The 71,349-nt window shown below is 46.7% G+C and overlaps 1 protein-coding gene and 1 long non-coding RNA gene across 3 annotated transcripts; one reads left to right on the top strand and one right to left on the bottom strand.

Moving 5' to 3' along the window:
- Positions 1–43,669: 43,669 nt before the first annotated feature.
- On the bottom strand, positions 43,670–65,978 carry SPP2 (secreted phosphoprotein 2). 2 transcript variants are annotated; one of them, XM_014564710.2, is made up of 8 exons: positions 65,629–65,978; positions 65,409–65,533; positions 58,969–59,091; positions 57,754–57,861; positions 52,177–52,231; positions 51,382–51,432; positions 48,878–48,973; positions 43,670–43,760 (listed from the first exon to the last, which is right to left on the bottom strand). In XM_014564710.2, the coding sequence occupies exons 1-7, from the start codon at positions 65,693–65,695 to the stop codon at positions 48,888–48,890; spliced, it is 615 nt and encodes a 204-aa protein (XP_014420196.1). In that variant the 5' UTR covers positions 65,696–65,978; the 3' UTR covers positions 43,670–43,760; positions 48,878–48,887. The 2 variants fall into 2 exon arrangements, with proteins under 2 accessions (XP_014420196.1, XP_006191187.1); XM_006191125.3 differs by having other exon boundaries at positions 43,670–43,763; positions 65,629–65,977.
- A 285-nt stretch (positions 65,979–66,263) lies between these two features.
- On the top strand, positions 66,264–70,942 carry LOC116663806. Its single transcript, XR_004320162.1, has 2 exons — positions 66,264–66,703; positions 67,619–70,942. It is a non-coding gene; the product is annotated as an uncharacterized LOC116663806 (long non-coding RNA).
- The last annotated feature ends 407 nt before the right edge of the window (positions 70,943–71,349 follow it).

Raw genomic sequence — 71,349 nt, 5'->3', positions numbered from 1 at the left:
TACCATCAGTTGAATCCCCAGAATTTTCTGTTTTTTTGTTAACCTGTTTGATTTTACCCAGCTCTGTTTTGTGTTATAACTGATGTCAGTTCCTCCAAGATCATGGCCTTAAGACGCCTGCAATGAGTTTTAGTATTTTGCTGTTTTATGGCTGCATTAGTGAGCAGTTAGAGAAGGGACTGCATGATTTCAGACTGGAAATCTGATGAAACTCCTGAGTGATTCTTTGAGCTGTTTTAGATTTAGAATAAGGAAGGCATCAAGGGTTGCATCGAAAGACATTACACAGCATTAACATAGATACGGTAGAGTTTTGCTCACACCAGAATGAAATGGTTCTGAATAAGCAGAGAGCAAGCCCAAAATTTTCAGGTAACCTATTTTATCTTAGGAACAATTTCGAGAGGTAATGAGAAACATATGCATCACCATTTTAATGAGATGAAATTTGCTGCATCTATAAATCAAGTTGAACCACGTGAGACTGTCATTTTTGTAGGTCAAAAAATAGTCACAAATTGGCAACTTCAGAAGGTTCATTCCAGATGCTGGGTTTTTCACCAAACATTATTAGAGCACCTACTATGTGCAGAACTCAAGCTCAAGGACACAACAAAGTGTGCTGAGGGTGAGAGCTACTGTCCACCACAGGGAAGAGCCACAATCACTTTGGGGACAAGCTGCTGGTGGCTGCTGTACTGCATCACTGGATACGGGCTGCTGGTCAGGCAGCCATTGATGTGGCTCTCAGGAGAATTCACCTTCAACTGATGGCGGATTGGGTCTAAAACCCACACCAGGAGCTGGCTCTCATAATAGGCTATGATATCAAGGGACACTGTGAATAGCCTCCATCATTAGCCATTGCCAAAGGAAACCACAGAGCAAATTCATCTGGAGAGATGGGGCCTCCCCCCACCATCCTGTTATAGGAAAACGGGGCACCAGAGGATGGCCATGTCCCAGGTCCCAGGTGAGCCTCTGGGACATGGCCCATCAGGTGAGGGTCCTTGGCTTCACGCAGGAACGAATTCAAGAGTGAGCCGTAGCAGAGGGAAGGTAGATTTATTCAGAGAGATACACGCTCCATAGACTGAGTGCGAGCCATCTCAGAGGGCCAGAGGGGATGACCGAGGGACTTAGGAGATCTACATTCCAGAGACAGAATGCAGGCCACTCAGAGAGCAGGCGGCGAGAGGCGGCAGCCTCAGAGCATGGGGCTGTCTAGGAAAACGAAAGCAGCCACGAGGTGTGGGCGTTGTTAGCTTTACTGGGCTCGGTAACTTCATAGCTAACAAGTGGGAGGATTATTCCATCTGCTTTGGGGAGGGGGCAGGGATTCCCAGGAACTGGGCCATCGCCCACTTTTTGACCTTTTATGGTCCGCCTTCAAGCTGCCCTGGCGCCGCGGGGGTGCCATTCAGCAGCTATTACCTGTCAATGAGCGCATATTGAAGCTCAAGGCCTGCTGGGAGCTGAATCTCCGGCCACCTTGGTGCTAATGACTGCGTCATTCTTTTAGTGGCTGTGCCCTGCCCCCTTCCCTCCTGTCTCAATCCCACTGGAACCTGCTAGAACATGGCCTCCAGGGGAAGCAAGAAAATGTTGTTCTTTCATGATAATTCTCATTCTAAAAAAAAAAATTAACAATTTGCCAAGGAAACCCATTGAGTTTGAAAACCCAAAATTTTACCGTCAAGGCTCAAATCAACTACTGAGGTTTGAACTGTAACCAGCCTTCCGGGTCCTGTGGCCAGAGCACAGGATATAAAGTAAACGGTCTCCCACTGCATCTGATGTAAACCTTCTCAGAGACAAGACAGGCATTTGGACATTCCTGCGTTTTCTCAGTGAGTCTGTGCATTTTAATTTGCCCTGAATTGTGCTATGTGTGGCAAAGGGAAAGCCTCAAGGAGAGTCGACAAACATCAAAAACCTTAAAATGGTATACATATCAAAGTGAGGAGGAATACCCTGTTGTGGTACAATTAGGCATAAAACAGATTAATTAAATACAATTAAGGAAAATATATATGGTAATTTAAGCTAACTAAAAGCCCCATAACCTTGGGGCGACTGAAAACATGAAATGTCTAAGTCTTTCAAGTTAGAGAACCAGTCTCGAAACTGTGGAGACCCCACTGGGGTCAAATCCCGGAAAAGTCAGCCTCGTCAACACTCTTCAAAAAGAGGAAGAGGAGGGGCTGCAGACTGCAGCTCAGGGCAGGCTCCTGACCACGAATGGAGGAGAATCCACACGTCTTCTGTCCACAGCGACTGCACATAATGAAAAGCAGCGTCCCTGCCACCCCTGGCTGGCTCTGGGCAGAGTCTGGCCCCACTCAGAAAGCTGGGTGATGTCCAGATTACCTTCAAGAGCCCTTCAGTAGCCCAGGAAGTACGGTAGACTCAGGTTGGTTCTTTTGTTTGTTTTGTTGTGTTTGTATACAACTCTGTGCACTAAATTGTACACGGCAACTGCACACAGTGCAAAGCAGCGTCCCTGCCACCCCTGGCTGGCTCTGGGCAGAGTCTGGCCATGGGTTATTGAAGAGCCTTTCAATAGCCCATGAAGTATGGTAGACTCAGGTTGGTTCTTTCAGTTTGTTTTGTTGTGTTTGTATACAACTCTGTGCACTAAATTGTCGAGGTATGGAAATCTGAGCTAAACATAGGGAGGAAAAAAATGGGGCTTGTATGTGCAAATGTCCAGCTATTAGAGCAATTTGGCCTTAAGGAACTACCAAACCCCTAACTGGAGCAGGGACAGAGGGACATGAACACCTGCTAATAGCTGTGTTTGTTGTTTCAAGGACCAGGTGGCCAATGGCCAACCCCAGGCATGATGATGCCATGACACAGAAGACTTTGAAAACTTATGCTCAGTGAAGGAAGCCAGGCATAAAAGACAAACATGTGTAAACATTTATATGAAATGTCCAGAGTATGGAAATCTGCTGTGAAGAAAGCAGCCCAGTGGTTTATGGTGAGAAAGAGTGCAGCCTGACCCACGTACCTGGACTTACCACCCAGCCAGGTCAGCATTTCCTGTTGCGGTCGCAGGGGCCACCTCTTCTGCCCCCAGGCCCCGGTCACCACTCCCACAAATCTGGAGATGAGTATCGCATCACATGAGGGTGAGGTTCTGAGTCCCTGCAGGGACACAGCTGCAGTGCAGCTGTGGGCTTCTTTGCCAGTCTCCTCACTCTCGGGGATTCTGCCCCACAGCCCTAGATGAGAGGGGGAATGTCTGGCCTAATTCTTGAATTTTCTCTGAATTTTCTTCTCTCCTAGATTTGATCCTGCTGGCCCCATTAATGTGTTCCTAAGTCATGTGTTGGCTCATGGACAATGTTCATCTGTCTTCACCCATGATACACGGTTCCTTCCTTTATTAAAACTAATATTCTCATTGCAGAGGGGCCCTGTTTGGAAGCCCATCCAACCACCCCAAGGTTCCACCTGCATTCTTAATTTGGCAGGACTTCTGTCTGACCACGAGAAACTCTCGGTGCCTCAGGGAAGCAGAGCAGGCCTAACTGAGGCAGCGACAAAGGATACTGCTCTAGAAAAGCCCTCGGAAGCCCCTGCACAGGAGTGGCTCCGGCTCCCCTGAAGCAGGGAGGTACGCATTTTGCTCAATACGAGTGAACTTATGACCAGAGTGTTCTGCTAGACTCCCGCTGGCTGATCTGTGACCTATAAATTCTGGAAATCAGTCTCCAGCTGAGAGGAGACGTCGCCCGAACGAGGCCGGCAAGTTCAAGTTCACTTCCCACCCATTCTTGCAAAACAGCACGGCACCCTCTAGTGAGCAGATGGACAGACAGAGGAAGGCCTGCCCAGGCTCGTGTCCATTCCGGGGCTCGGGATGGGCAGGGAACATGTTTTCCCTTCATGTCCCTGTATTTTAGGTGGCCTTATTCTCTCAGGAAGTCACTCTGGGCCCCCGGGATGTCACAAGACATGGGACAGCAGAGAAGGGACAGTCGAGCTGTGGGGAGAACTGGGTGAGATGGGGCTGTGCTGGGAGTTTGGAGAAAGGGTCAAACTAATTCTCTTGACTGGAGGAAAGAAGATACGCAGAAGGTACGAGAAAGCAGTGGCCGAGTCCTCATGAGTTGGAGTGGACTCACCTCTCCTCCGAGCCGGCCTCCCCAGCCCCTAGGCTGGGGGGGACCCGGGGGACCGGGCCAGTACGGGGGAGACCATGAGGCTACCTCTCAATACGTCCCGCTTCCTGTTTGCGCACCCAGATCAGACCACGGTGTCGAATGAACCTGAAAATCGCTGAATCGTTTGTCTGGCAGCGGAGCTGTGCTTTTGCTTCCAGAGAGCATAACCAGCCTTATTCTGAACCCTGGCACATGGCCCATGGCCCATCACACAGGCTCTGCTGGGCAGCGCAGAGCTGCCCTCCTGCTGGCCGCTCTGTAATTCAGGTTTCCCACCTCTCAGAGCAGGAGCACTCTGGAAAGTAGTTTTGAAGAATTTTAGACTCTATTCTAACTCGATCTGGGCAGTTACGACTTCCCGTCCATTTGATCTCATTATCTGAGTCTATGATCTAAAGATGCTGACGGACGTTCACGCTTAGTGGTTAGCTGCCCTGGAAATGCTTGGCTGAGCATCTCCATGGACCCATGTTAATGATTTGCTCGTCTTAGTAGGTTCCCCTTTACCAGTTTACTTGTTAGAGGCCACTGCCGAGGCGTCGCCCCAGGGTCTGGGTTGTCACCTGGTCCCACAGAGCTCAGATGGGAAAAAGAGCTCATGAAAGCCTTGTCCGTCATCCCCAAAGGCCTCTGGCCTCATCATCCAGCTTGTCTGCTCACTGACTAGCATGATGTGTAACAAGTACAACCCTGGATGTTTTGTAAGAGTTTCTCTCCCAAGATTCCTTCCTCCTCCCAACAATTCTGTGAGAGAATCAGTTCAGCCCCTGGAGGCCGAGTGAGGAAGCCTCCTGCCCGTGCTCCCTGGTACAGTGACAATAAACACTCCCGCCATGCCCCGGCAAGCCCTGGGGACCCGCTGTGGCTCCTTCCCTGGGCATCGTGGCTGCCTCTTCCTTTAACATTGACCTTCTGGATGACCTTGGCCGACCTCGGGGCCGGCACACGCGCCTCCACACTGGGAAGTCTCCTTCCGTGTTCATGGGTGTGATTACCGTCGGCAGAACTCTGAACGCACACGACCTCCACTTAACGAGAAGCAGAGACGGGAGGAGGGACGGGGTCGCCCCCGTCCTGACTTAGTCAAGCGCGGGGCCTGGTGCCTCATTCTGAGCCACTCGGCCGCTTCCTGCTGCTTTCTCGTCAGCACGGGGTCTGGAAAACACATCGATGCTTTTCTTCCCAAGTCCAGCTGCCAGCTCCGCACAGCTTGGTGGGAAAGAATTCGGTGCTCGTTGAATGAATCCAGTGTATCAAGTTTCTCTTTTTCTAGGTGTCCGGCGAGTAAGCAGCTCTCTCGGGGAGAGAGTTAAATAAGCAGTGTTGTAACACGCTTTGTCAATTCTGGGTTTTTTCGTTTTGCTTTGTTTTGTTTTGTTTTGTTTTGTTTAGCTTCAGCCAACAAAGTAGCTAATGAGATGCTGTTAGTAAAAGCGTTAAAATCCTTGCTGTAGGTCAGCGTGATCATTCTCGAATTTCTCCACCCTGCCTGGTTCCCGTCCCACCCTCCTCCTTGCAGAAATCAAATTAACCTGCTATCACGAGGACCACAGCCCAGCTTCTACGGGCCTTTTGCCCTTGGAGGTCTCTCCCATCCTAACAGAATTTTTGCAGACCCGGCTGTGGGCTGAACTGTACCTCCCTGCTCCCCAACTCCCTGAAATTCACCTGTGGAAGTCCTGACCCCCAGCGCCTCAGAATGTGACTGAAGTTGGAGACAGGGCCTTTAAACGGATAATAAGTTAAAAGAAGGCCGTGAGGATGTCCCTATTCCCAGCTGACTGGTGTCTCTATAAGGAGAGATTGGGACACACAGAGACACACAGGGGCGGGGCCGCTCACAGAGGGAAGGCCAACAGGGCAGCGGGAAGGCGGCCGCCTGCAGGCCGAGGAGCGAGGCCCCAGGGGAGCCAACCCTGCCGACGCCCCGCTCACGGACTTCCAGCCTTGAGAACTGTGAGAAGACACACACCTGTGGGGTGACACCCAGACGGTGGCATTTTGTCATGACGTCCCCAGCAAACCCATACAGGCCCTAAAATTCTTTTATTTATTTCTGATGTGAGAAAAGAACTCAAAACATCTTTGACCCTAAAAGTTTGTTTTTGTTTGTTTGTTTGTTTTAAGAAATTGAAACATGTCTGTGGGCCCCTCGAGGTACAGCGGGCTTTGAGCACAGCCCCCCTGGCACCTGACAGGGAAGTCGGCCTGACCATCACTGAGCACGTCCAGACCACTGTGCACCTCCCCGTGCGCCTTGCACAGCAGCTCACATTTTGTTACAGCCTAAAGGCAGACTGCTGAATGAACAGGCATCTCTGAGGGGTGAGGCGATTTAGAAATGCTCTGATCCTTGCCGATTTAATCATCAGCAACTAGGCCTCAGGCAACGATTCACAGTCAGAACAATGTCGCCTCCAGGTGTCTGCACCCCAGCGGTGGGCAAGCTCTCAAGCCCCGTGGTTGAACTCATTGATGCGTTTGAAATCAAATAGGATTCCAGAGGTGGAAATGACTCGTCAGGGTCACAGAGAGTGTTTCATTTGGCACGAGGCAATTATAGAAATTTTCTATGTGACTTTGATGAGACAGAGGGTTTATTCATTATATCCAGAAGCCGCTTGAGTTCTCTTCGTTGCCTTGGCATCGGTCCCCCATTGGGCAGGGCTTGCGCAGGGGTGGGGCCCAAAGCAAGAGGATTCTGTGGTCGAGTGTGGGCCCATCCCCTGCAGAAGGGCTGGGGCATGTCGGCAGGGGGAGGCATCTCCAAGGACACAGAGGTTCAGCACAGGCTGGCGTCCCCAAGGCAGGCAGGTGGATGGCAATGAGTAGAGGTACAAGAGGAGGAGACGGGACTCGGAGGTAGAGGGGCTGGAATGGTCCTGGGGGGCTGTTAAGGGGTCTGAACTTCACCAAGCCCATTCTTAGGAGACCCTGATGTTTCCTAAATGGAAGATGTGAACCTCTGTGTAGTGGGCTGAATAGTAACCCTCCAAAAGATGTCTGTGACCTGATCCCCCAAATCTGTAAATATGTTACCTTAAATGGCAAAAAAGAGTTTGCAAGTGTGATTAAATCAAGGATTTGGGAATAAAGGAATTAACCTGGATTATTGGGTGGGATGAGTGTAATCACAAGAGTCCTTATGAGAGGGAGGCAGGAGTGGCAAAGTCACAGCAGAAGATGCGAAAACCAGAGTCAGGGAGAGAGAGAGCACGAGCGAAGTGATGATTCTATGCTGCTGGCAGGTGGAGGAAGGGTCATGAACCAAGAAATGCCAGGGGCCTCCAGAAACTAGAAAGGCAAGAAAGCAGACCGTCTTCTAGAGCCTCCAGAAGGAACACGGTCCTGCCGACCGACTTTAGGACGGGCTCCAGAACTGTAATATAATACATCTGTGTTGTTTTAAGCCACTCAGTTTGTGGTTATTTGTTACATCAGCCACAGGAAACTAATACGTGTATAAGGAATGGCATCTCACCCCACCCTGAGCCGTCCCTCTTGGAGGTCTGATCATTCTGCCCAGGGGCCCCCAGCTGTACCCATAGTTTCCTCATCTTCAACAGGAATTTTAGTAGTAAGTTGGGAAAGGCTGTCTCTGGGGTTGCTAGCCCAGGACAGTTTTAAACCTGAAGTCCATTACTACAGTTTGATAGATTTCTAATGATATTCCGAACGAGACTAGTTGCTATGGCAAAATACCATAAACATCACTTAAGCAGCTCAGAGACGCTCTTGCTTAAATAATTAATTGCGGTGTTGGCTGTTTTTGCTGCCCTGTAGGTAAACACTGGCTGCATGTGATATTTTATAAAAGAGTTGAAGCTACATAAATGGACCCTCATTATGTTTACTTTTGGTCCTTTTAAATACACTATCCAGTGCTTCTAAGAGCATGCTTTTCGTCTTACGTGATTTCTGTATTCTTCTCTTAAATAATTCATGTCGCCCCCGGAGTCATGGGTGAGAGGTTAAAAGATGACGGTCTTCAGCTCTGTTCATACGAGGCCTTTCTGTGAGTTAGACCTGGAGAGTGGAAGCCATAGAGGGGGCCACTGTATAAATTACAGGATGCGTGAGATACTGATGAGATCTGTTCTTGCCTTTAGATGTTACTGAAGGATGCAGCTTTGGCCGTGACGATGACACACTCCTGTGAATGGCTTCACTCTCCACGGCTACCATCAGAGATGAGCTGATGCTCAGCTTGGAACTCTCTGTTGCCCCCATGGAAAGAGAGGCACCTGCTGTTGGGAGCAGGACTCAGCGAGTCAAGGTTGATTGCCTTTTGTGCAGAAGACACTGAGTTTAAAAAACCAAAACCACACTTTCCTCCTCATCTCTCCATGAGACCTTCCCTTAATCTTCCTTTTTTCCTTAAGAGCCAGGATGTCATCACTAAGTCAGAGAAGGGTGAACATCACAATTTCTACACTACAAATTCAGAAAAGAAAAGGGCTGATTGTTCTTGGCCATAGTAACCACCAGAGTCAGCTTTTAAACCATCTGCATCAATGGACATCTTCTTCCATGCAGTGGGTGTGCTCTGAGAGCCAGCCCATCAGTAACAGCTGAATCCCAGACAGTAACCATCATACCGCTGCTGAAGGACAGTTCCTCCTGCTTCAGAAAGCCCTCCAACCCCTGAACCCAGGCTTCTCAAATTCTGTATAAGATCAGCAGGTTGCTTTTTTAGAGACTCCTGTGTCCAACAACCCTCTGTCTCTCTTTCCTAGAGAGTAACACACTCAGACTTTGCTTTCAGATGTCAAGTGATGGCCTCTTTCTTCCACAGTAGATGAACCACTAACCCCCCCAGAGAAAGTGGGTAGTATGCTGGAAAATTTTAACAACCAGCTCTCCAGATAGGAAAAAAAAGATTCTGATGTGTGGCTTTTGCCAATTCCCGTGGTGTTAATACTCCCACCAAGGCTACGTCAAGATGTCAAGGCAGCATCAGTCTGCTCACAAAATCCCTGGAAGCTCCATAGTCAGCTTGGCTGGGCTGGTTCTAGTCATGTCCACCACACCACTGACAGAGAGAGAGAGAGAGCGCGCCGGGGCAGAACAGCTCCGTCATTGCCCGGTGGTCGAGTGGGCATCACGGGAGGAGGCTGGGCCTGAGCCGCAGCGTCTGCAGTGTCCAAGAAGTCTACCTACACGGCAGGAGGGCCCAGGAGCAGGTCACGAAATGGATCTCAGTGGTGGGAGCCAAGGAGAAGTGTCCCCAAGTGGCCTTATGCGTGTCTGCCATTCTTGGAGAGAAATGGGAGGGCAGGACACTCCGTCCACGAGAGCCAGGGGCCTTTGGGCTGAGGGACCAGACTGAGCCCAGAATGTTCCCACTGGGTGGCCAGTACCTGCGGGTGGTGTAACTTGGTCGCTGAGCTGGCCCAGCAGGGCTACGGAGACATGTTCCACACGTCACTTGCTAAAGTCTTACCAGAATTAAAGGGCTTTAAATGGTTTGCCCTGATGGGACTGGGCTGTGGGATTCCAGTCTCAGTGAGAGGATTAAATACGTTGATATATGGAAAATACCCCAAATGCTGCTTGGCTGGTGGTAAAATCTTGGGTGGCGTTACTGTGAAAGCATCCTTAAAAACTGCCCGAGCGGATGGAGGGCAGTCTTGGGCAGCAGGCTTGGAGCACCGGGCCTAACGGGGCTTCAGAAGCCCTCCGTCTCCCAGGCTAGTGGGACAGGCTCTGAGGCTCCAGAGCCCTGCTGCCCTGTCCCTGGCCGCACACAGCATCCCTGCCCCGCCTGCTTCCCGGCCCTGCCTGCCAGCTGTGCCCGGAAGCATCAGCCGCAGCCCCAGGAAAGCCAGGACCCTGACTGCTGTCAGGGATGTGGAGTTAGAACGGTGTGATCCTCAGGCAAAGCCTGGGCCCCGCCAAGCCGCTCTGGCCTCCTGCCCACAGTCAGGATGACAGTGCCCACTCCCCGGGTCGCCCTGGGGGTGGGACCCGGCAGACCCAGCCTGCCCGGCCCAGACCTTGGTGACCAGCCCTTGTTGATGCCTGCCTGCCATCTAGTGCCTGACAGGAGTAACTGAGCCTCTCCCATCACAGCAGCTGGTGACTCCAGGAACACAGGACCGAAGATTCCAAGGAAGATGTTTAATCCCTAGGGCCACCCCTCTCAGGACTCCCTTCTAAAGAAGCCCAGCCTGGCCTCTGGGGTCTCCCTGTGCATTTCTGAGCAGCTCTAGATGCTGGGGCCCTGTTCCGCAGTTGTCCCTTCCTTGTACGTCTGAACTCGCTTCTCTATTCCAAAGTTTCCAAAAATGAGTAGCAGTAGAAGGTGGAAAGGGTAGGGCTGGGCTGGGCCTGCCTCTTGGGATCTAGGTCGCTGTTCCCAAGCTTCCATGTTATTTTCATTCCTTTTCCCTGGTTATCAAGCACCTCCACTGTGCACGGTTCTGATGTCTGGGGAGAGAAAGCAACAAAAACCACACAGGCCCTGCCGTTGTGGGGGTGAGACGAGGCTGGCTAGGAGCAAACAGCAGGCACCGGGCAGACGGGAGTGAGGAGGGCTCTGCTCCGGGGCCCTCACCCCCTGCACATCACCATCGCCTGGGAAGCCCGTGGCCACCGCCTCCGAGGTGCTCAGATTCGATTCTCCCAGGCCAGGCCTAGTGCTTCCATGGTCACCATTGCATGGCTGCCCCACGGACAGCGGGCTCAGCCCCCGTCCAACATTGTTAGGACAATAAGACTGGGCCATGAGGGGTGGGGGGCATGAAAAAGTTTATTGCTCACATGGCAGGACTTTGGGGAGATCAGGTTGGCCTCAAGCCAGTCCAGGGACTGAAGTGGGTGGGGTGGGGGGCCTTTGGTTGGGGGAGTCGGAAGGTTAGGGTTCCTGCCCATGGACCAGATTTGAACGTCCCACTGAGCCAAGGGAGGGGCCCTCAGCCTTCTTACTGCCTGGCCTAGATGTGGGCAGAGCGGGAGGGAGTGGATGGAGCCTGAAGGCTATCAGTGGCCAAACATCACAGATGGGGTCTCCCTTTGGTCCAGTCCCCCAGGCCGCCAAGGCTGAGAGCCTCTGACTGATGCCACCAGTGTCTCCCCACCCCACAAAGAGAAGTGTCATCAGGGGAGCTTGTTAAAACTCTGATCCTGGGCCCCCAGGCCCCAGCTCCACTGAATGAGAACCTCCAGCAAAGGGGCTGGTAGTCGTGCCTCCCTCCGTCCAGGGGCTGCTCATCCTCTGGGAGGCGTGAGAAAGCCGGGCTAGGCGCTGACGGCAGGAACGTGGTGGCCACTTCCACTGTGAGTCCCTTCACAGTTTACAAAGGGTTTTACTCCAGCTGTATCACTTGACCTCCGCATCAGCTATGACGTGGGCAGGGGACAGGTAATTAGGTTTGTTTGTTTGTTTGTTTTATTTAATGGAGGTTCTGGGGATTGAACCAAGGACCTCACGCATGCTAGGCACGTGCTCTCCCACTGAGCTAGGCCTGCCTCTAGGACAGTTTCTGGCTCACAGCCCCTGATCGTCCCACTCACATCACTTGTTCATGTTCATTTTCAGACAAGGAGCCAGGAGCTCGGGGGCATCAAAGGATTCAGGAATCTACAATGCTTGCTTCAGGCTCCGCCTCCAACCACCCAGACTCCCATGGGTACCCGCAGCCCTATCCCAGGGTGGGGGGACTCAGGAGAGAATCCCTCTGGCCTTCTGGGCTTGAATCTCCCCCTGGGTGGGCCATGTCCTGTGTGTTTTAGATCTCCCTTCTTTTTTTAGCTGATAGACATGACTGCAGAAGATTTGCAGAGTCTCGTAGGGTGGTGAGCAAAGGAGGTGGGCCTCCCAGCCGCAGTGAGCCTCCCAGCGACTCCATCCCCCTGTGGTGACCAGCCTGGTGGTGCGAGAGATCAACTGGATGGGAAGAGCTTATGCTTGGAATTCACCGCTCCTCAGACAGAGTGTGTCCGGCGCTAAATCAGTGACTTCACGCACGTGCTCTTGTGGCAAAAACCCTCTGCCAGGACTGCATTTGCTCCTCCCAGGACGCAAGCTGCCTACTTGTTGATCTGGTCGGCTGACAGGTCTGTGAGCTCCTGTTGACTCACCACGTGGTCCTGGGCACCGGGCGGAGGGAGGAGCTGATGGTAGAACAACCACGGCACGTGTCGCGTTTGGAGGGAAGTAACACCTAGCTGGGTTAGCACAGCCACTTTTGAAAACAGTTTGGCAGTTTCTTAAAAAGTTAAGCATCTACTTATCATATAACCCAGAAACTCCACTCCTATTCATCCTTCAGAGAAATGAAAACACATTTGCACACAAAGACTTGGACGTGAATGTTCATAGCGGCATCATTCATAGTAGCCCAAAAGTAGAAACAGCACAAATTTCCACCAAATGGTGAATAGAGAAGAAAAATGGGCCCCGTCGCTACGGTGGGGAAGGACTTGGCAACGAAAAGGAACAAAGCGCTGACACACGCAGCAGCGGGGAGGAACCGCCCAGACACGGCGGGAAGCCTGCACAGAAGACTCACGCAGTAGGATTTCATTTCTGCGAAATTTCCAGAAAAGGCAGAGAACTACGGCAGCAGAGGGCGGACCCGTGGTTGCCTGGGTGGGGAGGGGAGCAGCGGCTGACTGCAGTTTGGGGCAGGTGATGGAAGTGTTTCCAAACTCAGTGTCGATGATGGTTACCCATCTGTGTAAATTTACCAAAAGTCATCGGACTGTCCACTTTTTAAATAATGCCTCAATAAAGATGTTTTAAAAATCCAGCCGAGTGGAGTAAAACAGAATTTAGGAAGCCCCCAGTGACGACACAGAGGGCCTCGTGTTTCACGGCATTGCTCGATTTTGCATCCATCTTTCTGTTCCCCAAGGCCCATTACCCCTGGCACACTGTCTGTGCCAAGGAGAAGCTCAAACAAGATTGCAGAATGAGGAAGAAATGTGCTGAGGGCTTGGGTGCCTCCTCAGTGCCGTGCACTGCTCTAAGTGTCCCGTGCTTTATCTCATTTAACACCCAAGGTGATCCTAGGAGGGCACCGTGGCATCACTATTACCCCTGGCTTACCGCTGGGGATGGAGAGGTTGCACAGCCTGCCCGGGTCCCAGGCTGGGAAGCAGTTGGCTGGAGCCAGCACCCCGAACAGCATTCTAAGTTGGCCCTGTACCTTGTGCCACGGCCTGTTTTCTCAGTGGCCCCTGGCCTTGGCCTGTGGGGAGACATCATGGCACATGGGGCTCGTGGTGGACGGGGCCATGCCCAGCATCTTCTCTGGGGCCCTGGTGGGCTCCTGACTCCCAAGTTGGTCCCTCCAGCCACTCCTCGAAGTTCAAGGGCATTCCCAGCCTTGTGGGAACACCCTGCTGGCATCTTACACGTGTGGGGTCCAAAATCAATCTGACTGCCTCCTTTTCTGCAGCTCCTGCAGGGTTTGTGTGTGTTGGCTCACTAGGGCTGCCGCGCCAAAGTATGACTGGGTGACCTAAACCACAGGGATTCATTTTCTCATCGTCCTGGAGGCTGGAAGTCTGGAATCGGGCCGTTAGCAGAGTTGGTTTTTTCTGAGGCCTCTGGCCATCTTCTTCCGTCCTCATAGGTCTTCCTTCAGCTGTGTGTTGTCCGAGTCCTGATATCCTCTTCTTAAAAGGATACCAACCCTGTTGGATTAGAGGCCACTCTGTGACCTCATTTGATCTTAATTACCTCTTTAAAGACTCTGTCTCCAAACACAGGCGCTCTGCAGTAATGAGGGTTAGTACTTCAGCACGTGAATTCTGAGGGCACACAGCTTGGCTCATCACTACCCATCTCATCTGACAGCATCCTCATCCTCCGTCTGCAGGGTAGAAGCCTAGGGCACCGCCTTCTCTCTCCTTCTATGTGCCCTGGCTCACCCCACCTCTACATTCTGACCGCAGCATCCTGGTCCAGACTCACATCACCTCTTCCCTAGATGGTGGTGACCCCCATCCCGACCCACTGGACCTTCTGTTCCGAGTGACCTCCTGCAACACAGCTCGAGTCATGTCACCCTTCAGTCCCTGTGCCCAAGTCCCCATGGGAGTCTTACCCCGCCCTCACCCGCTGCTGCCCCCGCCCCTCCCACAGGCTTCAATCTTGTTCTGCACCCACGTTCTTGGCTCCATTCCAGCTGAAAGGCCCGCTGGTCATCTCATCCTACCATATTCATGCTCGTATTTTCTGTGCTTTCTCTCCCCGGACTCAACTTTTCACCCTTCCACTGACCCCCCGCCACCAAAACTCCATATCCTCTGGGGAGAGAGGGCCGGTTTCATGGTTAATACACCAACCAAATAATGAAGTACTTCACCAAATGTTCTTTCTCCATTCTTGCCTTAATGGAAGCCTGATCACACCCTGGTGATGGTCAGACTTTAATTTTTAATTTAATGAATTTAATAGTGGGTCAGCACTAGAAGTGCTCCCCAGGAGTCTTCTAGTGAAGAGCAATGGTCTTCCTACACCCCCACACTCTCCGACCTCACTGCTACGTCAGGGCTATTACTCCTCCCTCTTTATAGCCAACTGCCTACCAGACATCTCCCCTTGAATGTCCTATCTCAACTCAAAGTGGCCGAACTTAACTCATATTCTCGCTCCCAAACTGAGATGCTCCCCATCTCAGTGAATGATTCACCATCAGTCCAGTTGACAAATGTAGAACCCACAGTCCATCCTTGATCCGCCCTTGCCTTTACATGTGTCAATCCCTGAATCCCACCGGGTCTGCTCTCCAGACCTCTAGACTGTTCTCCTGTTCTCTCCACCCACCCTCCAATCACTGCGCTCACTCATGGCCCCCTCACCTTTCTCCTAGATAACTGTACCTGCTCGGTAATTGCTCTCCCAGCCTCCCCTCTTCCCCCAAGATCCACTCTCTACACAGCCAAAGAGTTCTGAAATGCAAATCTGATCGTGTTATTTCTCTGCTTAAAACATTCTAATGACTCCCATTGCCTAGAGTAAAACTCAAAGTCTTTACCATGGCTTATAAGGTCATTCATAATGGAACAGGGATAAAATAAAATCCACTAGGTAAGTATTGACATTTCTTCTCCCCTGTGAGCCCGCCCGCTAGCCCTCCACACACAGGCACACTTCCTAATGAAGGAGACTGCCGTGATCTGAGCTCGAATTCACTGCTCGGGGTGCTGAGTGAGCCACAGAACTGGCAGAAACCCAGCACGCCTGGATTGATTTGCTTCAAAGACGAGCAAGAACCAGCTGGTAAAGAATTCAAAGACCTGCTCCTGGTACCCGGGAAGCGGGCTGTGGACCTCTGGAACTACAGCTTGTCTTGCTGTAGGTGCTTTGGTCCAGGGGCAATGCCGGAAAGAGGCAACGTTCCAATGGGAACCCATTACCATAAGCATCAAAAACAAGTCCAAGCCGCAAGCCGCTGCCCGGAGAGCTTGCCTAATTATTTCAGATGTGAAGGAAAGCACATGTGTGGGGCTTACATTTTTAATAAACGTATTTCCTTGAAAAGTCTGTCTATATGCTCACCTTTTCTTTTAGAAAAAATAAAATTAGCTAACCATCTCAGGCACGTTCTCTATGATGTGCATTTTAACCCCCCTCTCTCTAGTCCTCCTACTCATATTCCGTCCCTTTTACCAGTAGGAAAATGGAGGTTTAGAGATGCTATGTAACTAGCTAGTGAGTGACAGAGCCAGAAGAAACTCCAACTTGCCTGGTGCCAAAGTCCAGGTAGGCGATGTCTGTGCTGGAGCACCCGACCTCTCTTGAAATGAGGCAGATGTCCCGGGTTGGCTTCCCTAGGAGCAGAGACCGAACTGGGGACTCAGGTGTAGGTGATACATCGAGAGGCTGCTCTTTACGAGACACCTGTAAGGAGGGAAGCAGCAAAGGAGGGAAGGCAAAGGAGCAAAGGAAGAACATGGCCTCAGGTGATGTCTAGCAGTGGGTTAATCCATCGAGTGAGGGGGAGGGTGTCTCTGAAATGTAAAATGCTCCGTAGAATTGTGCCACCTGGAAGGGGAGTGGGCTCTTACACTCCCCATAGTAGTCAGCACCCAAAAGAGCTGAGGGTGCTGTGCTGTGCACAGGAGGCACAGAGAATCTAGCAGATTCCATTACTCTGAAAATAATTGAGCAAACAAGCAATGGAATTTCTCAAATCCTCTAAATCTAAGTTGGGGATGAAAATGACATTCTTCCCTGCCCATCAAAACAAGTCTGTGAGCCCCTTAGGTATTCTTTGAAGCACTAGCTGGAATCACAAAGAAGTGGCCAGTGGTAGGCAGAATCCTAGGATGGCCCCCGTGATCCCGGCCCTGGCACTGATGCCCTGAGCCGTCCTTCCCCTGAGTCCCAGCAGGAGGAAGCAGACAGAGGTGGTGTAAAATGGTGACGGGGAGTTCTGTGCAGCCGGGGACTGTAGGAGGCATCTGGGAGCTGCTGGGCAGTCCCCTGAGGACAGCCAGCAAGAAAACAGAAACCTCTGTCCCACAAGATCAGCCCTGCCGACAGCAGGAGGGAGCTTGGAAGCAGACTCTTCCCCAGTCAAGCGTCCAGATGAGAACGCAGCCTGATCAGCACCTTGACTGCAGCTTTGCCAGGCCCTGGGCAGAGGACCAGCTCAGCCAAGTCCAAACTCCTGACCCACAGAAGCAGTGAGATGATTAATGTGTGTTGCTCTTAGCCACTGAAGTTGTGATGATATAATGGGCAGCAACTGAAAACCAGCACAGGGCCACACGGAGTAACAGCTAAATTTTTTGTGATTCACGGGTTATTAACATTTATATGTGCTTAAATTTATTCCTGAACTGCAAAGACTATTATTATACCTGTAGGAAAAGGAAATAGAAAACTATTGTCAAGTGTAGCGTGATGTGTTCGCTGAACAACATGTAATTAAGTGCAGCAAAGTGCATCTGGGGACTCTTCACAAGACTTTACACATATTACTTCAAAGACGTTAGCACACAACAAACCATAATTCAGCAAAAGCTACAAAGACGTTGTGTCTCTTCTTTGTTAATAAAATCCCCCAGTTCACATCTCAAATAATTGTCCTATAGCATCTCTATGATCTAATATGTCTAATATAACTGTAATTGCTTTATATTTGTTAACAGTAGAAAGTTTCCCATTTTATCTTTTTTATTTATTGTAAAGAAATAACACTTGAACCTCAGGTTTAGAAAAACAAAGGTAAACTACCTGCATTTTAAATGGCTTTGTTCTACTTCTCATTTTAAAACCTCACAAAGATAGTCAAATATAAAGAGAAAAAGCCAGAAGTCAATTTCAAGGTGAAATTTCTTCCATGGTAGAGACGATATAGATGGATTAGAAATACACGCTCCATTTTCTGAGCTTAAAAAGAAATTAATTCTTTATGATTTTCTGCTGCACCCCCCCCCTTTTCTCTTTTTTCTTTTTTCTTTTTTTTTTTTTTTTTTTGAACCAGAGAAAGAAGTAAACAGAACCCAAAAAGCCAGATAGGCATCGGTCAGCTCTGCAGACACTCTCCTGGACCAGGTAGGTCCAGAGCTCTTCCTTCTGATCATCCCCCACCAGCCCTCTCCCCATCACCTACTGTCTCTCACTCCCATTCTCAGACTGGAACTCTCAGCAGACCACTAAGAAGGCAAGAGAGGGGATGGGGAGAGGCTAAGACTTCATGCGATGCTCCAATTATGAGTCAGTGTAGCTTCAAGTCAGGGGCCCTGCCCGGGGGACCTGACACCCTCCCACCGCCCTAGTCAAAGAACTTCCCTGCACCATCCATTTAGTTAGGAAAAATAAAATGACCGATGGAGCAGGGCAGGAATCAGTGCTACCCTGCACTAGCAGTAATCAGAATTGTCTTTACTGAGGTTTATTCTAGGCCTATGGCTTTGCTCATCTGGCTGAGTCAGGGTCTGACCCCACCGCCTAGATGCCTAACCGCAGGCCTGGTGGCCTCCCAGAATCTGAAGTGCCTAGAAGGCTTTGCAAACTGGCCACAGGCATACACAGAGAGAGAGATCTAGACAGAGACATGGATGAAGCTGCCTTTATGTTTGGATCTGAGAACGATCTGGAAGCTGCCCGCCTCCCTGAGGACATGGAGAGGGGCAAATCCTGCTCCAGCCATCCTGCCTGTTGGCGCCCTGTCCTGTAGTCTGGGTGGAAGTCTCCCCAGCCTGAATGAATGGGAACAGGAAAAAAAATAAAAAACAAAAAACCAACAGCCTCAGCCCTCTGTAGCTCCTGCCTCATAATGGTATGCAAATGGTGATGCACGTAATTAGCAGCAGTAATTAGAAAATGCGTCGGAGGTCCTGACGACCTCTCCCCGAGACGCAGTTCACATCAGAGCAGCAGAAAGATTCGTTCACAAATGACTCCCCACCAAGTCGATTAGAATTTCATTTCTGGGCCATTTATTTATGCCACACAGGATATTCAGGAATCACTTGATTGCTATCTGGAGATGACTTTCCCTGATGAGGACAAAGACATTTCCCCACAGTTCTTAATACCTTCATTAGCATCTGTCCACATTCCCCCCCGGCTCTCAGGAGCTGCCATTTTTTTTTTTTTTTTTAATTACGTGCTTTGCAAATTTAACCTTTGCATCCAATATCTCACAGCCTCTCCCTAGGAAGGGCTGGAGGTCTTTCCAGGAGACCCGCTGGTACCAGGACACCTCCCTCTTGCCCTCATCACCTCTGACATCAGGGAATCTTGACCCTGTCTCTGCAGCCACCCTGCATTCCTGAGGGACCCGGAGAACAGCTCTGGGTGTTGGGACACTTTTCCTTTTGACTGTTAATGATCTGCCCCTACCCCAGCTCATGCCCTGGAATTCGAGTTCTGGGGCCTTGCAGAACGTGCCCCAGCAACAGCCGGAGTAGCAAAAAGGGACTCTCACTTTGATTCAGAAGCCAGCTGAATTATTTGGTACAAGGCTTGTTCTCCATTCTTTATCTGTGAAGACACTTGTCTGGTCTGCATCAGAAACAGTTTAGAAAATGCTGTCTCCCAATTTTACAGAAATATCATCTTTTCTAAAAGAGTTGAATCACCCTGCTTTTATCACAACATTTCTTTTAAACAGGCAAGCAGAGAGGAGGTACAAACTTGGTATGTTTAATGCCTTTCTATCCTCAACAACCAAAACAGATTGACAAAATGATGAAGAGAGTGCCTGGCAGAGCGTGCCACACAGCTGGGTGTGGAGGCTGGGCGGGGAGGGCGGGCGGAGGGAGCAGCAAGTGCCCAGCAGAGAGAAGAGCCTTTTTGAGCCCAGGGACCCCAGCCACGGACAGGGGGCAAGGCCACGCAAGGCTCTAAGGGCAGCAGCATGGCCACATGGCTCCAAGGAGGAGTAACTGGACAAGAAAACAGCAGGAAGAGATGATTCTGTTACTCAAGCAGGTAGGGGTCCGGTGCATAGATATTTACAGCATTCCCTAAAGTAGTATTTTTGATGGATTCCGCTGAAAAACCAATGGCCTCCTTTCTTCCTAATGACTCTTATTTCCAACAAGATCACCCTTCAAGTATGGAAAAGTTAGTTTTGACTCCTATGGCCTTTGTTTTATAGAATGATCTAACGCACACTGTTACTTAAAGGCTTTTAAAATTTATTATTATTAACTTCTCTCCCTCCCATCTCCTAACTGAATCAAAACTGCAGTCTTCACTCCTTTCTATTTCTCACCCAGAGGAATACAGGTCCTCGGCCAATATTTGTTTAACGGATAAATGAGGTGTTTAATAAAACTCCAGGCTTGTAAATAAAAATATAAAATCCACTTAGCTCAAATTCCCTCCTTGTAGGTCTTTAAATTAATCAGATTTGACGACAGAAATCTGCATACTCCAATCAGGAAACTAAAGAAGTGAAATCAGAATGGGGCTCAGAGGGGCACTTTAGATGTTGTTGTTGGTTTTTTTACCCTCCTTCTTCTTTCCTGGCTCCAGCTTTTCCCAGGCTCTTGCTGGTTTTTTGTTTGTTTGTTTTTTTAGCAGTATATGCAATCAACCAAACGGTACCAGGAGAGATTCTGTACAAGGAAGGATGGACGCTATTTTCTGCACCAATCAGAGCCAGCCCTGCATCACAGCACAAGATAAGCTTTCTCAGCTACAGCCTCATTCTTATTCCCATTTTTCAATTGCCTGCTTTCTTATCTCTCCTTTTCTCCAGAGATTCCCCAGTAGTTTATATGATCCCAGGATATCTTTGCAATATTCACATCACTGAACATCACGGGGAGTGGTGGTCTCTGAGGGACGTCTGTAATGAGAGCTGTGAATTTCAATCTTTTGCTTCCCAACTTGTGAACCAGAGATGTATTCATTCGCATAAATTGATAGGAATGTCTATCTGACCTTTCATTTCACTGTGTGGTGTACATAATCCATCACAGGGTACGTGTGCCTACAGCATTCCGTATTGATGCTACAGAAAGTAATTCACATCTCCATCTTTTTAATATTCAAAACAAGCTTCACATGGACACCATTTTTTCCACTTGTAGATTTAAGCCAGAAGTCGGGATAAAAGCATGAGGGGAAGAGTGAGAAATAGAACAGACTTTGCTGTATTGGCCGTCCTTTGTTGAGGGGCTGCGTGTGGAACCGGGAGCAGGGGCGGGACACGCAGCGGTCAAGTCAGCTTCCCAGGGGCTGTGTCCAGACACACAGCTTGCGGGCCAGGCTGTCTCATGCACAATCGTCTCCCCATCTTCTCTGGAACGGGGTGAGGTGTGTGTGGGGAGGAGAGGGAGGGAGAAGGCACCGATACCTCAAAATCATCATTCAAATAACAGCCCAGTTGACGCCAGGAAGTCCAGGCCAGGACCCCCTCTAAAGCACAGCGGGGAGGCGTAAGCACTTCTGCCCTCCGGACGCTGCGACCAGGCGGCCGCTGCTCAGGGCTGGGTCCCGCAGAAGCCTGAGACCCAGGGGCTGGGAGGCCAAGGAGCGACTGGCTGGAGGGGTCAGACCCCTCAGCCGGGTCACCTAAGGCAGCTGTAAATTGTTCTAACACCCTCAGAAACGGGCAGAAACGAGGACCCGGACGTGGGCTATGTGAGTATGTTATGGGTATTATTAAAGGGCCGAAGCTGGCTGACGCAACATCACTGAAAACAGAAATTCCCAGGTTGTTGATGCTCTAAAGTTAAAATAATAAAAAACAACAGTAGCTGCCATTTCTAATCCCTTTCCTCATTCTGGACACGAAGCTAAGTGCTCTGCAGCCACTAACCTAGTTTATCCTCCGATGAATCCATTCAGTGGGAATTTACAGCTCATGTGACCCAGGGGGAGACTGTGACCCAGGGAGGCCACCCACCTCCCCTGAGGTCACGCAGACACGAGCACAACAGCACAGAGGCCAGCCCGGCGTGTGGGACCCGCCGCCGGGGCTCAGGGGGAGGGTGGCTGCAGCGCGCAGGGGCCTCAGAGCGGTTCGCGCTCCAGCACCGGCCGCAGGAGGCGCCGCAGACTCAGAAGGGAGTCACTTGTGAAGTTCAACTTAAACAACACTCCTTTATGCTGAGGTTGCCCTTCCGACCTTGTCCTTTCTAGTAGAATGCCCTTTCTTTTGTAAATTGATGGTGCTAAGACAAGCTAGTTTGTTCCTCTTAATGCTATTTTAAAAAATTTAAAATCCGTCAACATGTATGGTCTCCAAAAGACAAACTGATAAACTATTGTGAGCCACGGTACCCAAGGGTCTGTGAGTGACACATCCAGCATCTGCCACCCTCACACTGTAGGCAAAGGACGGAGGGTGCCAGGGCCCGGGGCAGGGCAAGGAGGAGATGTCCACGTGTCCCGGCCTCGGGCTGTTGTCAGCCAGTCCGTCCCCGTTGTCACCTGCTCAGAGGATAAGGCTTAAGCTTCACACCCCATTCCTAGGACAGGTGCCCAGGCCCCACCCCCTACCGACAGGTGGGATCACAAGGGCCGTACTTGTGGAACAGCAAGTGTCCCCAAAAGACGTGTCAGCAGGGTGCATACTGCATGGTCACTGCACCCTTCCGCTCTGCCCTCAGGACCCCCACAGGCCCTCCATCCCTTGCACTGGGAGGATTGTGCCCTTTCCTCCTCTTTCCATCCAGTGACCCCTTTCCAGCATCTTCCCCTCCCCGAGCTGATCTTTCTAGTCCTTGGAGTGGAAAATTGGTTCTACAAGAAACCCTGTGGCTTCGTGCTCAGGTTACTTTCTCCAGGGGTTTCTTTGAGCCTTCCTCTCAGCCTGGTGCAGACTGAGGTGGCCTGGGGACCGGGGAAGGAGCAGAGGAGAGGAGTAATAGTCCAGCTGTGCTGTGGGCTGAATGCTTGTGTCCCCTGCCCCCAGATTCGTATGGTGAAGGCTAAACCCGCCAGTGTGATGGTATTTGGAAGTGGGAGGTGATTAAGTCACGAGGATGGAGCCCTCGTGAACGGGATGAGTGCCCTTATATAAAGTGAAGGAGAGTTGAGATCTCTCTGTCTCTGCTCTCTGCCATGTGAGGACACAATGAGGAGAGAGCCATCTGCACACCCGGAAGCAGGTCCTCACCAGACACCAGGCCTGGGGCCTTGATCTTGGGCTCCCAGCCTCCGGTTTTAGCAGCCCGAGCCGACTAAGACGAGAGGCCTCCCTTCACAGCCTGAATGCACACCCTGTTCTGGGTGGTCAGGGAGTTAGCGGGCAGGTTCTGAGTGCTTGCCCAGCACTGAGGGAAGCACTGGGCCTCCACCCTTCATTTAGTCCTGACAACAGCTTTGTGGGAAGTTTTATTGCCCTGATTTTGTAGATGAGGATGCTGAGATATGAGTTTGGGGAAATTTTTCCGAAGGGTCACAATTGATGAATCAAGATCAAGTCTCAGGTCCTCTGACTCCAAAGCCAGTTGGTCTCCATCCATGCAAACAACAGGCACCAATGCCTGCGCGGGGCTCAGGGCAGTTGCTGTGACGTCAGCCCTCCTTCCACCCAGAGGCACTTCCCTTGTTCCTAACAAGGTGCCTCTCTTCCAGGCCAGCTGAGCAAGTTCAACTCTGCCCCCTTCTCCCCAGAGCCGCTCCAGAGAGAATGTTTCCATGGTGAGAAAAACCGTGGACCGGCCCTGTTCTGCCTTCTCTTCTTCCTCGTTCAGTATCCGCGATGCTCTGTGGGAAAGGTAGATTCAGATAAGCTTCCCCTTGGCTTTCTTTATAGGGCTTCCCTCCATCGGCCCAATGAACCTGGTCTTATAAAAACCTCTCAGCGTTGTGAGAGCCCTTGCCCTTTGTAGCCAAAGAATCACAGACCTTGGGACTTACTATTGAGGAGAAGAGGAAGGTACCACTTACCTCCCTCTATCCACCTACCTTCAACACCTCCCTACAGAGAGCTGAATTTTCAGTGGGAACTTTGATAAATTGTCTCCTCACGTCGCCTTGATGACCTGCACAAGACCGGTCTGGGGTCTTTGGGTAGGTGTAGTGTAAACTGCAAAGACCAGTGTCTGCTGTCCAGGCAGTCTGAAATTACCATACGGATGTTAGGAATCCGTGCACTGGAGCACGGCAGAGGCTCTGCTATCTGTATGTGGTCTGCGGGGATTCAGTCCAGAGCACAAACCCTCAGCCCGCACATCAGAGTGCACAGACACAGGGCATTTGGGTCATGAGTAACAATTAGATCTTTGTTTCAGGATATTAAAAAAATTCAGGCCAATCGTAAAATGTCAAAGAACTTCGAAGTTCAGATTTTCCATAGTGTGAATATAGTTACTAAGGATGCATCGCTTTAACATTTTTCTCATGTCAACTTTTATGCCAGTAAAAAACCAGTTGTGCAAAAAATTATCTATAATGCAAAGAGTTTTTATTTGGGGAGACAACTTCAGAAATTTGCAGCAAATTTGAAACAAAATGCCTAAAATATAACTGGAATAATAATTTTGAAGTAAGTACTGTTTTGAAAATTAAGAGTTTTTAAATGAAAATATAGCTAATAAATTGCCATCTATTCACTCAAAACAAGCTGAGAAAAATAAACTAAAATACACCTGAAACTTAGAGTTGAAAATATCTATTTCTTGGAAAGCCATGTTTGCCATTATTGTTTTTGGTTTTGAGGAGGAAAAAAATTAAAAGAAAACTTTTGCAAATTATTAGAAATTGACCAAAGGGTAAAGTAGAAGAAAGAGTGCAAATGATGAATTCAGCTTGATTTCTATAAAAACACCCAAGATTCTAAAATAAATCATTAGTATATCTATTATTTACTATTCTTGTATAACAAGCCACCGTAAAACATAGTGTCTTAAAATAACCATAATCACCATTTGGCGCTCACGGATATTAAGGTCAGGGATTCAAGAGCGGCTTGAGTCTGCTGGGTGGTCGCGCTCTGAGTTTCTCATTAGATTGAGTTCAGGGGCTGGGGGGACAGATGGTGAGGTTTCAGAGAGCAGCGAAGTCTCCAGGTGTAGACTTGCATCGTTCCTGCTGCCTCCAGCCTGTGGGAAGCAGAAGTCCCACAGAAGGCGTGGCGCCACCTCAGGAGCTGAGCACCCACCCCCAGCGCAGAAGCTGGAGAAACCAGAGGAGGATCTTGGGGAAGGTGGAGTGTTCGAAAGCTCAGCTGCCTCCTCAAGCCAACAAGGTGAGAGGTGAGTCAGCTGCTCAGGGAGGCTGTTCAAGACCTACACAACGGTGGCTGCTTCCTTCTGCCCCCAGAGCCTCCCAAGAAGGTCTTCCGTGGCCCACCCTAACCAGAAACCGACGGGAAAGGGAATTCTGGGAAATGCAGAGCAACCTAGCCAGTCTGACACACTACAAACCACCGTTTCAAATTGCTTCCAAAAGTTTGCCATTTCACCTCGAAACATTTCAACTTTCATCCTGAAGTTCTGTTCTTAAACGGCAGCACAGAACAGCCATCTGAGGATGGCAAATGCTCAGACTCCAAGCGCAATAATCATTTAAATATTTGAAACAAGCCCCCGGCACCAATGCAGTTTGATTTTACTCTTATTTAATAAAATATCTGCTTTTCTAAAAAAAAGATTTTGTCAAATTCATCTGGCCTGGTCGGCACTAATTTTTATTGTGCTCCATCAAACAGAATATGATGATCAGAACTGTCCTGACAAACGCTCAACTTTGTTTTCTTCAGAAAAAAACAAGTTAGCGTGAAATTTCTGATGGGGAAACTGCTTCCCAACTAACAGCTTGAGTTTTTAAATGCGTCCTTTGACAAATGGCTTTTTCTTTCATTCTCAAGCTGTTATGACAAAATTTTCATCCTGAAAAAAGAAAACATTCCACGTCTTTACTCTTGAAAATCTGTATCGGAGAGCGTGTAAAATAGCACTCTCTCCTGTTTTGTTTTCATTTCCTGGCACTCCTTCGGTGGGGCTTGCTGAGGTGAAAACTAAAACTATCAAAAAAAATTATACATTGTCTCTCATTAGAGTCAGAATCTCCCTTCATGTGTTGAAACTTCAGCTGAATTAGGAATAGCAGATGAAGAATTTGTAACCAAGCAAAAAACTCCATGCAACAAGTAATTAAAATTGATTATAATGGTAAGACATTTACTTGAGTTGTTGTTTTTTTTTTTTTTTTAATTCTTAAGAAAAAGTTCAGCATGAAAGAATGTCTCGGAATCTTGAGGCACATAAGCTGGCAACAAATAAGAACCAGTCATGTTACGTTCAGTCATTCAAAAAGTGGGTGCGTATTTTAAGCCTGATAAAAACTTTGCTTTGAGAATTCCAACAAAGTCAGCTCCCCCGTTATCCTGGGTTGAATTCCGCACGCGCGTTCCTAATCTGCTTGCAACCCCAATGGATTCTTTCCTGGTAATTTTCTCCTTTAACCCTGGTGGTTTGGTTTCCAGACTAGTTCACGAAAGCTTGTTTTTCCACATACACCTGAATTACAGCTCTAATCATATTATTTTAACTACATCTAAGTGCGTTGTCTTGTGGAAAATGAATTCTGAATTCCGAGCTGTGATGCCAAGAACACATCTTCCCCAAAACCAAGAGCCAAAACAGGCAACTGTGGTGGGTTTAGATTTTGCTTAGTAAAATGTAATTCTAGGTTAGCACTTCCCAAAGCATCCCCTTGGGAAGCTTCCCAAATGAGGAGGAGGGAGGGGAAGCCTGATCAAAGAAACTTAGGAAATTGTAAGGGAGGGAAAATGAATTTTCCCGACACCCATCTGAGTTGAGACCCCTGTAATAAAAGACAGATTAACAACAGAAAAAACAAACTGAAGTTCATTAACGTGCATATCTCATGCATACATGGGAAATACCCGGGGATAAATGAGTAACTCCTCGAAGTGGCCTAAACCACCAGCTTAAACAGCGTATGTAGCTAAGGAAGGACATGTGTGGGGCAGGGGAGGCCAGTTACAGGGAGGTGCCCAGGAAACTCGTGGTAACAAGGAAGGTTGTTACGGAGATTCAGGTCAACGTCCTCTCCACCGACAGGGGTTTCTTGTGGAAGATTTAGAGCCATCCTTCTCTTCCTGGGACAGAAAGGGAGACACCCTCACAAATAGAGAGTTCTTGTACACGTGGGAATTTCCCTTTCAAAAGGATGACTTCCACTCCGTTCTCAGCATGTCTGCTGTGTCCGCTCTTTCTCAAAACAGTCAACGCAGAATAATCCTGACGCCAAAGATGAGTATTTCGGGGCAGCGTGTTTTGCTGTCTTTCAAAATGTTGCGTATCCACTCTTAGAAAACTTCAGCTCATCTTAGTATGTGTCTTTAAAGTGGTTAAAGGAGGCAAGTATGTGATACAAACAAACTTTATTTAACACATCTTGAAGTGGACCATCTCTATTCAGAGAACTGCAGAATGGGCGGAAGGCAGGAAGCCTTTATAGGATAAAAAGTAAAGAACAAAGGAGAGAAAAATAGAAAATATCTGACTGACTGGGGCCACATAGTAACCTTGCTTGAGATGAGAAGGAACAAGGAAGTAAGTGGAGAGCTCAGAGTCCACCTGCCTTTGGGGGTGGGAAGACTGGATACACGGCAGCGCGTTCAGAGACTCTAAAGTTACATAAGTTTCAGTTTACTGACGTAGCGCTCCAGGCAGAAGACATTTGTTTAAACATATATTGATTCTCCCAGACATCCTACAGTAAAGGCAACTGCTTTACTTTTTTTTAATTTTCTGTTTCCCAAAGATATTTGACTTCTGAACCCCCTTTTTTTTTTTAAAGAGAATCTATTAAGGAAACTTGGCATTGTTAAGTTTGTGAGGAACAAGTGCTCCAGGGAAGGCACCCTGAAATTACTGCCCTCTAGTCACTCGCTGGGATGAGCTGAATCATTGGTTCTTAAACTTGGATGCACACTGGAATCATCAGGGGAGTTTAAACACCCAACTAGTGCCCACAGGTCCCACTTTCCCGGTCATGGGTGTGGTCTGGCCAGGAGGATTTATTCTGGCTCCCAGGTGATTCTTAAGAGCAGCAAGCCTTCTAACTTGTTCCAGGCACAGACTTGAGGCCGGAGTTGTAGCCTCTACCTCTGACCATCAGTGTTGATGACCCGCAGGCTGTTCCTAGGTCTGTCCAGCCAGCATAAGATGACTTTCAGGGTGAAGAGCCACACATTGTATTATTATGATTACTTGTAGAACCAATCCTAATTATCAACACAATTTTAAATCTTGGAAAAAGTATCATCACTTTGTTTTCCATGGTGCCATTTACTAACTTACAATTATTAGGAGGTGACCAGGGCCCCACTATGACTTTCATGGGCTTTTACTCCATAAAAAATATTAAAACTTATATTTTACAACTCCCCTGGGATAAAGACAACTATAATCCTTGCTGGATTAAAAACTAAAACATTTTATTCAACACTAAAAGTTCTTTTTTTTCTTATGATTTTAAAAGAAATTTAAACATTTTCCTGGGCCTCTAAAAGTGTCATGTCATGGAAGTAACCTAAATGTCCATCAGCAGATGATTGGATAAATAAGTTGTGGTATACATATATAATGGAATACTACTCAGTCATAAAAAGTGAAATAATATCATTGGCAGCAACATGGATGGACCTAGATAGAGGTTGTCATAGTAAGTGAAGTAAATCAGATAGAGAAAGACAAATATTACATATCACTTATATGTGGATTCTAAAAAATGACACAAATGAACTTATTTTCAAAACAGAAAGAGACTCGGTCATAGAAAACAAACTTATGGTTACCAGGAAGGAAGAGGGGAGGGAAGGATAAACTGGGAGTTTGAGATTAGCAGATAAAAACTACAGAATAGATTAACAACAGGGTTCTAATATATAACACAGGGAAGTATATTTAATGGTTTATAGTAACCTGTAATGAAAAAGAATATATACAAATATATATACGTATAACTGAATCACTATGGTGTAAACCAGAAACTAATACAGCATTGTAAATCAAGTATATTTCAATTTAAAAAATGGGAGAAAAAAAAGTGTCATGTGCCCTGTGCTTTCTATACCTAATGAAGAAGCCAGCCCTGGATGCAGCTTCATTAAAGGAACATGGCAACCACATGTCAAGTTGATGTATCAACTTGTAACTGAGTGTGTAATAACTCATCATCAGGTTTGAGCGTACAGGAACTCAAGTCACCATAAATCTGAGTTGCAGATTTGTCTTTAGGCCTGAAGTGGGAGCAGGGACTCTGGAGCAGTAAGAACTGGTATTTTTAAATACTAAGGAGTAGGGTCCTTGTTTTGTTGTAGGTAAAGTCATTTCATGAGGTCTTGCTATTGTAATTCAAGTGAAATGGTATCGATCCTTGCCACTCAAAGTGTGGTCTTCATCTGAGGAGCGTCTGGTATCACCGTTTGGAAACTTATCAGAAGTGCATGTTGATGAGGCGCAGGATATGCTACCCCAAGATATGGAACCTTGGCATATGGAGCATTTTTAGCTGGAGGAGTTTGAGAAAAACAGTGGAAGCATCAAGGTCACTTTGACCTTCTCCCCTGGCACAGGACAGAGAACCCTCATATGAGAGGTTCCCTTCCTAAACCCCTTGTCTCCAAAGATGAAGAAATACCAAGAGGAATCTGGACAAACAGGCCTTGCTGAGTTTGCCCTAGTTTGAATACTTACCTAGTACTTTTTGATTTATATCTATTTTTGCATGACTGTCCACTCTTCATCAAATTTAGTGTAAAAATTCTCATGTTTAACTGTTTCTTCCAGTCTTCATTTTTTTATGAAGGCTCCCATGTTTTGTAAAACTTATGTTAAATATACTTGTATGCTTTTCTCCTGTTAACCTGTCTTTTTCAGACTCAACCAGGGGCCCTAAGAGGGTCAGCTTTCTTCTCCTCTACGAGAATCTCAAGTCCAACCTCAGACCTAAGTGAAATAGAATTTATATTTTGATAAGAATTCCGGGTGAATCTCATACACATTAAAGTTTGATATACACTCTATGAATAAACCATTTAAATAATGAGGCATAAAAACTAGTGATTTCTTGTTCTAAAAGAAAGCAAGAGAAAAGGAGGAGGGACTTTAGAGCAAGGCAGAGAAAACTACTCATTCAAATCAGAGGTTATAAAGTTAGCTTGATTCATGGTGGATCTTTAGGGGGTCAAGGTAGTTTTCAAATAACAGCAATAACACCACCATCAAACCTGATGTAAAAATAGCACAAAGAGTTGTAAAAGAAGATTGAAGGGTCCCAGTGATGGGACTTTGACCCAGTGAGGGGCAGGGCAGACAGACTTCTTAAGGGTCTTGACTTCCAGGCTGGGATTCAAGGAGGAAGCCATGTTTTCTTGGGGGGAGGAGTTGGGAGGAGTCAGACAGAGCAAAATAAACCAATGCAGAAGCCCAGGTCAGGGAACTGAGGTCACAGACATCAACGAGGCTGCAGCACTGGAGATCAGAGACTGAGAATGGAGAAGATAACTGGGCTGAGTCACCACAGGTCCTCCACTGAGGCTCAGATGCTGTCTGAAATACCCTGGGACCAGGAATAAGACAGAACCATCAGGGAATGATGTGTGAGTCCAGCATAGGGGAGGAAAAATAACTTTCCCTCTACCCTTCTAGGTTCTTGGCAGCACTGCCCCCACAACTCCCACCCTAGAATAAAAAGGCAGGTTAACAGGAGAAAAACAAACAGAAATCTAATAATATGTACACATCCTATGTACCTGGGAGAGACCCAGGAAAACTGCGTAAAACTCTTCTTGAAATGACCCAAGCCATCACTTTAAACACCATCTCCAATGAAAGATAAAAGATGTTGAGTGGTGAGGTAATCAGTTAGGGGAGGTTATAAAGAAAAGCACAGTATAAAAGGGTAAGGTAGTCATGCAGATTTAGGTCCTTGCCTTCTCCATTGATAAGAGATCTGGAGACATAGTCCTCCCCCGCTTCCTGTTGCAGAGAACAGACATCCTGGCAGTGGAGGTTTCCTTATAAATACAAATTTCTTTTACAAACGGGTAACTTCTACTTGGTTTTCAGAGCTTTTCCTGTCTACTGTTTCTTAAAAAAATAACCAGCTCAAGATAGTCTTTATGCCAAAGAGGCACATTTTAGGGTGGCAAATTCTGCCCCACTTCACGGGCCATGGGGATACACAGGAGGCTCAGAGGGTGAAAAACCACAAACCCACAGCAGAAATCATTTGGACATGAAATTCTGAAGAATTTCCTCCTCCAAAAACTGCACAACAACATGATACCATGTCCTTGTAGAAGGATTGTTTGAATATTTACCATAAGAAAAATACCAAGCCTATTGTTAAACCCAATACAGAATGCTGTGTTTCATTTACTTTTTTCTCTTAACCTTTATTTCTGGTTTTGTGAGAGGTTAGATAGCTCCTCTCCACCCACATCAGTTGTGGTTGAGGTGGTAAAAAACTATATCTCATCTTTTGGTTTCTAGTAAAGTCTAAAAGTTTGGCCCATCTTTTCATGTTATTTTTAAAATACATTGTTTATTTTTTGAATATATAATAAATGCACACGAGATAAAATTCAAAAAATGGAAAATATTATATGATGAAGAATATATATTCCTCCTTTACTTTCCCCAACTACACAGTTCCCGTCTTTGTCTCCTGATTTTCATTGATCTCATCATTTCTAATGCCTGTAACCGAGAGCTTTGGTCTGAAGCCTACAGTGTAATGAATTCAGGGCTCACTGGTGGTCTCTTTGCTGTATTTTTTCCATTGACCTTTCAACTAGCTGAATGTCATCCTCTAGTAGTTTCTTTAAAAGCAACTCATGGAAACGATATTCTCTAAGCTCTTGCAGGTTCAAAGATGCTTTTCTGCTGCCTTTATTTGTGATATAAGGCAGAGGAGCCTATAAAACCCTTGTGTCCTGGGGTTTTTCTTTAGGACTTTGCAGACTTTGCTCTATCACATCAAGAACTGATTGAGGCTGTGAGCACTCTGAGCAAGACTGATTTTCCCCTAAGAGGTAGTTTGATGTCTTGGTCTAGGTGTCCAAAGGATTCTTTCTTTCTTTCTGAAGTTTAGTAACTTTACTAAGTTGAGTCTCCATCTTGATGGTTCAGTGTAAATATTTTCATTTGGGACAAATGCTGTCATCTTTCAAACTGAAGAGCCACTTCATCCTTTATTTCTGGAAATTGTGCTTGAATTACAACTTTAAACATTGTTGCCATTCATTCTTTTGGTATCCTCTTTAGAGACGTCAATTATGTGTGTGTTTGATCTCCTTTGTCTGTCTTGCTCATTTCTCACTTCTCTCCAATTCTTTTATGATTCTTGGCTCATATCAGTTTCATTTTTTCCCAGCTTTCTCAATCCTGTCGCCCATTACCTTTGGTCTGCTTTCAAGGGCAGGGCATTCTTTTTGTGCTGCTTCTAGTTTGGCTTTCTTTTCTATTGTCAGGGTGGAAAATTTTTCCCTTTTTCTCTTTAAAGTTCTAGTCTGATGATTAAATTGACTTAAGACAGATTAACAAGAGAAAAACAAATTTAACTTCATACCTATGGGAGTCCCAAAAATATGTGACCCAAGGCAAGTTGGGCAATGGGCCATCCTGAGGAGCTTAAGGCATGAGATGAGGGCCTGGGACTCCAAAGAGGAGGAGGGCCGTTCACAGGGAGATGAGAGGAGCAGATGTTTGATAAGTAGATGTTTTCCCTGCCACACAGACAAGTCATTCAGATAAAAGAAACATCTCTGTAGTTGAAACAAGCAGAAGGCCCTCTCCCCCAAAGTGCTTCACAGAGACCCACAGCTCTGAAGAGGGGTTAACCAAAAGCTAAATTAATAAATCCACCCACCTTAGCCATACCTGCCTCACCTGCTCCTTGGAAGGTATTAGGGTAAAGACTTCAAGCAAGATTCCCTCTCTCTGCCTGTCTATCTGTCTCCTTTTCTTTTGCTCCCATCTCCCTGTCTTGCACACAGACCACAGAGGCTCTCCTCTCTGCTGCTGCCATGGGCAGAAATGTTCACCAGGTTCTCCACTACAATTCAGTGGGTAAGAAGGAAGATAATTTTTCCAATCCATCAGTAATGAAACAGGAGTTTTGACTTATAGTCAGTACTTGTGTTTCTAAGTGAAACTATTCAGAACTCTGAGGATGGGGCATTGGACTATTTGTGCCCTTTAAAGCCCCCCAAAAAAACTTGTCTCATGATTTACTGTATCCACAGTGCCAAGCGCAGTACCTGGTATGTGCTATGTGCTCAATGGATACTTGAAAGACTGTATACATATATGCATTAATAAACTTCCTCTGGGAAAGTAATGGAGTAGGTAACACAGCATCATCATGTAGCAGAATTGTGCTAAATGTCAGGGATGTTGCTGTTGGTTTTCCTTTTCCCTACAGTCTGTTTTTGAGAGGACAGAGATCTCCCCACAGATTTCCCCAAGACACCATAAAACAGAATGATAAAATAGCTTAATTTCTCTGGTCTTTAATCATTTTATTTTGGCATAGTCAAAAACATCACACTTCCCAAAATATATGCACTCCAAAAAAAAAAAAAAAAAAAAGATAACCAAACATATAGTCTTAATAGAAGTAACAGTTGGTATCAAGAAATACACTGTTTGTACTTTTGTCTCCGAAGACTTAACTTGTTACATGGTGATGAGCTATCTGTTTCCTAAGGACCTGAGGACAGACAAGCCTGCATTACTGGCCTCAGGAGCTTACCTGAGAGCTCCTCTACTGCCCTCATAATACCTACAGCCAGGACCAGGCACCACCATCAGTTTATGGTGGCTCCTGCCCCAGGCGAGCCTTCAGATGAGACCCCTGCCCTGGCCAACACCCTGAGTGCAGTCTGTGAGGGACAGCTAAGCCACACTCAGGTTCCTGACCCAGAGAAACTGTGAGATAATAAAGGTGTCTTACGTTAAGCTGCAAAGCTTAGGTAATTTGTTACACAGACAAAGATAACTAACACAGCATCCTTCGGACGATCTCCTTTTCCCAAATTTCTTATATACTGTAGTAGTTTCCCAGGGCAGCCACAACAAAGTTCCACAAACTGGATGGCTTAAAACAGCAGAAATGTATTCTCTCACAGTCCTGGAGGCTGGAAGTTTGAAACCAATGTGTCAGGGACAAGATCTCTCTGACACCTGTAAGGAAATCCTCCCCTTCCTCTTCCTGCCTCCTGGCAGTTGCCGCAAGCCTTGGCGTTCTCTGGCTGGAAGCTGCATGACTCCAGTCTGGGCCTCCATTGCCACGTGGCCTTCTTTCCGTGTGTCTTTCTTTTCACACGAGTTCTTTCTCATAAGGACACCAATCATGTTGGATTAGAACTCACGCTACTCCAGTATGACTTCACCTCAACTAACCACATCTGCTATGACCCAATTTCCAAGCCAGACTACATTCTGAGGCACTAGGGGTCCAGACCTCACGTGCCTTTTTTCTTGTGGGGGAGGGAGACGAAATTCAACCCATGGCATATAAAAGGATGCTTTCAACTAGCATAATGCCTTTTTCTGAGTTAACTCAGAAACAACTTAATCTCTTTTGACCACAACCATTTCACAAAGGGTAAAGGTCTGTGCTGTTCCTGATCCACGGGTGGCCAATGAAATAGAAAACAAAAAGTGAGAACTTCCAGGGACATCAATCACTTGCAATATTTACCCGACACTCTAAAAACCCAATGATGCAGGGCTGCAGATGAAATGCCTCAGCCGATGCCCTTTATAATATTTCTAGCTGACATGGTTATTGCTCAGTGAGGAAGGTGCCATGGCATGAAAAGCATGGCATTTTGTTTTTATCACTAATGTGAGTAATAGAAGAGCTGGGAAGTTTATGGATGTGGAAGATGACAGTACTTTAAGAAGAAATAAAATGTTTAATGTAGTTTCCAGAGGAGTGCTTTTACAATGGTAACAAGACCTAGCATTTAGTTAATGCTCCATGATTTATATTTGTATCTCCCCACAGACATGCCTTTTGCCTAGCGGGCACCCAACATGTGCAGGTGAACTGAGCACCATAACCAGCTGGGGGTGCAGCTCAGGCAGGAGATGTGCTGGGGGGGAGGGGGGCGTTACTATCTTCATTTTCAGATGAGTGAGTAGAGACCTGGAGATCCAAAGTTTTTCAGCGACATTGAAATGACCTGCTCAAGGTCATTTCCAGGGATTAAAACCAAGTTGTCTGATTCATGATCTAGTACTTTTCTCCGCTAATATAATGCCCAAAACAAAAACATTAAAAGGTGTGTTAATGGAGAATGGAATCATGGTTCCACAAAAATGAGACAAAGAGAAATGGGTTCACATACTCTAAAATCAATCCAGGCTGTGGTAGGGTCTGGAGTGGAGGGCGGACTACAGCTTTGTCTTATCTCCTCCTTTTCTTCCTTAAACGCACAGCCCAGAGTGGATGTGTGACCAAGATGTCCTCAGGAGCCTGAAGCCCTTTCTGAGCACCACAACAGCAACAGGCAGAAACATCCTAATCAAATGGCAAGTCTAATTGGAGAACAGGGATCTCAATTAGTCTGCCTGTCAGTGTCAAAACTCTGAAACGTCATTCTCCAGGCAGGCACCTTGGTGCTTGAGCAGAGATCAAGGAGGATCTCAGTAAGCTGGGTCACAAGATACAGTCTCTGAAACAGACACTGCTTCCTTGATTTTATCCTCTTTCTCTAAACATTAGAGACTGCCACCCTCCCAACCCCAGTCCAGAGAAGTCCATTGGTCCACCGAAGCATTGTGTGCTAGGAAAGGTGTGTGGACCATATGCTCAAGCGTATACAGGCTGTGACGGGAAGAGCTGTGGGCTGGTCATCTGGGGACTGGGCCCCGGTTGCTGGTCTTTCTCTAAGTAGCTGATGGTCATAGGTCCTTCCGGCATGGCCTGATGTGCTCTAGTCTCTTGTATACAATGTGATGAACTGAACCTGATAGTCCCACACTTAACGACCTTTGGCAGGACAGCCAGCCCCAAACCCCAAGCGGCTTATAACAAAGAATGGGCCAGCTCTGGAGGCAAAGCTGTAGGACAGGTTTGGGGCTTAGTTGACCCCACTGGCTCAGCTTCTCTCTGCTCTACTCTCTGCTGGGCGTCAACTTCATCTTTGTAGAAAGAAGGCAGACCTATAAAGCCAGAAAATGTGTCCAGCGGCCTCCAGGAAACTCGTAGCTGCTTAGCCCCGGCCTGCATGGATTCACCTGCCCACTTCTGAGCCAGCCCCTGGGAGGAGCTGGAATTCCCACGACTGGCTCAGACCACGCCGACCTGGACTTCCAGCGAGAACAAAGACTTCCGGGCTTCTGCTGCACGGTGCTCGCCGGCGTTCCACCTGACTCTAAAGACTCGAGGTTTTATGAAACAACACAAGTAAATCCAAACTTAGAAATATTAAAGAAACCCAAATAATGTCATAATATTAAGGAAAAATAAATTAAGGACATTGCCCCTGGGTCTTCTAGAGATACGGCCGGCAACTTGAGGACCAGTGTCTACTGGCCCTTCATTAATTGAAGGTGTGTTGTGCGGAAACGTCACCTTTCTTGGTGATGATTTTACCACTACAGGCCTTTCTTCATGATATACGGTGGTGATACTTCCTCCCGAAGAAGAGGCATAAAGGTGCCAAGAAGACGGAGGCGGGGCTGCTCCTCTGCACTGCTCTGTACTTTTTAGCGTGTGTGCACGAGTGTGCCTGTGTGCATATGTGCAAACGTGTTTGTATTTCTCTCTTAGAATCAAAAAGGAGTCTTAACCGATAGTTCTCAGCCAAACTAATAATGAATCTCCTATTTGATGGTCCTAATCAGCTTCTTTCTAGACTAAAATGGTTAAGTTATTGTCATTCCAAGTCAGCATTCTATAGGCATTTTTGGTAAGCTTAGGGCAGGCCACAGTCTCTTATAAACTTACAAACGAGACACGATAGCTAGTTGGATAATGATTCCATGATTTATTTTGTTGTCTCTAATTATAATCTCAAGAGAGTAGTTCATATAAAAACCTAATGCCTTTTTCCACTGAAACAAATGAAGGAGGCTTCCTGGTAGAATTGCCTCGGTTTAATGTGCTTGTGATCTTTGTGACTACTATTTTTGCAAGTTCTTGACTTCAGACACCATCTCTGAATGATGTACATTGTAAGGCTTCATGTGGTTCAGACGTATCTGTTCAGACTTAGAAATGAACATGCGAATGCCCTTCAGATGAGCCCTTTAAACATGAGCAGGAGGACAGAATCTTGGAAATCTTTGAGTTTATTTCACCCACTACTCTCATTGTCCAGAATATGTCCCCAGGTTAAGTGATACAAATATTCTCAAGGTAAAAATAATTAGATGTTAGCAAAATGCAAGTTGAATCCCAGATCCTTTGAGTCAAGATAAATACAGTTTTCAGTGATTTTTTTCTATGCTGACTTCTTCAGAACAAAGGTACCCGAAGACTTTTCAGGCTAACGCTACTTCCGGCAGCTTTCAGGTTTGTGTTTAAGTATTAAAGACCAAGGAGGAAGCTGACACCATATTTGTTCTTGATGCCTAAAGACGACTTGTTATATTTCAGAGTTTGCTTTTAGAATTGAGAAAAAGCAGAAAGAAACACATTTTAATACACATTGGTGCCAAAACTGATGCTGTGTGCTAGCAAACCTGTATCAGACGGCTGACCAGACGGGCCAAGTGCTAGGCTGTGCCTGGTTTTCAGAAGGTCGTGTTTCACCCTCACAAGAATGGCATTTGTAAGTGTTGTTATGTAAGTGAGTCCCAGGGTGAGGCCATGTCTTGGACCAACTAGCATCAGATAATACTTACAGACATGATAGGCCCTGAGGGATAAGCTTCACACAAGGGAGGCTCGCGCACAGTGGAGGGTGTATCTTTGACCCTGTAACTCCACCCCTAGGGAACCTTCTTAAGGAATTTACCAGATACTCAAAATGAACGCTCACGTGCATTTAATTCCTTAGGATTTAGTTGGTTCAATTTTCAAATATTCAGTATTTGGCAGTAGAGGATTGATTGGCTGCCTTACACAGAGAATAGTGAGAGAATAATAAGTGTCATGGAAGACACTGACCACAATGTCTGACAGCGTGGACTCCGCCCAAGGCTCCGGGCAGAGTCCTTCCTCGCCTCCCAGCTGCTGGGGGCGCAAGGCATCTGGCACTTGGCTCCAGGCTCTGCCTCTGTCTTCACGGCACCTGCTCCTCTGTGCTTATGAGGACACCTGTCATCAGATTTAGGACCCACCCTGCACTCATGGTGATCTCACCTTGAGACCCTTAAGTGAATGATGTCAGCAAGGACCCTTTTGCCAAATCAGATCACACTCGTGGATTCTGAGAGGATGTGTCTTTTTTTCGGTGGGGAAGGAGGGAAGCAGAATTCAACCTATTGCAATTAGAAAGGCAGTGTATAAACTTTATACTGTCCCGTCCCAGCAATGTAAAATGTATTTATATATGTGTATATGTAAAATATATTTATATATATAATATAGATAGATAGATAGATAGAGATATATGCTTATATGTATTTATATATGTAAAATATATTACAGGACCACCTGTAACAGGTTGTTAGAGCTGGACTGGGGAACCAAAATGAATGTGAATAAACCCAAAACCACCCCCAGATGAACAACTTCAAAGAGAATGAAGGAACACGTGGTCCAACACCTGGGTCTCTCAGCAAGACTGGATTTGCTCAGAGAGCGCCTCTGGGAGGAGACTGGTAGAGAGATCTCTTTGGAGAGAACGGTTGCCTTGCTGTAGGTGCCCACCCTTGGGAGAGGGGAGACAGGATGCTAGTCCCCAACTCACGGCCAGGGGAGGTCAAGGCGAAGTTGAATGATGCTGAGGAAGGGTGTCTAATCCTCTCTAAGAAGGAGAAAATGGACTGTGGTCTGGGGTCCAACTGCCACCAGGAAATGGAGGAAACAAGAGAAGAGCTCACCAAAGGCTTTGGTGGCAGGGCCAGGGGAGGGCTGCCCTAGGGGGCGGTCAGCCTCTCCTTTCAGGATTGTGGGGACAAACATTTCCTCCAAACAGATGGGGACTAATCGGGGGGACATCAGTGCATTCATCTCCCAGGGTGGCCATAATGAAGTACCACAAACTGGGTGGCTTAACACAATGGAAATGTGTTCTCTCACATTCTGGAAACATCTGCAGGGCCAGTTCTCTCTGGAGGCTCTGCAGGAGATTCTGATCCCCGCCTCTCTCCCTGCTCCTGGCTGCTCCCGCAGTCCTTGGAGTTGCTCGGCTCGCAGAGGCACCACTCCCTTCCCTGCCTGCAGTGTCACGTGGGCTTCCTCCCTCTGCCTCTGGGTTTTCTCTTCTTACAAGGACCCCGGTCACTGGACTGGGGCCCACCCGAATCCAGTATGACTTCATCTTAGCTATTTACATCTGCAAAGGCCTTATTTCCAAACAAAGTTGCATTCTGAGGTTCTGGGTAGATGTGTATTTCGGGGGACACTATTTCAACCCAGGACGGCTGACAGGAGAGAGTCATTGGATTCAGGTTAGAGTGACTGCATGGAGGGGTGAAGAAACCCTAGAAAAGGAGGCTGGGGTGAGCTGCAGGGCGCCCCAGGGCTGAGCGAGGAGTTATAGGGACAATTTGCAAGGTGCTCAGGGCCAAGGCCAAGGAACCCCCACAGGGAAGGGAGCAGAGGGCATTCCTTTTTTTTTTTTTAAATTGAAGGATAGTTGATTTAGAAGGTCATGTTTCTGGTGTGCAGCAAAGGGGTTCACTTCTACATTTATATGTGTATTCTTTTTCATTATAGGTTATGACAAGTTACTGAATATAGTTCCCTGTGCTGTACAGTAGGACCTTGTTTATCTATTTTATAAACAGCAGTTTGGATCTACAAATCCCAAACTCCTAATTTATCCCTCCCCCTCTTTCCCCTTTGGTAACTACAAGTTTGTTTTCTATGTCTGTGAGTCTGTTTCTGTTTTGTAAATAAGTTCATTTGTGTCATTTTTTTAGGTTACATATATTAATGATATCATTATTTGTCTTTCTCTGTCTGACTTACTTCACTTAGTATGATGATCTCCAGGTCCATCCATGTTGCTGCAAAAGGCGTTATTTCATTCTTTTTCATGTCTGAGTAGTATTCCATTGTGTATATATATGTATATTTATATATACCACATCTTCTTTATCCAGCCTTCTCTTGATGGACATTTGGGGTGCTTCCATGTCCTGGCTGCTGTAAGTAGTGCTGCTGTGAATATTGGGGTGCATGATCTCTCAGATGTCATGTTTTGTGGAGATATATGCCCAGGAGGGCATTTCTAAAGCACCCCAAGTAGAACCAAACCAGCCTCACCATGTGCCAGGCCCTGGGACACAGAGCTACCCCGCCCCCTAAGAACTGTCTGGTCCTCTCTCTCTGCCTGCAGGGGGAGGTGAGAACAGAAGACCGCCCCGGCTGCTTCCCCACCGCAGGCTCAGCCTGGAGAGAGGGCGGGGAGGGGAGGCTTAGAGTTCCGGCTGTATCACAGGACATATGCCAGTAGTGTCTGTTAGTATGTGATGCCCATCCATGCCCCGGAGGTAACATGGCATTATTCTAATTAAAGACATGCGTCTGTTTCAGGACTAAAATTAACCAGAGAGCTTTTTATTATCTGAGAGTGATCAGAAGGGAATTTGGGGCAGCCAGCCTCTCACTCTCAGTCAGAGGAAGATTCTACAATAAATTTTAAAGGAAGATCAAGAGACAAATGTATGTGGAAGAATTTTCAGTGAATTTTATTTATTTTTTCAATGTAATGTTTCCTTTTACAAAGCTATGCCCTCTTTTGAAGATGTGAGTGTTGCTACCGCAACAGCTGGCTTTGAGAGTGGAGAATGCGTGACTTGGAATGGGTCACAGCGACCGTGCCCACCCTCCGAGCCACCGGTGTCAACCTGGGTGATGTCCCAGCAGGTCCTGGTCCAGCCAGGGGCCAGACAAGAGGGTGTGACACACTGTGACAAAGCAGAATGGAAAGGAGAGGAAAGAAAGGCAGACTGCAGCATTCTTGGGGCCACATAGAGCCTTGAAGAAGCAGCTTATGCCCACAGGACCACACACTTTTCCCAGTTAAACCATGACCGTTACTGGGCCCTGGTGAAAACGCCAAGCCTCGCTCTCCTGGCTGCCAGCCCGGGGCTCGGCAGCTCGCGGAGTGGTGCTTAGCAAATTCTGCCACCTCGTGCCCCCGGTGCAGGGAGCCTAGACAGACTGCTTGTTTTTCGTGCCCTCCTCCTCTGATTTATTCACCAAGCTGTGACCTCCACCGCACCCTAGTTCAGAGACAAATAAGGCTCAGATGTCTTATGTGTTCACAAATTTTGCTTTTTCTTTTGAGGCAAGTTTTGTTCGGCTTTTAGAGATGCCAATGTGCTGTTAAGTGCCAGCCAAGAGACTGTGTATGTGGATCCCAACAAAAGAATGCAACTCATCTTATTTCATCAGCTGAGAAGTCCAGGTCTTCGGTCTAGGGAAGAGGAAATAGAAGAACAGCAGCGAGCGTATTTAACAGGGTGCTTTGGGGTCAAAGAATCCCCACCATCTCCCGTGTGGAGTCCCAGCGGCAGATTCAGAGACCCAAGCTCACTGGATTGGCTCCTGGAGTCACTTAATGCACATTTATCAGAGAGGCAGGTGGGATGCAGGCAATGCTTGCAGTGGCTTTATAGAAGCAGATGTGGCAGCATCTGTTGGCCAGAGTGGTCCATCAAGCCAACAGTCTGGCTATGATCCTCTTTGCTTCACATCTACTAAGAGAACTTCAAATCCACTGATTAACTTTCAAAAGATTGAATTTTTTTTTTTTCATTTTTTAGCGACGGGAGAGCAGAATTCAGAGAGCTGGGCTATAAACACTGGGTTTGCCTCTTCCTAGCCGTGGGAGAGGATTTCCTCTAAGCCATCTTGCTCTCATTGGTCTAACTGGGGTAGTGGCAGTAGATACCCAGAAGGGCTATTTTCAGAATTAAGTGATGGAATACATGTAAGGTGCCTGACTGGTCTGCAGCGTTCAATAAATGATAAACACTTGGTAATTTGATCATGGTCATTGTGGTAGCTGCATGATGCACCCCTAAATGTGTCCACGTCCTAATCGCTAAAACCTGTGGACATGTAACTTTCCATGGTAAAATGGATTTTGCAGACGCGATTAAGTTAAAGATCTTGAGATGCAGGTGTGCCAAAATATCTGATATATTTTTCACAGTGTGTGTGGAAATGACATTTTTATGGACTAATTTGCAGCCTTGGTCTTGCAATGGGGTATCTATAGAGGTCGGGGCTGGGAGGCGATGCTACTGGGGACCCCTTCCCCACCCACGATCAAGGACAAGGAAAGCCATGAGGTCTCTGTTTGTTCTCAGGAACATCCTGAGTGCGTGGGTCCCACATTCAGCTCCCATGTTTCACGAAGTCTCTGTTGCTGCCGAGAGCCAGTGAGCCCATGTCCCCTACTAAGCAAGTGAGCGTCCTGTCACAGGAGGAATCGCCAAGGAAGCATCCAAGGGCCTGAGGTCCCCCAAGACTCTGACTTAGAAGTGGGCCCCAATTTGGTGCTGTTCCTGGAGCCGGGACTTCCTACAGCCAGCCAGGTGTGGGGCTGGGCAAGTATTAAGACTGGAGGGTTCAAGAACCCACAGACCCAAACGCAGACCCCCACCCGCGAGACTGAAACCCACGTCAGTTCCCCTGGCTTCCACAAAGAGCCAGGAGCCCCTGAGAACTATTTTCCAGATGGACGACGCACTAACTCATCACTGGTCATTTGTACCTTGATTCAGATTGATTTCTGAATAAATTTAGTCATTTATTCCTGCTCCCTCAGGGAACTACTCTACTTACTGCAGCTCATAAATGTCTGCCGAGGCCAGTGCCCACCTCACACCCGATCGCCTGTACTTCTCAGACCTCTGCTGGGTATTCCCATTTACTTGTTTTATTTCAACTTTAAGATCAGCTTGTCAGGTTATGAAAAAAAAAATTCTGGTGATATGTTAAATCAAAATATAATGATCAAATTTGTAGATTAATTTAGAAAAAAAAGGACATCTCAAGGCTTGTGAATTTTGCTCTGTAAGAATATGATATATGTTTCCATTTACTAAAATCTTTTTAAGAGTTTTGTATGCATGTTCCACATACTGCCTTTTAAATTTATTTGTTCTTCTTCTTCTCATTGTTATTATAAATGAGCTCTCTTGTCATTATACCTTATAATATAAAATGGACCAATATATATTACTTTTGGGGACTGTCTTCCTACTGAATTCTTATATTTGTAATAGGTTTTCAGTTGATATTCTAGAATATTCAGTTGATACTCTAGCCATAACTTTGGCAAAGAGTATTAATTTTCCCTCCTCCTCTTCATAAATGAGAGTGATCTGTAGTTTCCTTTCTGCTGTCTTTATCTGGTTTTAGCATCAATGTTGTGAAGCCCCTTCTGTCTTCAGTCTCTGCAGGGCTCCTCCCCCTGCCCGACAGCGCCCAGCCCCCTGGTCTAATAAAGGACCATGGGCGCTCATGGAGGACAAGTGTGATGTCTTTAATGGTCAGAAAAAGGTATTAACTGCGTAGAAAGTAAGTTATATATTTCTGTAATTTGCCAATCTCTGAATTCACTAGTCTTTCCCCCAAATTTTTGCTAACACATTCCTTCCACTTTCTTCTAGGGGTAGAGACTGTAATAAACATTAAGCCGGAACTGTTCAGTCCTGGCCTAGCAGTGGTCACGGCCCTGAGGCCGCAGGCTGCGGGGTCGTGTGTCTGGCGACGGAACACGCTGGTTGGTTCCGTCAGCGCGCACCCTGGGGTGGCTGGGGCCAGGCCGCCTTCAGCCCTGCGCCTGGCTCAGCCCCCACCTTCCCCAAGCACCGCCTTCCCGCGGGCGGTAGGTAGCAGGCCCGCGGGAAGGGAAGCTCACTCAGTGGACTCTCCTCGTGCCGTTAGCTTCTCATCACAAAATGTGATAGTTACTCCGACTAAAAAATAAAACAGGCAATGAAAGAAAGAAAGCCATTTATTACGGACTGGAAGCAATCAATTCGCAAAGTGCCTTTCTTCATTGGAACTTCTACTCCTTCCAGTGCGTTCTGCTGTGAAAAGAGAGGAGAAAGGAAGGATTAAACCCCGTGGCGTGCGTTTTTCCTTCTTCCTACAGAGGCGCAGGACGTGGGATTCCTGGGCACTATTTGAAAGGGAATCCAAGGTGGCACCAGGGACCAGAGCAACTATGTGAAGCTGTGAGCCCTTGAAAGAAGAAAAGGAGGGAGAGACACCTGCTGAGAGAAGAGGAGGTAATCAAATCCGGGGAACAGAAACGCAGCCCCAGAAAGAAAGCTCATCTCAAGAGAGTCCCTCTGGAAAGTCTACAGGGAGATGCTGGACTCAGGCTGATCTAAGGAGGTGCTGGTGGTGAGAGGGCGGAGGGAGGGAACTAAGCAAGCCACTGAGGAGTAGGTGGGCTGCGGCTGCAGTCATTTGAGGGCATGGGTTGGGGGTGGGACTATTTATTCATCCATCCATCCCTTCATCCATTCAATAAACATGTATGCACTGAGTATCCACTGAGGGTTATGAAGGTTAGTAAGGCACAGCCCCGACCTCTAAAAGGGAAAACAAGAACTCACAAGCTAGGAGAAAAGACAGAGGCAGTTAGAGTGCAGCCTGGTACAGGCAGTTCCAGAGAGTCCCACGTGCAGGAAACCTCAAGGAAAGGTTTCTGGGAAGACATATGAGACAGACTCCAAGCATAGGATGGGGAGCAGGGTCACTGGGCCTGGGAGTGAAGGTCAAACCCAGACTGGGGGCCGGTGGAACAGTCAACTGTGTGACTCTTCTGTGTGAAGTGAAGGCTGAGAAGCCAGGGACACAGACAGGGACCCTTCCATTGAAGGGAGGGTCCGATTCTGCATGTCCCGAATCTCTAGGGAGTTTAGACTCCACCTCCCAGGTGAACAGGACCTTGACCTGTAAGAGCTGGTGTTAAGGTGTCTCTGGTGGCAGTACAGAGGTGACTTTTAAGATCATCAGGAAGATGCTGACCACACCAGGCTAGAGTGATGAGGCCAGAGCACGGACAGGGTCAGCGCGGTGAAACAGTTCAGAGGAAGGACTGGCAGAACACAGTGACTGATTGGATGAGGGCGGGGAGGAGGTTCAAGATGAATCCATTCCGGTCTGGGTACCTGGAGCTGAGTTGGATACAGGAAGAAGAGTAAGACAGTCCCAAAAGGACGAATTCCATTTTGAGTGTGCTGTGAAACAACTGGACGGAGTGTCTGGCACACTGCTGTTTAATCAAGCCCGCAGTTCCGGCTAGAGGGACAGTGTGTGCGTAGAGGTTGGAATCATCCCCGGACAGGTGGGCATCACGGCCCTGGGGGTGCGTGCGATCACCTGGGAGAGCAGGGACAGTGAGCAGAGGGAGAGCAGAGGCTGGAGCCCTGGTGAACGTCACCGCAGTCTGACGAGCAGGAGGAAGACAGAGGATGCAGCAAGAACAGAGAGACGTCTTGGCTGGAAGGAGGGCCAAGACCAAGTCTCAGGGGCCAGAGGATTTCAGGGAAGAAGGGAGTTTTCCTCAGCATCAGTTCAGCCACGAGGTTCAGCAGAAAGGGAATGGACAGCAGCAAAGGGCGGGTATCGAGCAGGACAGAGCCAGTGCCCTGAGAGAGGGGACAGAGGAGGACCTGCAGACAGCAAGTGCAGACAGCTTTTCCTTAAAGACGTGGTGAGAGGGAACAAGAGAGATGACAGAGAAACTGGGGTAAACTAGAGGGGAAGCCCACTGTACAGCCGGCCCTCGTTATTCACGGAGGTTTGTCTACGCGCTATTATTTTCTTGTTCAGTACTCCTGGTGCTTTTGAGTCATTCCAGGCCATGCATAGAGTGACAAGATTGACAAAGGACCCCACTGAGAACTGCCTTCTTTGCTGCTCTGGGGCGTAGCGTGTAGGACTCCCACACTAATAACCCCCACTAATCGACACTGCTGTGTAGACGCACGTGCATCACTCACGCTGCGCGGTCTGGGGGCCCCTACATCACGCAAAAGTCAGAACTACGCCAGCTGTAAAGACCGGGAAAGCGTGGCGCTCTCAGACAGATTCCTTTCAATGTGAGCCGATTCCCCGCCCTTCCTACGTTAGAATAGCCAAGAAGAAAAACGTTCAGAGCTCTTTTTTTTTTAAAAAAAATACTCCCTTTCACTACCCACTCCTGTATCTTAAATGATTTTCTAACAACCTGAAAGCATCCAGAACAGTCACTGTGAAATTACAGAAACCCTTCCTGGGCTTCTAATTTGTCCCAGAGACGGAGGGAAGCGCAGAGGATTCGTGCTCTGTGAGCCAGGGTCTCCGCCTTCAGAAAGCTCCCCACCGGGCACGCGGCTCCACAGTGTGAGAAGCGTCATCCTGAATCTGGTCCTGCATTTGTTCATTCCTTCCTTTCAACCCGATAGAACCCTTAGGATGTTCTAGACACTACTTTCAGCATTAGGAAGTAGACAAAGGATATTGCTGTTAATACCTTAGTAGGGAGGTATTATTAATCGTATTTTTCTTGTTAGTAAACCAAAATAGCTCATAAGGAGAACGAGGTAGCACGCCCTAAAGGCGCTCGTGGTCTAGCAGGGACAAAAACTAGTACAATGATCGTCACGAATCTTTGAAGAACTGAGCCCGAGAGGTTAGGGGACTGCGTTCCTCCCGCAGCCCCCAAGCTTGGCAGAGCAAGCTGGGAGCCAGGTTCCAGACCCTGGGGATTGGCCCCCTCACTGATCCCCCTGTGCTGGCCTGATCCTAAGATTCCAGGAGCCTCGGAGCACAGTGTGGAAACCTGCCCTGCTGAGGGTCATGGGAGGGCAGGGGCATAACTGGGACACAAGTCAAAATCAATGTCCCAGCCAGGGCAGTGGCCTTTGGCCTTTAGTCTGTGTGGCTTTTAAACAGACGTTTTTTAAGTGATCAGTTTCTTTACAGAAATCAGATCATAAATTTATACTGGGATTATACACACCATATGTATCTCCAATATAATCATTAATGAAGAAAATGCAACCAGTCTATTAAGAATTCTACTTTTCCCCTGAGGATGTTCTGCAAAGCAAAAAGAAATGATTTAACTGTATAAAAAAAGAATATGATGAGTCTGTTTCTTTGTAATGAGCAGTGTCTTGATCTCAGCATGAAGCTGGTTTGTATTTTTAGGGTGCACATAGATTAAAAAGAAAATGTACCGTTTGCATCTTTCATCCAATACAGCCTCGCTGGTAAATTTCCATTCGATTTTAGTAAGATGTCAGTTGACCTCTTTCAAATTCTGGTGGTTAAAAATTAATCATACTATACTTAGACGATTTTTTTTTTTTTTTTTTTTTTTTTGTTAACAGAAGGTCAAGAACCCGAAGTGAAGTTCGGTCATCCACTCAAAAAATACGTCCTGTATGCTTGCTGTGTGCCCGGCCCCATGCAGGGCCCTGGGAGTCACCTCGGCCCTCCCCTGGGAGGGAGGGGGCCTGGTGGCTTACTGTGCCCTGTGATAAGGATTTTAGGGGAGCCCATAAAGGGCCGCATCTCTGGTTTGGGGAGGGGGTGAGAACGGACCTCACGGGGGAAGCAGCACTGAGCTGAGATCTGAGTGATGAGGGGGAATTAGCCGGGCCGATGTCCCAGGCAGAGGGATCGCAGCAGGAGGAACTGCAAATATTTCATTCCTGCAGGAGCTTTGGGGCCAGGTGGACTTGGGAGAGACAACGCTAGAGAAGAGGGCAGGGGCCATGTCACGGAGACCTTTGAGGGCCATGCTAGGGAGTTTGGACTTTACCCTGAAGGCGGACAGTGCTATGTAAGCTGTAAAGCCCGCGACAGCCCCCAGGCTGCATTATTAACTTGTGAGCGTGTATATAAGATAAACGTGCGCTGAATCAATACCTATAATCGCATCCAAAGATTCCTTTTAAATGCGCCCTTGGTGATGTCCCTTTAGTACTTGGGAGCCTTTAGAAAGACAAAGCTGCCTTTGCTTCAGCCCCTAGTACCCAGAGACTCACACACCCGCCAGGCTCAGTGGTGTTAAGTGAGGCTTGAAGAGCCAGGGCTCGACCTCCAGCCCCCACACAGCGGGGCGAAGACACTGCTGCTTCTCTTGGCTCAGGGTCTGCCTCTGCTTTGTCCTGTAGGTGGAGTGAGTACTAAGGGGTTAAAGGAGAAGGACCAGAGTCTCCTCTGCGTTTCCAGATAAACCTGAGGGCAGCGCACAAGGTGGACAGTGTGCGATCGGGACCTGAGGCAAGAATGCTCGTGACAGTTCAGTGGTGATGGTAATGAAATGATGGGCAAAAGCCAGAGAAAATGTGTGGGCAAAATCAGCAGGACTGGACCCCCGTGGATGTTGGGAAAAGATGAAGGGTAAGGAAGAGCCAATGATACCCTAAAGTTCTGAGCTTGAGAAAATTCGGTGGATTCAGTGACGCCTTCAGTTCAGACAGGGAGATGCAGAGAAGGCTAGTCAACTTTCAGGAGCTCACAGACGCTCATAGCAACTACATCCTGGGGGCAGTGGATATAAGGGCCTGGATCTCGGGATAGAGCGAGGTAAGGATGCGTATTTGGAAAGACTTGCACATCAGTGATCAAGTCGGGCAAGTTGAAGGGATGATGGAGTAATCCACAAAAGAAAGAAAGAGCTGGGCTAAGGTGATAATCCAGACGGTCACCAGGATTTAAATGATTGATCAAGAAAAGGAAGGCAGAATAGATGTTAGAGGTTTGAAGGATTCATATCCAGTTTGCAAAGAGCAGAAAAGTGAACGGGAAATGGGGAGGTTCAGGCAGCAGCCGAGACCACAGTTTTGTCCAGAAGCTTAGCAGAGAAGGAAGGATGGAAGGGAGGCAGTTGCTGGGGTGGGGAGACTGGGTCAAAGAAAGGGGCTGTTCTGTTGGTTGGTTTGCTCTTAAAGTGGAGACGTTTGATCACATCAATGGCAACACATAACAAACACCACGGGAAAAGGGCTGAGGGTGCAAGAGTGGAGAGATGACGGGGGAACAGTGCCTGGGAGGAGAGAGGAGGAGGCAGAAGGCCAGGGCGGGAGCTGAGTAGCAGCCTGCAGACGTCTGGAGGTGTGGGAACGGCAGTTTTAAGGCCTTCCATCCCAGTAGCTTCTACTTCTAAACACACATGGTTTTCACCGCGTTCCCTTACCTCCAGGCTGTTACTCGAAGCCACTGTTTATTCTTCCTCTGGGGCGCTGGTTCGGGTACCTTCTATTTCCAGGAGGAATGACCCTTCTCATGATCTCTGAAGACAAAGGGAATTATTCACATCAAGATCTAAGACAACATGGACTCCGTGACTATAAATTAATGAGAAGGACTGTCATGAGCACAACCAGAGCCCTTCCTGCCAAGAGACTACCCAAGAACGTGACGACTTTGCCTTCCTTGGCAAGCTCTCCCTCGCTCTCGCCTGCGTGGTGTTACAGCTGAGCCCAGTGCTGATTTCTCTCCACATGTGATCTGCTGTGAGCCCTCGAGGGCAGGGGTGGTCACATCTATCTCTCAGTCCTCCGTGGAATCTGCCCAGTGCTTGTCACACACATGTGTTGAATTAAATTGAATTCAAAGCAGTCTCCAGAGATGGGCCTCACATCTGTGTCAATGATGGTCCCAAGGCCCCAAATGTTTTTAGAATTCAGCTTTGGGGTTATCTTCTGAGGAATATAAAAAGGATCAGTCACATTCATTTGTATCCATATCATATTTTTTTTGTCCCAAATGACATTTTCCCACTGTGGTAGCCAGCCTCCAAGATGGCCTCCTGGTGTTCACACTCCTGAATATCCCCTCCTACACTGGACCAGGGTTGGTCTGTGTGATTAATAAAATATGCAGAAGTGACGGTATGTCACTTTCAAGGTTAGGTAATAAAAGACTGTGCCTTCTGTTTTGGGAGCTCTCTGTTGCTTGCTCATTCTCCTCTCTCCCTCTCTCTCTGCCTCTCTCCCGTTCTCTCTCTCATCATGTTCTCTGGCAGAAGCCAGCTGTCATGTTTTGTGGGCATTCAGACAGCCATGTGGAAACACCCATATGGTAAGAAATGAAAGAAACCTCAGTCCAGTAGCCCATGAAGAACTGAGGCTTGCCAACAACCATGTGAGTAGTCTTGGAAGTGCATCCCTCAGCCCCAGTCAAGCCTTCAGATGAGATCACAGCCCCAGTCAACGTCTTGTCTGCAATCTTTTAGAGACCCTGAGCCAGAACACCCAGGTAAGCTACTTCTGAGTTCCTGACACTCAGAAACTACAAGATAATAGAAGTTTGTTGTTTTAAGTTGTTAAGTTTTGTGGTAATTTGACACACAGCAATAGATAACTCACATACCCAAATTGGTTATTAATCTGATTAGTTGGAGTTATTTCCAAGTGACTTTTAGTTATTTCCAAAAATCAAATCCAAGGGCAACTGTTTGTCACCACTATAGAGATTCAAAAGAATGGGCCAGAGATTCTGAAGGCATGCCAAAACAGAGTGTTCAAAAACGTTCTCAGCAGTGGTCACATTGTTAGAATAACTGTATTTCTCCCAAAGAGTTACCTGGGAGGAGGTCTAAATTTAGGCATTTTTTAAAGCAAGCCTCAGCGTTCATGCTTCAAATAAACTGGAGTGAGCCTAAGGAGAGTCAGATAGCGCCCTCCATGAAATATTAGTATCTGTGTTATTCACTTTTTTGAAGTATAGTCAGTTACAGTGTGTCAGTTTCTGGTGTACAGCACAATGTCCCAGTCATGTGTATATATATGTATATTCATATTCATATTTTTCTCATTGAAGGTTATTACAAGAACTGAACATGTGCTATAGAGGAGAAACTTTTTTTTAAGTCTATTTTTATATGTAGTGGCCAACATTTGTAAATCTGAAACTCCTGAATTTGTTATTCATTTTACTGAAGAACTCTGATCGTAGGGTGAACTTCACAATCCTGGAAAGCACATGGAAAAACAGAGACTTTAGAGTCTGACAGATCTGTCTCAAAGTCCTATCACTGCCACTCCTTACCTGGATTGAGGTCCTACATTGGCCGTATAGCCTTGGACAAGTTACAGTAGCTCACTAAGCCTCAGTTTGCTCATCTATAAAATGGGAAGGGACATAGTGCTGCCTCTCAGGATGATTGTGAAGTTGAAGAGTAAAACTGTCATGCAACTTGTAGAGAGTGAGAATTTTTCATATACAGTGAACACTGTGAGTTGCTACCCACTTCTTCTACGTAAGGAGGTAATAAACTGGGTGAACAGAGCTGCTATGAGGGTTAAATAAGAAAACTGACTGTAAAAGGGAGAAACTAAATAATTATTAGTCCTGTCTTCTTGCTGAAAAGTACAGTTGAGGATGGAGAGCAAAGAGGAGTTCAGAAGAGTTTGGGGTCTTCAGAAAATGCTCCAGACTGAGGCAGAAGGGAGACCAATGCTGATTTCCTGTGCCAAAATATTAAAAATCTTCTGATAATTTTATTCCTGACAAATTGTGAGTTTTATAGCTTTTCAATGATTGGCAGAACAAGTTTATGCAGGATGGTTCTTTTCATTTTCATTTTAAATATTTTGTACTTCAGGGGTTTATCTCCTACAAAATAGTGTTAGCAGAGTTTGGCTTGATCATAAAAGAATGTGTTGGTGTCCCACCAAAGAAAACAGGACCACTTACCGAGTGACCGCTGGTGAGACGGCTCGCTTCTGGGTCTGTCGGGCATGAGGCCTGTAACACAGGAGCAGTCTTCAGGCAAGCCCCCTCTGACCACTTCTAGAATGTTCTATGCTTTTGTTACTGATGCCACACATACACCTTTCAGGCAAGGAAGCAGTGGAAGGTCACCAAAAAGTTTTGCTGCCATCAGCACCGGTAGGAAAAAGCCTCCCATTTACCTATTTTACCAACAGGTAAAAGTGTTTCTCAAGTCATGGAACACTAACTCAATCCCACTTCAAATGAGAGACCACATTAGAAGGGGAAAAGGAAAGCCCTTCCTCCCCAAAACGAGGTTCTCAGAGGGATGGTCAGCTCTGATCATGTGGCTGGGGGATGACAGAATTCCACACCAACCAGTCAGATGAGGCTTGGTGCAGATACTCCCACCTGTGCATCCTTGCACACTGGGGCCCTGCCACGCTGCCATGCTCCTGGGAGGAAACAAGCGTGTTCAGGTTGGGGGACCCTCTTATGGTAAAAACCAGCATCTGCTGTGTGTAACTGATGGCGATGTTGAGGCCATGAGATAGAATCATGTGTGGAGAAGCTCTGTATAGATATAAAGAGCTGCCAAAATGAAGAGTTGTGTCATTATTGCCGGGTGTCAAGAAAGGAGCAACATTAAAAGCAAATGTTTATTTTCAAAGGTTATGTAGAGATAGCTCCAGTTTTAAATGACTTCCTAACAGAGAGCTTCAACAGGAATTTGATTCACAAATTTAAAAATGCTGAAAAGAATAGATCTCCACTTACCAAGTAAATAACTATTTCTTGATGTAGAGGGTCCCAACATATCCGCAAAAAACATCTAAGTAAATTTAGGCATCAGTATATTTCAGTGCATGAAAGAGAAAAAAAGGAAAGACACTGTAAAAAAATGCAGATATTATCTGGAAGACTCATATGTATTATATCATTTATTTTTAGTGAAATGAGGGGATAAATTATATTAAATAACTTCATGTGGTATTGAACATGTATGTCTAAAAAAGCATGTGAGGAAGAGCAACTTACATGAAGTTTAAATTGTCTAAAAAGGTTTCTACTAGGCTCAAAATGACTCTCAGATGTTGTGGACCAGAAAGACAAAACTTCGTTACATGGACTTGTAAATAGACTGCGTTGAGGTCAGATTTGGGAATTTGCTCTCTATGGAGTTGCCATATGTGTTCAATAAAAAGAGATGTGCACAGGGAGTCTTCATGAAGCCACCGAGAGCCCAGGCAGCAGGCGCACAGTAAGGTGGCTGCTCGGCGCACAGCCTTTCTACCACGTGTCGAGCTGCCCACCCGTTACCCTCTCTGTCCTCAACAGCCGTTAGCCTGCTGGCCCCCATCATAGTGGTAGGTTTAGGAGGGACACAGTTTAGTGGGGAAAGAATAGTCTTTTCAAGAAATGGTGCCGGGACAACTGGATATCCACATGTGAAAAAATGAAGCTGGATCCGTTCCTAATCAGAATGGACCATTGATCTAAACGGAAGACTCATATCAACAGTGTGAGAAAAAATACATCAACTGGACTTCATTAAACTTTAAACTTCTGTTCTTCAAAGGGCACCATCAAGATTAAAACACACACACACACACACACACACAAACACACACACACAAGGACTGGGAGAAAATATTTGCAAACCCTGTATCTGATAAGGAACTTGTAATCTGTAGAAAGAACTCTTACTACTCAACAACAAAAAGACAAAGAACCCACTTTAAAAATTGGCAAAAGATTTGAGTAGATATTTCTCCAAAGAAGATAACAAACAGTTAATCATTAGTCTATTAGGAAAATGCAAATCAAAACTTCACACTCATTAGAATGGCTAAAATTTAAAAAGACAGACAACAGCAAGTGTTGGTAAGGGTGTGTAGAAACTGGAACACACACCTTGCTGGCGTGAAGCGAACATGGTTACAGTTATTATGGAAAACAGTTTGGCAGTTTCTGAAGTTACACATCTAGTAACTATGTGACCCAGAAATGCCACTTGTAGGTACACACCCAAAAGAAATAAAATACATGCCCACGAAAAAACTTGTGCCTGATGCTCACAGCATCATTGCTTGCAGCTGACAGGAAGTAGAAACAACTCCAATTTTGATGAGTTAATGAATGGAGAAATCAAACGTGGTTTATCCATACAACGGACTACCACTCGACAATAAAAAAAGAATGAAGCACTGATCCACGCTACAACATGTGCGAACCTCCAGACATGCTAACTAAAGAGCACCAGTCACAGAAGAACATATATGGTATGTTTTCGTTTAGATGGATTTAGGCAAATCCATAGACAAAGTGGATTAGTGGCTCCTACAGAGCTGGAGGGAGCTGGGAATGGGATAAAGGTACTGGGGGTTCCTTCTGGGAAGATGACATGTCCAGGATTTAGGTAGTGGTGACAGTTGTACAACTTTATGAATACACTAAAAACGACTGAACTGTATGCATTAAAAGGGTGAATTGTATGGTCTGTGAATTATATCTCAATAACGATGTTATTTAAAAATATATATATGTATATGGGACACATAGCCAGTCCCATGGGAGTTAACGCCAGAAGGTGTCTTCAGCTAGAGCTACCGAGAAATGCTCTGTTTTCCACCTAAGCTTAGAGGATGTGAGTCTGGAGTCGCTCGGAGTCCTGCTTCCTGCTTCCTGCTCCCTGCTCATCTGCTAGGTGAGAGAGGGCGGGCCGAGGCAGAGGAGAAGGGGAAAACGAAATGGCACCGACAGCGCTGTCCGTGGGGCCAGCTCCTCCCGCTCGGTCCTGGAAACGCGAACCAGGAAATCATCTCCTTCTGGCGTAGGCTACGTCTAGTTGAATTTCTATCATTTGAGATGGAAGATAGTAAATAAAATGAAATCCCTGTACCGCTCCTCCTCTGAGTTCAGAACCTGTTCAGTTATTCTTGCTCAGTGACTCCTTTTGGACCATTTTGGGTCTCTTGGCTGAAACTCTAGCCAAACCTCATCCCATTCACTCTGAGTCAAAAGGACTTGCCTCAGATCCATTCATCAACCTGCAGACCTTAGCGTTGCCCTCGCCGTGGTGACGCGCCATCGCGCGGTTGACTGACATGTTGCATGGAAACCTTTTATCCTCTACATACTTCTTCAAAATTAAAAAGATAATAATAAAAACTGGGGTGCGGCAGGGAAGGGTATAGCTCAAGTGGCAGAGCACATGCTCAGCATGCATGAGGTCCTAGGTTCAATCCCCCACACCTCCTCTAAGAATAAATAAATTAATAAACCTCATTACCTCACCCCCCCAAAATTGTTTTTAAATAATAAAAATGACCCATAATTTAAACATTTATTTGATTAAGAGAGGATATTAGCAAATTTAGAAATTTATTTTCTCATATCTCTTTACAAAGCTTTTATACTTACTAAAATCATGGAGTGGAAACCTAAATTTTTTTTTTAATCTGACAATTTCTTTCTTCTTTTTTTTAGGGAGGGAAGGTATTTAGGTTTACTCATGCATTTATTCATGGAGCGGGTACTGGGGATGGAACCCAGGACCTCCTGCATGCTAAGCACGTGCTCTACCACTTGAGTTATACCCTCCCCACCCCCCAATTTCTTGTATTACAGACACTTCCTCTCATTGTATCCTTACCAGATATTTTCCAGTTGAGCTAAGTCCTATTTCATCATAATTGGGGTCTTATTCTCCATGGCTTTGCTTCCATCTTTCTCTACATTATATTCTTTTCTCTGGAAATTCTTTTACTATCTACATATGTTTTTCAAGTGGTCTTTATTTTCATTATTCTGGAATTTTTTTTCCAGTTTTATTTCTTTTACTCCCTACTTCCAACAATGATTTATTTGTTCCCTGGCTAAATTCATCCCAGTCAATTGTCTTTCATGTTTGTAATATCACCATTTATTTCACTGAAAATGGTTAACAGCTGTTTTCTAGTTTTTGTTTTTTTCTGTTTCATGTAAGAAGTCTATTTTAGAGTTTCCAGAAATTACTTTAAATCTCCATCTGCTTTCTTCTCTTTCTTTTGAATTGCAGAGTTCTTTCATTAAAAAAATATTTTTTCTTTGCTCATAATTTTTTTAGGATCACCTAATCATTGAGGAAAAGGAGCCTGGGAGTTTATTTTAAAATCTTGTTTGTTTCAGGGGCTAACCGAACTTAACAGCAGAGTCTTCTTACAAAACTTGGGATTGGAAGAAAAGTGAGTGGTCTTCACTCTGCAATTAGAAAGTTGCAACAGATCTGTGGTTTGTGCAAACATTCGGAATCAACTTCCCAAATCAGAGATGGAAGAGAGGTTAAATTAAGGGCCACTTACTTTAAATTGATTTCGATTGTGTTGAAGGTCACAGAACTGGAATCCATCTCTCTCAACATTCACCTCTAACTTCTAGGTCTAGTTAGCTCCCTCCCTCACCTGTCTGCCAGCCTCTGAGGGCCCCCATCTCTTCTTACCTGGTTCCAGTCTGTTCTCCATCTTTTCTGTCACTTCCCTACTTATAGCCCTTCAGTAGCCCCACTGCCGTGAGAATCAAGCCCAGGATCCTTGTACAGCACCCATGAGGTCCATCTTGCCCAGACTGTCTCCTCTCCAGCCCCACCCCCATGCCTCTCTCGCCATGTTTGCTCTTCCAGTCTTAATGGATTTCCATCCATTTCAACCCATCAGCTTAGCTTTAGTCACACTTCAGGGAACTCCGTCATGCTCTCCCCGTGCTGGGAATCTTTTCCTCCCTCCCCTCAACACCCTGTCCCCTTTGTCCTGATGGCACCCTCCTTCCAGTCCCCAGGGAAGGTGCACTCTGCCCCCACGCGCTGTTCCATCCTCTCACCACGAGCTCCCGCGTGCTTGCCTGGCAGTCAGGGTGACCCGTGCTTCATGGGCACCCCCAGACTCAACTGCCAACTCCACGGGGCCAAGCTGAGCTCGCCCTCCTCCTCACTGTCCCCTAGCTTTCCCCACATAAACCTCAAAATCGGTACCAACAGAATGCTTGTGGAATGATGCTTGACCTTGTCCCTTCTGGGTTAGCTTGGCCAAGCGTGCACCCATGTGTCAGCTCCCTGGATGCTTCACTGGAGCCGAACAGGGAGGCCCTGGGCACCTGCTCTAAGACCAAGAAGACAGGGCCCTCGGGAAATCACCCAGAAATCACCTGGGGATTGACCCGCAAAAGTTGCCATTATGGACAAGATCAATTAGGTTCTGCTCAACCCAACATTTTGCAGAGTTCTCCTCTCCTTCCAACAACAAAACCACCCCTGTAACAGGAGTCCCTCAGCCACCAGGGTCACCCCTTCCTAATTCTAAAATGATCTTCCAATGGGGAGACTATAGCTCAGTGATAAAATGCATGCCTAGCATGCACAAGGTCCTGGGTTCAATCCCCAGTGCCTCTGTTTAAAATAAATAAATAAATAAACCAAAAATTTCCTTTCCCACATCAAAAATAAAATAATAAATAAAATAAAATAAAATGGACTTCTGTACAAAGTATGTACAGCACGGGTATGTTAATAATAGAGGAACACTACTTTTATGTCTAATTCTTGAAGTGGAAATTGTATACTCTTCATGTAATTTTCACTAGAGATTTAAATCTTGAGAAATTAAATAAAAATATGAGTAGGAAAAGTTGTTGGGTAGATTCAACTATTTGATGGCAGAAATACTTTTTAAATAGCAGTCAAGGATATTATCCCATTATGACTAAACAAAGAATGTGATAGTTGTGTTTTTATCCCAAGTTAAGAGTCAAAAGGCTTCCTCCTTGACATTTCCTGAGCATCTGTTATGTACCAGGTGCTGGACCAGATCTTTCACGTCGGTTAACTTACTTGGTTTTTGGAACAGCCTCTCAGTGGTCTTTATTACATCCCCGTGATCTGGCGTGTGACTGGTGAAGAAGCTGCAGATCACGGAGATGAGATATCCTGACCTAGACTGCAGAGCTGATAAGTAGTTTTGAACACTAGTGCAGCAAAAGTGCCCCAGTGGTTTGTGCCACTAAACCACAGAGGCAGTGAACTGCAAAATTAGAGCTAAAGCTTTGAAGATTTGCTAATTACTACTTTAAGCTCATTTCCCAAATCTCAGGGCAAAAAAGAGAGAGAGGGGAGAGAGGGAGAGAAGGGGAGATTGGGAAGCAGTAAGGGATACTGAAAATGAGCTTGCAGGTGTAAAAGGGAGACTCCAGGGGAAGACGCAGAGCTGTGCTGGCCCCGCCCAGGTGATGCTCCGGCTACTCTGTCAACCCAGTTTGCTGGTCACAGACCCACACGGACCCTAACGGGTGCTGCTCCGGAGGACGCCAGGCCCCTGCTCATACCTCTTCGCTGCTGTTAGACTCGGAGCTGGAGGACCAGTGGCAGCGGACCCACGCGTCCTGCACCTGCTCGGCAGACACCCGCACGGTGCTCCTGCAGACGGCCACCGGCTGGAAAAGGGGAACAATGAGCTCTATGCCCAGCAGCTGGCAGAGACGCTTAGGACCCTCCCCAAGAAATCAGGCAACACCGTAGGGCTTGACACAATGGTGCGGACAGAAGGGGAAAATCCACAGAGACATTTCATCTTTTCAAAATGAACATTTCTCAAGGCCTAAGCAGAACCGAATGATAGAAGATTTCACTATCTCTTAGTCGTTGGCTGCAGTACAAGTCCCCGGGGGAGGCACACGCGGCCTTCCTGAGCACCGAGCCGGCCGCCTCAAACGGCTTCCCACTTGCACAGAAGGAGGTACGAAGATCTCCACTCCTCTCTCCTGTCCCTTGGCCTCAGATTTCCTTAGAAACAGATGCCAGTGACACTTGGGATCTTTGTAAAACAGAATCACAGAGAAAAGTCTCACGAAACAACCAAACAAAAGATGCCCTTTTCAGAATTGGCATCATTGTGAAGCGACCCAGACATCAAACTGATAAAGTAATGAAACCCTGAGAACGCATACAGCTAAACGTGAATGTCGAGAACAAATTTGGGGTGGTAGTGCTGGCCTGCGTGGGCAGGGTCCTGCCCCTGAGTTAACCAAGCACAGGGCCAGGGGCTGGTCACTGGGGATACAGAATGGACCTTGCCATGGTCCTGACCCCCGTGCGGCCCATGCTGGTGAGAGAGACGGGTTTTATACAACAGTCAACTGTAAAGCAATGCAACTTTCAGGCTGGCGTTTTATATTCACTCAAAATAGAATTTGAAATGTCTCTGGGGCTTTTCTTTGGTATTGGCCTCTTCGCAGTCACTTTGCCTGGAACCATCATTATCCCCATTTTAAAGAGCAGAAAAGTGAGGCAACAGGAGTTAAAGAATTCTCCAGGATTACCCAGGACTATGGACTCCAGAGCTGGAGTCCTCCACCACCAAGCCACACTGCCCTCACCCGGGGAACAGTGTGGACACAGTGAGTGGTGCCCCCAAGGGTGGCCGGACGCCAGGCAGCGGCCAAGCCCTCGGTGTGACTTTGAATCTACTCCAGGGCGTGGAAGAAGACGAGGCGCTCCCTTGCGTTGGCTTCTGGGCTGGTTGCCTTTCCCCCCACACTCACCACATAGTAGCCCCTTTGGAAGTCACAGGTGGCAGGATCTTCTCCAGAATCCCTCCTGCACGTCGTCTCTCGAATGCCAAACTCTATGTCCATGCTCAGGCTGTCCTCATCCAGGACGTTGACCTTCACAAAAACAAAGCATCAGTTGGCCATAGATGGGTTTCTGGTCACATGCTAGAAAGGTCTCTCCCTGCACGAGGAGGAAAAGTGACAGAACCTTCCACCATGGACGCTCTAAATGTCACAGCAATCACCCTGCTCCACGATCTAATTCTGAGGACCAGAGGACGGAGCGCTTTACCAAAAGCACACAATACTTACTGAGATACTGGAACCAGAGCTTAGCTGTCCTAACTCCAAGCTAAGCGTTATAACTTACATCTACAAAGAATCCTCATTATTTACGAATTTGCCTGCTTGCTAAAATGTATTTGTAACCCCTAACCGGTACTGGGGTCCTTTCACAGTCATCCATGGACACACACAAGGCAGCAAAAAGACTCTAGTCCCCGACGGGTCAGACAAGGTGACGTTCCGCCTCCTTGTCTCAGCTGCCTGACTGTACACGTCACTTTCATGATCTATTTTGTGCCACATTTTTCTCATTTTTGTGCTTTTTCTTGGTGATTTTGCTGTTTAAAATGGCCCCCAAGCCAAGTGCTGAGTCCCGTCTAGGGTCCTGAGCACAGGAAGACAGCCATGTGCCTTACGGAGAAGGTACAAATGTTAATAAGCTTGGTTCAGGCGTGAGTTACAGAACTGTTACAGTGAGTTCAGTATTAACGAACCAAGGTATATATTAAATAAGTCTTTAAACAGAAACACACGTAAAACAAGGTCATATGTTGATCAGGTAACAGAAACACTGTGCCCAGAGGCTCCCAGGAACCTGCCTCTGTTTTCCCCCAGTAGCAACAGCTCAGGACACACTAACCCAGTGGTCACAGCATCTTTCTGGGATGTAACTACAGCAAATAACAAGAACCAACTGTATGTGTTTTAAGTGTCATTTTCCTAAAAGAATGTGCCATACTTTGTTAATAATTCCTGAAATAAGTAAGCGGCAAGGACTTCTGTGCTGTACAGTGTTGTCCGGCCTCGCTTCCTGCTTGATCAGTTGCTGACACAGTTTTCCACTCCTTTCCACCAAGGGTGGACACCGGGGGGACCGTCCCAACTTCCCACTGACTCCGTGCTGTTCTGATGACACAGAAGCCTCGTGGCTTCTGAAGTGCCCGCTGTGTGTCCAGCACCAGAGGCAGAGCAGGGAGGACTCCACGGAGCTTAGAGTCCGGTGGGGGCACCACATGATAAACACGTTAACGAAAATTGCGATCAGGACATGGCAGATGACTGTGGTGCTATGAGGGAAAAAGAAAGTGGTGATGGGGATGGGAAACAGATCCTTTAGAGGAGGTGCCAGAGAAATCCTCCCAAGGAAGGCATGTTTAAGCTGAGACTTAAAGGATGGGAAGTGAGGAAAAAGCAGAGCCGGTGTCCTGGGGCTGAACAAGCCCGGCTGTTGTGTGGTGCAAAACGAACAAAAGGAAAACTGCACCCCCGATGCGGGAGAGCTGGGGTGGGCCAGACGGCTTATGGTCGTGTAGCCCGTCGCGAGGCGCTTCGCTTTCATTTTCGTCGCATGGAGAGGGTCTCAGAGGGTTTTAAGAGATAAGAGCTGAGTCACCGCAGCTGCTGCAGGAACAGGATGGCAGCAGGGAGCCAGGTGGGAACCCCTGCCCATCTACACCCCAGGCTCCAAACGTCCCATGGGGCCAATTTGAGTCGGTCACCCATTGGCCTGCTCCCCAGAGAACACTGTGAGAGCACAGACCACTCACAGGGAGGGGACAACGGGCACACGCAGACATTCTGCTTTGGAGAGAAGTGACAAGCTCCAGGCTAGGGGTGGGGGGCCTCCCTCCGACACAGGACGAGAAGCGCTGATACGGCAAGGCTTTCTGAAAGCCAGTGGGACTTACAGCTCAGCTTTGCCTTGTTTGTGACCTTGTTTGTCTATAATTTTTAAATATTAGATATTACATCTCAATCTCATACAAAATTAAAACCTCTTCTGTCAGCCGGAGCGCATCGTGCAGGCTCTCCCCCGCCCCCACCCCCGATCATGCTTCCACCATTTCCCTTAAAGCAATCTGATGAAAGCAAACTGGCAACACCGCGGCTCAGTTAAAAAGATGAAAATGTGGCAGTTTTGAGTACTGATAATTTTATTGAAGTATAAGATGATTTCACAACTGTTTTTGCATCTTTAAGCACTTTTAAGCACACTTTCCAGAATATGGAAGAATGCCTAATAGCTTTTCTTTGTTTTTCATTTCAATTTACTTCCAGGCAGTGAATTTCTGCTCTATGGTGTTTGAAAGAGACAGGACAACTCAGGTGCTCAACAGTAAGGAATCAACTAGCGAAAATCCCAAACCAATGTTATTGCTGAAATAAATTGTGGTACTTTATAATCAATGTTACCATACGATCTGTTTTTCTTAAATAATATATTTTATAACTGCAGATGAAGAGAAAAAGATCCAAAAAGGCATCCTGCCACATGTTCACAGGGAGTGTCTCAGAGGACGGGATAATGGATGTTACTTTTGGTTTCCTCTTTCTTGTTGTATCTTGTAGCTCTTTATAATGAGTACGTTTCTGTTTTTTACTTCAAAAAGAAATAGAAATATACGAGCAATAAAAGACCCATAATAATCCCTTTTGGGAATTATGTTTAATTTTATAGGTCGACTTAGCTGGGCCACAGTGTCCAGATGCTTGCTCAAACATTAATCTGGATGTTTCTGTGAAGGTGTTTTGGGATGAGATTAAAGTGGTAGACTTTGAGCAAAGCAGATTATCCTCCTTCATGTGGGTGGGCCTCATCTAATCAGTTGAAGGCCTGAATAGAACAAAGACTGACCTTTTCCCAAGCAGAAAGGAGTTCGGCCAGCAGAAGGCCCTCAGACTTGAACTGCAATGTCACTTCTTCCCTGGATCTCCAGCCTCACCCACCCTAAAGATTTTGGCTTTACCAAGCCTCCACAATGGAGTGAGCCAATTCTTAAAAATAAATCTCTCTCTGTCTCTCTCTCTCTGTCTTATTTTCTGTGGAGATGCCTGACTAACACCATGATCATTTGGGTTCTTCAAACTAAGTCCTGATGATTGGACCAAAAGTAAAGATCTAGTGCAGCTGGCCAGAAGAATTTAGAAAGCCAAAAAGTGAAAAATGCCAAGAAGGGTAAAAATGGACAGAAATGGGCATGGATCCATAAAAGATCCCACAGCCCCTGTGGCTTTGCTTCCAAATGTCCCAGAATCCACACACTCGCCATCCTCCCTGCACCCACTTGGAGCTCTTCTGCCACCGGCACGGCTGTGTCCCTGGCCCCCCACTCCCCACGGCAGCTGGGGAGATCTCCGAAGGCCTTCTTGCACTTTCTCTGTTCAAGGCCCTCCCCTCCCCCAGGTAGGGGGTCTTCCCTTTAATGAGGCCGGAAGTTCTCATCACTGAGTGAGTCTTAGCTCAAATGTGGCACCTCCAGGGAGCCCTCCACGCCACCAGAGGGCTGCCCCAGCCCCAGCCCCAGCCCAGTCTCATCCATCCACCACCCTGTTCTTTCTTCTCCACAGGACTCCCCACTCTCTGAAACTAACTTCACTTATTTACAGAATTTGCACCCCCTTCTCCCTTCTTCCCCCTCCCTCCCTCCCTGCTCTCTTCCTCGCTCTCCCCAGTGGAATCTGAGCACCACGGAAGCACAGCCTTGTCCAGCCTCCTCTCTCCTCGTCCCCAGCCCAGGGCCTGTGTCCACCTTTCCTTCCTGTGCTTGTGTCCAGAGGGGACAGCCCGAGTGAGCCGAGTGTTGATGTTGGAGCAAGGAAACCATCGTGGCGGAAGTCACGTGGCCCCACGTTTCCCATCCTTCTTTAAACTTGGAGTCCAAGAGGTAAGTAATTTAAAATTAATTTCAAGAGTATTTGATCCAGGTCTGCTGCTAAAACCCAATGCACGTTAGACTGACCAGGAAACATTTAAGAATATGAGCCCTGCCCTCTGAGACTAAGATTTAATTAGGTGTCATCTCTCCTGGACCTCAGGGAAATTTCCATCTTCCAGATAATGCTAGTGTACAGCAGGGTTGAGAACCCCTGGGCTTTTTAAGCAAACTCAGGGATAAAGCAGCAGGGCCTGACCCTTCTCCCTCAGTCCACTGAACTCTACCCCAAAACTTTCACACATACACAAACATGACCAAACCACTTATTTCCTTTGGACATATTCCTAGAAATGAAATCATCAGATCAAAAGTTATAAATGTTTGCCATTTTTAATGTTTAACGTGTTTATAAACACACTTAACACATAGTTCCAAGTTGCTTTCCAAAGATAATTTTACCAAACTGCACTCTCTCCAGCAGTGTTTGAGGGTTCCTTTTCACTGTGCTATTTTAATTCTGATTTTGTTGGCTTTCAGAGAGGTGAGATATCTCTCCAAGTGTTTCAAGCTCATCTGTATGTCTCCTCCCGTGAATTTTTTTATACCCTCAGTGCCAATGATCTTTTCCTTCATTCCTTTCCTGAGGGCTTTGCTTAGCTCTGAGTGTATCTCTTGCGTCTACTGGCAGGGACGGAATTGGTGTATTTTTAGCCATCTTTAGGGCATTTCTAGAAGGTGTGACCAACAATACAGCAAAACATGAGCCACGTTTAAGAAGAAAGGAACGTCACCAGGAGAGATCAGAGGAGGAGGGTTTTCCTTCCCCTGGGAGAAGAAAGGAAGTTTTCGTGGAAGGGACATGGCGAATGTAACTTGACCGATGAATCTGAACACGGATAAAAGACTGGGGAGAAGCGGGGAAGGCACTCTTTCTGGCAAAAGATCACACACACGCATACAAAAGCGTGTTCATTTGCAGGTGCACGTGTGTCTGGGCTCAGGTCTGTCACCAAGGTGGCACATGTGCTGGAATGAGCCCTGGATGACCACGCCTCACGCTGGCTTGTCTCCACTGGCCAGATCTCCGTGGTGTCAGTAACTGGTCCTCTCAGGACCTGTCCTCACACTCTTATTCACTTAATTAATTAACCACTAACCTTCTTGTGTCGTGAGCACTGGCTAAATCACAAGTAAATTTAAACTTCATTTACAACCTTGGCAAGAGGACACTGATTCCCCCACGCCACACGTGGATTTCATTAAATGCAAAGGACGGAAGCCAGTTTAGCCAGTGCGCGAGGGAGGGGTTCCTCAGTCTGTCCAGGACTCTTCCAGAAGGAATTCACCCTTCGTCTTGGCAGCTGACTGCGCACGTCATGCGGTGCCTCCACACCAGGACGTCAGGCCACGTGACCCCAGCCCGGCCAGGACAGCAGGGCTCTGGGCTGGGAGCCTAGCTGAAGCACCGCCCTCATCTTGGTGACCTACGGCCTGGCTGGGAGAGACAACTGGGGCAACTCGATTAACTTCCTGGGAACCTGGAAATGAGGACCTGAGCCAGTTTCTGAAGAAGAGGGGCCAAGGGGAATGCATTGTGTTTGGAGACTGGACCCCAGAAGCCTCGAACCGTGTGCTCCTCCCAGGAGGGAGGGAGCAGACTAGGTGTGCACTAAGGTGGCGCCCAGCAGGGGTCGGGGAGGGGAGCAGGGAGGCAGAGAGAAAGTGATGACCTCTGGCCTCGGCTGCCTGGACCCCTGGCCATGTCCCCACGGTTCCCAGTTCCCAGGTGGCCTGGCTGCAAGTTCTCATCAGTGTGACCTGGAACTATGTAGAACCTCCCCACCTCCCATCTTAACCTAAACTCTTCGAAGAAGAGGACAGCTATTTATAGAACAAGAGGCAGGCCACCTGGGGCCCAGGGAGGAGAGAGGCCGCCTGCGGTCTAGTTTCTCATTTACTTTGAAATTCATTTCTCCATTTCTTTCTTTGCCAATCATGGACTTAGTCATTGGAAGCCCATGAAAATTCATCTTTTCCCATTTCCCAAAGCTAACAGGAAACAGACTATTACCATGCTGACAAAGGAAAGTGGATTTCCTTGGCTCAAACACCAGAATTTATTTCCTGTAAGTATTAGGAGCAGAACTGCTGGACTGGAAAAGGCCTTCTTTCTAGTAAACACGCAGTAGGAGCCACGGGGACTGTGCGTACAGAAGCAGGAAGCGCAGAGGGGGACAGCTGGAAGCAGGAGGTGGGGCCAGAGGGAAGGAAACTGCGGGAGAATCCGGCATCCAAAGCGGGGCTGTGAGAGCTTTATGACCATCATCGTAATTAAATCCTTTCTCGACTGAAAGAGAGTGTGAAAGGGCTGAATGGCTGCTGTCTATTTAAACTGGCAAAAATTGCTAAGTGGAATCAAAAAAAGGCAAAAGGAAAAGCCCCAGAGAGCAGTGTAAATAGGACGAGCGAAGGCGCAAGGGGGGCACTTACTCTTTTCACTGAGCTTCTGAACGCCCGGAACAGGTAAGGGCTCAGCGACTGGGAGTTCACTTTTGCCAGCGAGGCGCGGACTGCCTCCCTCAGAGAGGACGGGCCGTAGTCGTAGACGGGGAAGCCTGCGCTCACGAGCACACGGGGACACGGTGAGACGGGGGACACGGACCAGGGCGGCTCCACGTCGCTGCCGGCGGCCTGTCCCTGAGCTCCTTACCTGCGCAAGACCAGTAGTTCGTTCCAAGAACCAGCACGATCAGCGCCTTCATCGCCGTCTTCTCCATCCTGGGGAGAACGATTTCAGTTCAGCGCCAGGGGTTGTCTCTTGACAAGTGACAAGTCTTCTTGAAAGCAGCCCTTGGCCAGATGTGACCCGGCTTGCTCTCTCTGGCCGCAGCAGACTGCCGTTCAAACAGACACCGCTGGGCCTGGGGTCAATATTTACTGCTGGCTTTTCCTGTGGAAAGGTTCCAGGTGGAGGCCACTTCTGAAGTCCCGACCGCCACATGGGACTTTAGCCCGCGGCAAGAGGCCTCGCGAGGTCCGGGGACTCCATGAACACTGCTTGCTTCTGTTTTAATTTCACCCACGTGGGCTGCCTGTTTCTCTGTATTTTCGTTTCATTTTCGGAGGCACGTGATGTAATCTTGCTTTCAACAAAATAGTTAATTATATTTATTTTTTAAGTTTTGGGGGGGGGGCGTGGGTAATTAAGTTTATTTACTTTTTTATTTGTTTTTAAATGGAGGTCCTGGGGATTGAACTTAGGACCTCATGCATTCTAAGCACACGCTCTACCACTGAGCTCTACCCTACCTCCAAAATGGTTAATTTTATTTTTTTTTAATTTTTAATTTTTTTTTAAATTTTGGGGGTAATTAGGTTCATTTACTTATTTGTTTGGTTTTTTTAAATGGAGGTACTGGCAATTGAACCCAGGACCTCATGCATGCTAAGCACCTGCTCTGCCATTCAGCTGTACCCACCCCTCAAGATGGTTAATTTTAAATTGGTGTCTATTTAGTTCTCTCTCATGTTCCTGAAGATCTTGCGGTTGATGATTTATAAAAATGGTGTGGTGATTTCATGATCCTACTGGAAACGATGACTGCCAGGGAGAGAATTGAATCTGTAGGATTTAAATGTGCCAAGCAAGTATCCATGCAATGAAAAACAGTGACACATCTTTGTGTCCACCAATGGACACACGTCTACTAATGGGCACTTTTTTTGCACTTCACCTGGATAAGGAGATGCATATTGGTGGTTGCCTTGTTCTGTAAGAACCCAAGGTAGGTTGTGAATCATTTCTTTCTAGTAATACAGAAAATAGTTTGTATTGTATGCAGGTCATGGTGTTCTCATTCTCTGGATTTATGCATAAGAAGCTGTATTTTCCTGGGGCTCAAAAAACCTGGACTGAAATCCTGGCTCCACATTTTTCAGGCATGGACCCTAGGGCATAGTACTCAATGCCTTTGAACCTCAACTTCCTCACCTATAAAATGGGCATAAATGGTTAGCCATAAAGACGTATGATTAGCCAGAGAAAGATTGATTTTAAGGAACTGGCTCATGCAATGGTCAAGGCTTAGCAATTCCAAACTCTACAGGGTGCACTGGCAGGCTGGAGACCCAGGGCAGAGTTGCACTGGAGTCCAAAGCTGGTCTACTGCCACCATTGCTTCCTGCTCAGGAGAAGTCAGTCTTTGTTTAGTCAGGCCTTTAACTGATTGGATGTGGCCCACCCATAACATGGAGAGTAATCTGATGTCCTCAGAGTCCACTGAGTTAAGAGTTAATCTCATTTAAAAGTTATCTTCATGGAAACATCCACAGTAATGCTTGATCTGGGCACCACGGCCAAGCTGAGGTATAAAATTAAGCATCACATAAAAATTAAATAACAAACCCTTGGAAGAATGCTTAGCAAATTAATTACTCAATAAATGGTAACTGCTAGTAAGATTTCAATTCGATAAATATTTTTTAGTATGTGCTACATAAAAAGGCAACAGGGCCAGAGAATATCTAAATGGACTAATAATCTAGCTCAGCCCGCTTAAACAAGGTAAACGCAAGAGTCAATAGGGAAGCAAGAATGGCTAGGAGGATTCTCGGGGCAGGGGCAGAGGTGGGGGGACACCAGCAGTTTGCCCAGTGCTCCTGACCTCGGTTCCCAGGTGGTCGCATGTCTCTTTGAACAGATGCAGAAGCGCCCAACGGGAGAGAAGGAGACTCAGGCCAGGAAGAAAGAGCCGGCTGGAAACCATGGGGCGGGGACTGCAGCCATTTACCAAGGACGTGATGCGGGGTGATGATGTAACTTTTAATTACTGCTACTATGTAAGGCAATTTTATTAATTAAAATGTCACCTCTGCCTCGCCCGCCATTTGCACAAAGGTCTAAAATCATGCTTCTGACTTTACATTCTGTCTGGATCATGAATATTCACTGCCCTGACCCCAAAGGTGTTCTTGCTGTGAGTCTTACCTATCAGTACATTGGCACAAAAGTGTATTTAAAATCCCTGGAAAACCTCAGTGCCTCCATGCCCCCAGCCCCGCGCAGCACCTCTGCGTCCAGCAGCTCCTGGCCTCATCTTGGGCCACCCTCCTCCCTACACGAGGCTCCAGCCACAATTGTGTCCTTGCTGTTCCTTGGAGACAATGAGTGACTTCCATCCCATGGCCTTTGTGCCTCTCCTTCCAACACACAACAATGACTTTCCTCTTGCTTCCCCCCCTCAGCTCCTTCTCATCATTTGAGTTTTAATTTGAATAGCACCTCCTTGGAGAGCTTCCCTGACTGCCCACCTCAACATCACACAGCTGCTTGTTACTGAGTCCAAGCTGGTACTGCTCGCTGCACAACAGGCCAATAAATCGAGAGACGAGTTGTTGAGGCAAGGAATAGCGACTTTATTCAGAAAGTCAGCAGCCTGAGGGGATGGTGGACTAGTGTCCCAAAGAACCATCTCACCTGAGTTTGGATGCTAGTTTCTTTTATACAGCAAAGCAGGGGAGGTGAGGAGGTAAGTAAAAAATGGGATAGATTGTTGCAATTATTTCCTGGGGTTCTGACCAGACTCCAGAGGGGATGTGTTAATTTCTCCTTTCTTGGAGCCATTTACAGGTAAGACTGGCCAGGGTGTTTCCTGTGAGCCAAACAAAGATATTTTAGCTTATGCTCAGGCATGGGAAGCAGGGTTCCCAGAGATGGGCCGTTATGTATACTTTAAGCTATAGGCAACATCCTTTAAGTGGTTAACTTGTGGCAAAAGAACACAAAGGTTAAAGTAAAAGAAACATTCAATATGGAGTCAGATTTGTTCTTCCCTGCTATTCTCTGCCCCTGACATCAGTTTGCTTCTTCCCTTTTAGGGCTTAACACAAAGCACAATAATATTGCATTGTTAGATATGTTCTTTCTCCCATAGTTGACTAGAAGCTCGGTGGGACAGGAACCACGCCTGTCTTGTCAATGCCATACTGCAGCACCCAGATGGAAACACAATGAAATATTTGTTGAATGAATACATGAATGAGTGAGTGAGCACACACAGTCTCTCTGAATCCCAATCCAAGTCTTTCTTTTTGAAGCCAGTACTGATTTCTGGTGTGTGAAAGGGACACAAAACAGTGCACTATGAAATGATGACCACTATGATTTGTGATTCTGTTACTCTTAACCTGGTTTGAACTCAATTCCATTAGAGTCTTCCAGATTTAACTAACCATACCATCTGGCTGCAAACTCCAGGGTCTCATTAAATGAGCAGTAATAATAAAAGTAATTGCACAAGAGTAGAGGAGATTAAGCAGACAGCAATAAAATGATGTTGCCAGCACAGGGCTATTGATTTTGTTTGTAGCTTGCTGGCGCGAGGATACATCGTTTTGTTTCTCAGATTCATTTGGTTACAATCAACATTGACACCGGGCAGGCAGAGCCACCACTGATTAGTGCTAAAAAGCGATTACTACTAAAAATGCCTCTGCAGAGTTCTGTCATGACTGATAAACCTAGAAGATTAAATATAAGCCAGACACTGAAATTCAGGCCATAATGATTTCTTTCATTGTTCTCTTTCTGATCTGCAGAAATGTGTACAGCATTCATTCCAGCCGTTTTCTGCTGTTCCAACAAAAAATTGTTTAGTTAAGGTATTAAAATATTTGTATCACTAAGTGAGGAACACATTGTAGCTTTTCTTATACAGCCTCTGGAAGTTCATAGAAAATTCATCACAGGAAGCTTAACCAGCAATTGGGAAAAGGCTGAATAAAGCTGGGTGGGCGTCCACATCATAGACTAATATGATTCATTACTATCTTCTTTATTATTTCTCTTGAGATAGTTTCTTTTCATTTTGATCATCTCTACAGTAATATTATTTGAGAAAAATCACTGAATTTAGAGCAAGTGTAAACCAAATCTTCATCAGATCCACAAACCACAAATTTTGCAGCTGTCTTCCAATTTCTTGTAAAAGCATGGATTCTAAACTCCTGAATTCTACTGCCGAGAGGATTGCCAAAGATCATACCTTTCCATCTTCTGGAAATGTCAATATTATTGCTACTTTTATTTTATAAGGGATGACATGTTTATTTGCAAGCAAAATAGTAGAAATCAGAAGTTCTTAAAGTGTTGTCCCCAGACCAGCAGCCTCAGCACCACCTGGGAACTTACTGAAAATGTGAATTTGCAAACCCAACCCCAGACTTACCACATCAGAAACTCTAGGGGGAAGACCCAGCCATCGATGTTTCACAAATCCTGATTTAGAGCAATAGTTCTCAACTCGGGTGAGTTTGTGCCTCAGGACATTTGACAACATCTGGAGACATTTTCAGTTGTCAACATCTGGGGGAGAGGGTGCTACTGGGAATCTAGCAGGTAGAAGCAAAAGGTGCTACAATGCACAGGACAAAACTCCATAACAAAACTCCAAGTCCAAAACCTCGATGGTGCCGAGACTGAGAAGCCCTGGTGAAAGCAAAGAACCTTTGATCAGCAACCCTGAGTCTTAATCATGGTTTCCTATTCATTTTCACTTATTGTTTTATTTTGTCTTTCAGTGTTTTATGTCCTACAAATGATTCTTTCTTGTTTTAAACCCATTCAACTTGTTTTTGGTTTCTACTAGTGTTATCTTTAGAAGATCTTCCTCCAGCTTAGAATCACATAAATGTTTACTTATATGTTATGATTTCCCTTTTACATTTAATTAGTTAATCCATTTGGAATTCATTTTGATAAAAGTTGTGAAACAATGATCTAACAATTTCTTTGTTGTATTAAACTCCTTGTACCTGAAATATGTAAATTGTTTCTATTTCCTGACCAAGCCATGACTAAGAGGATGTGCTTCATCAAAACAAGAGCATTAGCTAAGCAAAATGAAGGATCAGTTTGAATCAGCTTCATCCTCATGTGACCAAAAACTCAATACCAGACTAAATACTATGGAAGTTTATTTCTCACACTAAAAAATAATAATAAAACTGTGACAATAAGCATCCCAGTGCTTGTTTTGTGGCTTAATAATTATTAGAGAACTAGACTCCTTCAAAATATTCTTGTCATTATGGTCCAAAATGATTGCTGGAGCTCCAGCCATCACATTCTATTCCATGCAGCTTGATAAAGAAAAATACAAAAAAAAGGGTGAGCCTCTTTTCTTTAAGGACACTTTCTAAAAGACACATACAGTATTATTGCTTACATCTCATTGGCCAAAAATAAGTTACGGAGCCCACCTACTGCAAGGGAGGCTAGGAAATGTAATGCATATCTAGGAGAATAGATGTTGGGATAGCAATAATAATCTTTGCCAATTTGAGTTGTAGGAACTAGGGGATTTATGCTTCACAATATGAAGATGAAGGGAATCTCCAGGGAGACAACTGTACAGGGGGATGGAGGGAAACT

Source organism: Camelus ferus, chromosome 5, assembly GCF_009834535.1.
Source record: "Camelus ferus isolate YT-003-E chromosome 5, BCGSAC_Cfer_1.0, whole genome shotgun sequence".
NCBI classification, from domain to species: Eukaryota; Metazoa; Chordata; class Mammalia; order Artiodactyla; family Camelidae; genus Camelus; species Camelus ferus.
Note: the sequence above shows the minus strand (reverse complement) of the source record. Positions and strands in the feature narration are given on the sequence as shown.

Coding starts and splice junctions, on each gene's coding strand:
- SPP2 (XM_014564710.2), bottom strand. CDS start 65,695: ATGGAGAAGACGGCGATGAAGGCGCTGATCGTGCTGGTTCTTGGAACG. Junction 59,092..65,408: donor TCAGAAGCTCAGTGAAAAGA/GTAAGTGCCCCC, acceptor GTTTTTGTGAAG/GTCAACGTCCTGGATGAGGA. Junction 51,433..52,176: donor AAGAAATAGTTATTTACTTG/GTAAGTGGAGAT, acceptor CCTGTGTTACAG/GCCTCATGCCCGACAGACCC.